The sequence below is a fragment of the Mus caroli genome, unplaced genomic scaffold (genome assembly GCF_978045245.1).
Source record: "Mus caroli unplaced genomic scaffold, Mus_caroli_1 scaffold_5, whole genome shotgun sequence".
NCBI classification, from domain to species: domain Eukaryota; kingdom Metazoa; phylum Chordata; class Mammalia; order Rodentia; family Muridae; genus Mus; species Mus caroli.
This window is the reverse complement of record NW_028227260.1, coordinates 17,155,741-17,222,224: the sequence shown is the minus strand read 5'-3', so window position 1 is coordinate 17,222,224 and position 66,484 is coordinate 17,155,741. Positions and strand designations below refer to the sequence as shown.

General features: G+C 41.9%; 3 protein-coding genes across 3 annotated transcripts; all 3 read right to left on the bottom strand.

The window, feature by feature from the left end:
• Positions 1 to 3,276: 3,276 nt before the first annotated feature.
• Positions 3,277 to 4,292, bottom strand: LOC147004479 (melanoma-associated antigen 10-like). The gene has a single exon (XM_085837542.1). The coding sequence runs from the start codon at positions 4,245 to 4,247 to the stop codon at positions 3,285 to 3,287; it is 963 nt and encodes a 320-aa protein (XP_085693668.1). The 5' UTR covers positions 4,248 to 4,292; the 3' UTR covers positions 3,277 to 3,284.
• A 20,245-nt stretch (positions 4,293 to 24,537) lies between these two features.
• LOC147004478 (melanoma-associated antigen 10-like) lies at positions 24,538 to 25,500 on the bottom strand. The gene has a single exon (XM_085837541.1). The coding sequence runs from the start codon at positions 25,498 to 25,500 to the stop codon at positions 24,538 to 24,540; it is 963 nt and encodes a 320-aa protein (XP_085693667.1).
• A 20,301-nt stretch (positions 25,501 to 45,801) lies between these two features.
• Positions 45,802 to 46,811, bottom strand: LOC147004477 (melanoma-associated antigen 10-like). The gene has a single exon (XM_085837540.1). The coding sequence runs from the start codon at positions 46,764 to 46,766 to the stop codon at positions 45,804 to 45,806; it is 963 nt and encodes a 320-aa protein (XP_085693666.1). The 5' UTR covers positions 46,767 to 46,811; the 3' UTR covers positions 45,802 to 45,803.
• Positions 46,812 to 66,484: the final 19,673 nt, after the last annotated feature.

The window sequence follows — 66,484 nt, the reverse complement described above, 5'->3', positions numbered from 1 at the left end:
TCTAGTCTATTGTATTATCCAACATCTCCCTAGGATATTTAAATTCCTGCACATGGAAGTGGCTCAGCTGTTATTCTAAGTTTACTTTGCAGAACTAGCCCTGAGATTTCCAGCTCTTTTCCAGTAAATTGAAATGCCTGATTTCTTTCTCTACCTACACTGGAGGCATTTCGGCTGAATGAGTAGCATTCTTAATACATCCAAAGCCCAAGGTTGGCTCAATGATTTCCTAAGATATTGGAACACTTGTGGAGGCCAATCTAACATAGCTATATGTCAAATCATTTCTTGGGGGCGCTTATAATAAAACATTACTGAAGGGAAGCACACAGACCTGTTCAACAACTGACACAAGGGCAAATTTGGAGCATTCCTGCTATGAGATACCAGGGTTCCAAGAGACTAAGTTTCCATAAAGCTTTTTGCCTCAGAACTATGTCCAAGCTTTGGGGCCAGTCATGCAGTTTCCACTGGTGTGTGTGTGGCAGAATAGGCCCAACTCTCAAACAAAAAATGGGAGACTACTTAAAAGAGATGAGTGTGGGAGGGAGTTTTACAAGGACAGTTTGGAGGTGGAGAATAAAATACCATGGAGTGAGAAAAAGGCAGGTGATTAGAAAAGATTGCCAGAGACAGTTTGAGGTAAAGCAGATGAATTCATCTAGAACCCAAGGGAAACTAGTCTGAATCATTAAGATTGGAGAGAAATTTATACCAGAATACCTGAGATGAACCACAAAGTCACAATAGGTAAAACAAGAAACTGATATATTTATATATTATGCTAATATAATAATAGTTCTATTCGGTTGTAACCTCAGTTAGTTTCACTTTGTCTCTGTTTAGTTTATCCTGGGAGATTAGGAACTAACAAGGGATGACCAAGAGGGAAATAATGATAGGATTTTAAAAAACAAATCAAAATAATATTTAAAATAATAATAATAATAATGATAATTATAAACAGGAATCAGTAATGTTATTCAGCAATAATCCTTAGAGATGGAGACCCATGCAGGTCCTGTGCTTTCTGCTTTAGTTTATGTGACACCGTGCAAACTCTTCCTATTTAATTTTGTTGGCCTTGTTCTCTTGATGTCCCACATCCTTTCTGATTTCTATAATTTTCCCCAGCCCACCCCCCAAAAAACTTCCCCTGGGCTTCCCCATCTCTTCTCTTAAGGACCAGATACCTCAAATTTAAACACTAACTTTACATAATGTATGCTTGTGGGTCTCTGCACCTGCTCATATCCAATGCTGGAGGAAGTCTCTCTTATCTGAAAAAAAACACTGACCTATGAGTATAACACTCTGCAATAGGCCATTCATACTTGGTTCAACCCTAGGTCTCTGGGTTCCCCTGTTTCCATGTCTAGGCAATGTATCTGTCTCATAGCATGGACCTCTGGTTAAACAAAACATTGGTTGCCTACTCCTTCAAGTTCATACCACTAGCCCTCTTTCAGTGCCCCCGAACTTTATATAGGTATGACAGATTGTATGTTGAAGGATATGTGGCAGATTTGATGTCCATCTTACACTGTTTTTAGCCTGCCCAGTACCTTCCCACACAAAAGTTCTTAGAATGTTGGAGTTGAGTCACCATGCATGTACCAGCTAGTCTTCTTTATACCCAATGAACTATGTGACATTTTCCCTGGCAATAGGGCCACAGTGTCAGTTTGCAGAGAACAAACCCTAGTCCTGGCATCAGCATGTGTTGTTTGGGAATCTCTATGGAACCCTTCTGCTAAAATCTTAAGCAACTCCAATGTATTCCCACCACTGGAACATTACTTGTGTTCCAAAGATGGCCTGTTCAGACTACATATCCTCCATTACCAGAAATCCTAATTATATTAATGGATTAGAAAGGGACCCTGGGTATGAAGAGGCAGCATGACCAAACAAATCTTATAAACAACAACATTTCATTGTGGTTGGCCTACAGGTTCAGAGGTTCAGTCTATTCACATCAAAGCCAGAAACAAGGCAATATCCTGTGAAACTCGGCACTGGAAAAGGAGCTAAAATTGTACATCTAGCCCCTAAGGCAAAGAGGAGAAGACTGGGAAACCCACGCAGCTGGAGGGGAAGGTATCAAAGACAGCCCCCACCATGTCACCCTCAAAACAAAGCCAGATACATTCAGTCACCAAAATAAACTTCATGGATTCCAAGAAGTTTCCATTACAAGACGCATCCACCTGAACATACTTAAAAGTTCCCCAATTCCAAATGTCTTTCCTTGTACTGTCTCATTCCATCATCCCATCTGTCCCATTCGCATCCACATCCAACCACTTATATGCTGCAATTTTTATTCTATTTTCCCTTCTCAGGTATATTCATTCATGCTCCCCCTACAGACCTCTTCTTTACAGAATCCCTCTCGGCCTATGGATTTTAGCTTGATTATGATTTACTTAACTCTAATGCCAATTTATAAGTGAAGAATTCTTTTCCAACATGTGTACCTCATGAATTACTGGAATGTGTGGTCTAGAATAAGATACCCTGGATCATGACATACAGATCTTTTGAGTTGTTACTTGGCCAGAAATCACAAAATGCTATGGTATACAACATTCAAATTGAGGTGCTTGGCTTAACAAGACCCTCTGCAAAACTCTGAACCAGTTCTAATCATAATTTAAAAAAAAAAAACTCTAAATTTTTGAAAGATCTGAGGCTCACGCTCTAATCCTATATAGACAATTTATTGACTCTGGCTTCAGTTCTACCCCAATTATCTATAGGAAAATATAGACCTAGCTTCAGCCAATGGTCCACTGCAAACAGAGGACTTTAGTATGCACAGGGAACCAGTGAAGATTATAGTATTATGAATTCAATTTAAAATTTTAGTTTTAATTTTAATTTGTTAACCACAACATACTAAACAGTTTGAGATGATGAAAAATCTTTTATTCTTGTTTTTTTTAACTTTCACATATTTTCCATTGCCCAGAAAATTAAAGTTACAATGTCACTAGTTTCTTGAGACATTTAACAAATTAATACAGAAGTCATTCCCACTTCTTTTCAAAATAATAACATTCTGCAAACCTGGAAAAACAACACTGCATGCACTTAAAAGTAAAACTATTGGACCTTAAACTATGATTATTAAAATTTTGGACAACTAAGAATCCTAAAGTCACCCAAACAGAGTGATAAAAAATGCTTAATGCTCTCCTCCAGCCACCTCTCAAATGAGGATACAGGAATTTTATCAATGACACTATCTGACCTGGGGTTAGAAGGGAAATGCCAGTACACTAGAATGTGTGCAGGTCAGAGAAATTGGAGCATCTGCTCAAGATCCAGGCCTTGGTCCTGTCTATCTCATCTTGCAAAGCCTCTGAATACTTTTCAGGGAAGGCTCTGGGATGAGTCTTATTAATGCTGGCAAAAAACTGTAAGACTTTCATTTTGCTGGTTTCTGCTAAAGCCCTTGGGCCCCACAGGAACCCATAGCTAGGAGGATCACTATTGGGCACCTGCCTGTATTCCAGGTACCCTTCCTGCACAAAGTCCTCAGAGATGAGCTTCCTGGGGTCTTTATGTATGTAAGGATCCCTCCCACCACACAACCCTATGTTATTCAGCATTTCCCAGATAATCTCCTCACTGACATAGTTTCCCTTCATGAAAATGACACTCAGTACAGCTATGAGGATACCTGTCTTGGGCATACCCTGGACATCAGTCATCATCCCATCATAGGTGATCCCCAGGGCAGTGACAAGGATATAGGAGTGGACAGAGGGGTCCACTTCTACCATGTCAAGGCCAAAGACCAGCTTCAAGCACTCAGAGGCCTCACTAAAGATCAGAGGGTAGTACTCCTCATACTCTCTACCAATACTTTCCAACATTTCTGCTTTGGTAGTGATTGCCTTCATTTGATAATTTAAAACCAGAAAGTCCACCAAGTCATACACCTTTGTGTTCTGTGCATTGTGCAACAAATACAGTGGGTCTTCCAGGGCCTCTGATCCTTTGATGGAAGCTTCCTCAGATGGGCTATCAGGGATGGAGGCCAGTGCCACACAGGGAGAGTAGGCTCTCTGAGGACTCTGGGGAGGACTTGGTATTCCACTACCACACACCTTATTTGAGGTGGTGGGTCCTTCCTCCTCCTCTGATGTCTCCATGGTCTCCTGGTCGTTGTTTAATTCCTGTTGGGCCTGAGCACTCTCTTGGAGGTAGCAGTATTGGGTCTTATAGGAATCAGCCATTTTGACTATCCTAGGTAACAGTAGGCAGGATAGTGTTCCAATCCCAGCAGGCAGGATCCACAGGTCTGATGGAGAAAGAAGAGGGTGAGAGGATTCTTAAGGCAGATCATGTCCCACAAAATTCAAAATGTCATGATACTTGAGAGCTCCGGAGGAGTGTTTTAGGGTCACAGGGCTCTAAGCAATCCTGGAATCTGAAAGCCTGAAACAGGAGGCCCCCCTGCCATATGGAGTGCAGGCAGGTATCACAACAGATAATCACAGTGTACCATGGGAATATTTGAGGTATTGTGGAGAGTCAGTATTCTCAGTTGTTGGGACCATTGATATATAATATCAGTTTAGGCATCCCTCTAAGTTCTGAGACTACACAGCTTTGACTTTGTAAAAGAGTGCAGGCACTAACACAGAGGATGATTTTCATGTGTTCCAGGTTACACTCATTATAAGAGATGCGGCAACCATCCCATAGCTGCAAAGAGCTAGTTGCTAACTTAGACCCTATTTGTAAAACAAAGGCAGAGATGACCTGGGTTGGGGGGGGGGGGGGCATGGGATAACACTACTTGAAGTGAATGGTGTCTTCACTGATCATTTTGGGCCCTTATGTTTTCTGTCATTGACTGGACAGTGCCCTCTTGATGGCCTGTAGCAAACTCTTACATATCCAACCCTCTACAAATTAATAAAGGGTATTAAGATAGATTCATACATGGCTATACATGTTCAAACTAAATTACATGAAATGAGAAAATTTAATGGTTTTCATGTGTCCTGAATTGTCAGACCTGCCGAACACTCTCCTTCATCAAAGACAAGTACTGTACTGCTTCACCTGATGATCTGAGGCTAGTTTCTTTTAGTCAGGAGCCTATTTCTGTTATAAAGAGGTAAGAGGTGAGGGAAGTTATCTATAGCCCTTGGTTTCTTCACAGCCTGTAGCAGGCCAGGTATGGGACATTTCCCATTTGTTTAAATGCAGGACATCTTCAGTCCTCACCTTCAGTCCTGACACTCCTGAGATCTTCTTTCCTCTGAAGACTCTAGTCAAACTCTACTTTACCGGGATTTCAGCTCCTTGATATCAGGGACCTGTATACAAGATAGGGTGGTTAGCAAGACATCCCCACCCAGCACTGTGTGGATCAGGGAAGGGACAAGTGTTTGTTGGGCCCGTAAAAGAGTTTTCCTTAACACATACATTTGAGGATACTACCTGAACTCTCATGATCCTGGAACCCTTGTTTTCAAATATGGCTACCCACTCTGGTCTCATGACATCTGAGAAAGTGCCAAATCCATGTCCATCTGGATGTGTTAATGTGGATTGTTCACATGACCTGCACTAGTCTGATATGGGATTTCCTAAGACCAACTGGGATTTATTCATCTGACTTTTTCCTTATACCTTTCTTTATGTGCAGATGACAAAAAGACCTTGTCTCTCCAAAGACTGCTGCTTTCCTGTCCAAGGTACAACTAAGCTTGCCACTTAATGCCTCTGAGTGTTAGACTCAGAATATAACCAGGCAGCACAGTCCCTTCTTTCTCAGCCTTGGACACATACAGTCCCCAGAAGTACATGTATAAGACACAGAAATCATGGGACTCTGCTCTCTGTCCTCCTAAGTGGTTCCCTCTGCTAACTTGACATCACACCTAGAATCAATGTCTTCACCTACTATATAAATCTCAGAAAAATCTTTAATCATAACAAAGAGGCAGTCACACACCCACATAACTTAGGGATCTCGAGAAAAATTTTATTTATGGATTATTTGAAGTGAGCACACCACAGTGAACCCTAGATTTTTGCCTTGACTAGGGATGTATCCTAGACTTCTTTAACATGGACATCAGAAACAAAACAAACAAACAAACAAACGAAAAACTTCTGTAGTTCTATCTACTGAGGTCACAGTAGGCCAATACTGTATCTATCCTGGACGCCTGTATTACAATCCCAATTATTGTGATCCAGCTGAATTATCTAGTGTGGCATCACTTTAGTTGACCTACAGTCTCTTACCCTGGGAGTTCATGGATCCTGGACCCTATCTACTTCAATTGCTCCAAAAATGTATGTAAAACAGAGACCCACTGAAGAATAGATCCTTACCCCTAAGGATGCACCTCACCCTGTTAGGTGCAGAGTGGACAATGGAGAAGCACTGATTTGAGATTCCTTAGACTAATCATAAACTCTCACTTTGATTCCAAGAGTCTGTGTGGACTGTTCAAAGAGCCACATGATCTTTTAAGAATATTTTCTTAAAATTTGGATCATTTCATACATTGGGTTTTACTTATATTCAACATCCCTCCAGTTAGGTTGTGGGCCTGCTTCTGATCCACAACTGGGCATGGCTGCTTATGGAGGTGAATTATGGGGAGTTTTATTGTGCTTATCCCATGCTGCCAGCAGGGCAAATACTGCGTAGTACTGAAGCATTGAGCACTGTTCTTTAGGTGAGAAAGAAAAGTCTGAGATGTGGGAAAACCAGAGTTGCCTCAGGGGTTCCAGGCCTGGGAAGAGGTCAGTGCTTAGGGTTTCTCAGTCTCTTAGACATCCAGGCAACCTGGGCAGTGCATGAGGGCAGAGAATGGAGTCAGAGTCCCACAGACTGGGGCTGCATTAGCCAAGGGCTGGGGAAATTGAGGAGTTGTGGCTTGAACAGGCAGGGATCATAGGTCTTGCCTGGATTGTACTTGGCTTGGTGGTGATTGTAGCTTGGAGAACAGAGAAACCATCTAAGGGAGATTAAGATGTGACTCTGTAGACTAAGGCCTTAATGGCTCCCCACAGCATATCATGGTGAAAAGAAACAGTCTGTGGTTCCAAACTGCTTATTGTCATGTTGGAAAATGGATGCTCAAAACAATACTCCCCATCTCAGTGTGTGCCTGTAAATAAATATTTTTTCAGGGTGGAATGTCTGTGAAGGGAAGCTTATTGTCTGAGTCTTCTAGGACTCTAAGTACCTCATTAGCATGGAGAACTCTGTTTGAAGCCTATGTGACCACAGGTCAGGTCTCTTTGATGTGAGAAGCAGGGCACAATTTCCATTTCTGGAGTAAGGCAGGGAGCTAGGAGTCACCTAAGTGTCAGGTGTGCCCACTGAGTCTCTGGATCATGAAATGCTCTACCTTACCAACATTCCTGGCATGGTTTTATGTCCCAAACTCTCCCAAATCCTCCAAGTCCCACACACTTCCATTCTTACCAATACTTGTACTCTCATGAGTTTGTCAAATTGATAATGCCTGAATACACTTGGGTGTGTGGCCATCCAGTGAAGCATGATAAACTGACCAGTCACTGCCCATGTAAGGAATGCAAGGTCGCTCCTATGGAGCTATAAATTATCTATAGCTCCTCAGCTAGGGGTGGGACTTACATACCCAATTTTATGCTGAGGATGTTGTCTAACTTGGAGCCCAGTATTCTTGATTGCTCTCGCTTAATGAACTTGGGGCTAAATAGGTAGAACTGGTTTAATTTGGGTTGACTAAATCTGGAGCAGGTCCTCGGAAGTCAAACCATAGCTGTCACCTTTGCATCCTGCATGGCTCAGCTTATCCTCTGTATTCAGATGTCCACCAGAATTCTTTTTACTTAATGCACATGGATGTTTTGACTGAATGCTTCTTTAAGCACAACATATACATTCCTGGTGTACACACAAGTCAGTAAATGAAGCCAGATGCCCTGGAACTGGAGTTGTGAAGCACCATTTGTGGCTGGTTATTGAACCTACAGGAACAGCAAGCACTGATAACCACTGAACTTTCTCTCTATCTCAATACACTATATTAAATAGAAAAAAACAAAAATGGCTAATCCCTACAACATATCTCCCCATTTGTAGCACATGGATCCCATAACTATGAAGATGAATTCATCTACAATTCACCCTTACTTCTCACACAGATTAGAAGTACTACCTATAAGGACACATGAATTCCCACTTTCCTATTTTTGTTAAAGTGACAGGACTCTTTCCACATTACTTGTGGAAAGCTTATCCAGAGAGGATGCTATTTAGGCCATCCAGAACACCATAAACTCTGACAATAACGAAACCTTCATGCTGCAGAAAGAACATGTTCTGAGTCCTGCAACTCCTTAGATATAGATGGAATAGTGGAGAAGGTGAACAGGACCACACATAAAGATTCCTGCTTGCTTCATGTTAGTCCAACTAGATTAAATGGAGGATTTCCTACGCTCTAGGGTATCTGCAGTCCACCAACAGATTACACTTGAGTCAGAATGGACCAAATCCTTCCTCAACCAGGAAGCTCTAAAAATTGCATCTATATTGTGAGAAATCCTGGGAACCAGATGGGGGAACAATGTAATAACTACAAGGGCCCACACTTTGGTGTCTCCTAGACAGCGGAGCTGAAGCTGCTATAAGTGGGGACCCTCTATTAAGAAAGGGACTTTACAGTCTACTATATAATCATCTGAACTCTGAAAGCTTGTATCATGCCCCCCAGAACTTGAAAACTTTGTTATAACACTCCCTGAGCACCTGGATATGAATGCAGTAGTATAAGGAGGGACTCTTCCCCCTATTTGAGGACTTAAGTGTTCTCTAACTGCAAGGTATGTCAGGAAATTGTTTGGAGTCCTCCAAGTTACCTCTTGCAGATATAGAAACTCACTCCTGCAAACCAACCTGGTTTAGCTGAAAGTCTCTCAAAAGGATACAATGTAATCTGGCACTTTCTCTCCTGGATGAGTCTTCTGCAATCAACTGACAGATAACTGCATGACTGACAAACATACTCCTTTCTGTAATCTTCTCAAAATGCTCCAAGACAATGATTCCCAGGGGAGGGAAGGAGAAAGCCTCATTCCTACAAATGGGCCCACTAAATTACCATCTGCATACCCTGTTGATCAGTATTTATTAACTTTCCTAATGCTGAGATCTTTTACAGAATTGCTCATGTGGTGGTGAACCCAAACTAAAAGTTGCCTTGACGGCTACTCCATAACTGTCATTTTGCAACTATATGAATCATAAAGAATATATGTGATAAGCAGGGTATCTGATATGTAACCCCAAAGGGATTATGACCCCAAAGTTGAGAACACAGGTTCTAGCTTGCCAGGGGGCTTAGTATAGGCAGGATACACAGCCTGCATGTGAAGTTACCAAGTGGGCTGATGTAACTATTAAAATTTGCTCCTCTGTGTCTTTGACAGTGTCCACAGGTTGATTCCTGCATCTGAGGACATTTTTAGTGCAAAATTATAATGATATGTGACCCTTTCTCTGCATTGGAGCTTTTATAGTCTCCTCTCAGATCTAGCTTCCACCCTGAACGTGATGTAAGCCTCCTTCTAAGAAGTTCAGAAAAATGCTGCTGTTCATGGTGCACAAAGGGGGAACCAGCAAGAACCTCATGCCAACAACCATGTTCTACTCAATGCAATGCTAACTGAAGGGTGAAATCAGCATTACTATTGGTCCTTAAATCCTGATGGAGACCTTTTTTCTGCCCTAAGATCTAACCTAGACTCAGAAAGCATGGTATGGCTTTCTTTCTACAAGGTTTCTCACAAGATGGTGCCAAGTCTTGGAACTCTCTATATAAAGATCTGGAAGCTTAGATACAGGCTTAATCCCCACAAATCTGCTCCCACTTGGTTCAAGACTCTGAAAATGATACAAGTTAACAGTTGCAGAAGAACCATCTAGAAGCAAGCTTCCCAAAACCCACTCTCATCTCCCATCTTTATATTAAAATGACTGATGAACCCTCATTTCTGAAATGGTGCCTAAGGCCAGAGTCCCCAGAGAGCAAGTGGGAAGGGGCTTATTTCAATAGATGGCCCCTGTTTGATACAGTTCACATTTGCCATCCTACAGATGGTGGGGTCATTTATTCTCAAGCAGAGTTTTCCCAGTATATTTCCTGGGAGCTCATTTCACCCAGGGCATTACTCGAACTCCTTCTCTCACAGAACATCATAAAATAGTGACTGTCGTTGGTCCTCAGATATTATGGAGCAAGGGGCTCAATCCTACAGGTGAGCTCTACTTGGAGCTATGCTAACAATGGGTGGGGGTGTCTCTATTCCAAAAAAAAAAAATCCTGGGCAGGAAGTAATATTTTCTCAGGGGAACCATATGTGTGAAAAGGTTTAGATTCAGCCTGAAGTACTTACCTCATGAAGCACAGCTAGGTAATCTCCCTTGCTGGGGTGTCACAAAATTGTGCCAAATCCACAAAGGTACAGGAGACAAAAGGCTTGCAAGGTGCTCTGTATCACAAGTCATCACAAATCTTTCATTTAACTCAGGGACTCCACAAAACAGTCCTGAAACTTACTTGTAACCAGATATAGATGGCTGTTGGTGGGTAGACTCCTTCCACCAAGTCAGTCCTAAGATATCTGTTAAACTCAAAGAACCTCAAAAAACAGTCCTCTGCCTCCCTAGTTCTCAGACATGGCAATTGAGTACCAGGCTCTTTTCAGTAAGTGTGCTCTCTTATGCTTCATGACCACAAACAAAATATATCTAGCAAATTGTCTGTGTCTGTGGATCCTAGTAACAGTTTCAACAATCAATTTCTCCATTTTTATACAGAGTGAAAATATGACATGGTCCTACATTTCTAGGAACCTGGCAAATGGAGCCTGTGGACAGAGTCTTCTGAGTGAGATTAGAAGGAACTTATTCCCACACAGCTGTGCATTTGGTGTAGGTAAGATCATTAAAGCTATAGTGTGTGGTGCTCTCCTGGCCCAACCAGAGATTCCATAGCACACCCTTAGATACTCTTAGACATAGCCAGTTATTCCATAGCTACTCCTCAAAGAATGTTTGAAAACCACATAATAATTTACCCTACAAAATCAAGGAATAAGGAACTCATTCCTACAAGGTACCCCACTGGGAGCAAGGGAGAGCAAAGGGACAAGACTGTATTATTTGAGGAGCCATCAATCCTAAAAAGGTTTCAAAGTGAGCCATAAATTCTTACCTCAAATGGCAAGGCAAGGCGACCTCCTTTCCAGGAGTCTCTCAAAATGGTGCTGAGTCCACAATGTCCCTGGATCTGAGTGGATGGTAGAGCCCTCTATATCTGGAGTAAGCACAGAGATTTTGGTAAACTTAAGGAACTTTCCAAAAAGGTCCAGAGACCTCACTGTCACTAGCTATAGATTTCTGGAGAGGGTCTCATTCCACCAAGTCAGCTCTGAAGCACCCTTTAATATCAAGGAACCTGAAAACTGCCCCCAGATTCCCAAGACCTCTGAAATGGAAACTGGGGCCCAGGATTAGATTAAGCAACCCCCTTATGCTTCAGCGAACCCAAAAGGAAAAAAATCTAACTTAATTGTCTGGGCCTGGGGATCCTGGATCCACCACAAACAACCTACTCCAAAGCCTCCATCCAGACCAAAATCTCATACATCCCACCTTTCTGGGAACCTCTGACATGGTGCTGAAAGACAGTTTCCCCAGACAGGAAATAACAGGGGCTCATTCCCACAATCCCCGAGCAGGTTCAGTGCAGGTCAAATTAATACAACTATAGTATGTGGGGCTCTCTGGCTCCAGCAGCTCTTCTACAGTACAACCTCACATACTGGTTTGACTCAAATATTGTTTGAGTCAAATATTGCATCTATTGTCTCTCCTGGAACATTTGAAAAGGCATCTTTAGAAACACTTCAGAATCTAGGAGTAAGGGCTCATTCCCACAAGGTTAGCCCACTGGCAGCTACCAAGGCCAAAGGGATGAAGCTGCATTATTTGGAGGATCATCTATCCTGAAAGGTTTCAGAGTTAGCCCGAAATTCTCACCTAAACTGGCACTGCAGGGCGCTCTCCCACCTCGGCTTCTCCCAAACTGGCACTGAGTTCAAGTCCACAAATTCTCCAAATGTGATTGGCTGGCGAGGTGATCTCTGTATCACCAGTCAGCACAGAGAGTTCCTTAAATTGAAGGTACCTCACAAAAGGTTCCTGAGTCCCCCATATCACCACACATAGATGGCTGAGTGGTCTCAGTCCATGAGCTCAGTCCTAAGGCCTCTACTAAACTCAGCGAACCTCAGAAAGGTCCTCAGCCTCGCTAGTCCTCAGATATGGAAACTGCCGATCAGGCTCTTCCCAGTAAGTGGGCTCGCTTATGCTTCAGGATGGACAGAGGTTCAAGCCTATCATAATTGTCTGGGCCCGTGGATCCCGATCCAGCTCAAACAACCCACTTTTCATTTTTCAATCAGAATAAAAATATCACGCGCTCCTGCATTTCTGAGAACCTCAGAATTGGTCCCTAAGGACAGAATCCCAGGATAAAGTGGGGGTAGGGACACATTACCACTGTTTATGAGGGTATATCATTAATACCACGTTATCGGGGTCACTCTGACTCAACAAATGCTTCCACAGTCTACCCTTAGCCACTCATTTTAAACGGCCAATTTTTCCAACCCTTTTCCTCAGGAATGCTTGAAGACCGCACCTTTAGACAATCCCTACCTTCGAGGGATAAGGAGCTACAACCCACAAGGTTAGTGACTGGGTGCTAGGCGGGCTAAAGGGTGACTTTCCAGTCCTGAAAGGTTTTATAGTGAGCCCCAAATTCTTACCTCAACTGGCACAGCGCGGAGAACTCCCTTCCAGGACGCTCCAGAACAAAATGGCGCAGAGTCCAAAGGACACCGGATGTGAGTGGCTGGCGAAGTGCTCTGTACCACAGGTCAGCACAGAGGTTCCGTGAAACTCAGGACGCTCACAAAACGTTCCGGAGACCTCCATGTCACCAGATATATGATAGGGAGGGAATCATATGCCCAAGTTCTCACTGAGGCATCCCTTAAAGTCAGGGAACCGCAAACAACAGTCCCTTCACTCCCCTGTCTGCCAATATGGACACTAGAAACCAAGAACTTTCCAGTAATGGGACTACCGTTTCATTCAGGATCCCAAAATGATACAAAACTCGCTTAATTGTCTGAGCTTCTGGATCCTGGATTCAGCTTAGAATACCCACTCCTCAACTTTCAACCAGATTAAAAATCTCACATGCTTCTGCATTTCTGAAAACGTGGGAAATGTTCCCTTAGGACTGAGTCTTAGATCAAGAGGGGTAGGAGCTGAATCCCAGGAGGGTGCTCCTCTTTGGTGCTGGTTACATCATTTTAATTATAGTATTTTGTTGTTGTTGTTGTTGTTGTTGTTCTAAGACCTAAGGAATGCTTCCCCAATCCACTTTTAGCAGTTTTTTGTCACAGCCAACTACTCCATTGCCTTGCCTCTAGCAAAGTTTGAAATGATAAGAAAATTAGACAGTCTCCAGAATTAAGAAGCAAGGAACTTATTCCCACAACGTTGACCTACAGAGAGCTTGGCAGGCCAAAGGATGGAGCTGTATTACATGGGGATCATCTGTCCTAAAACAATTTAGAGTGAGCCCCAAATTCTTACCTCAACTGGCAGGACAAGGCAACATCCCTTCTAAGAGTCACATAAAATGGTGTCCAGTACACAAAGATGCCAGATACAACAATACAGATACAAGATACAAAGACACAACAATTCAGAGCACAGGCTGCTTTAATCTCAGGAACCTCACAAAACATACCTTAGGCCACCATGTCATGAGGCATAAATGACTTGGCAGGGACTCATATGCCCAGTTTAACACTGAGGGATTTGCTAAACACAAGGAAATTCATTAACCAAACCTAAGTCTCCCTTCTCCTACCATATGGAAAATAGAGCTCAGGCTCATTACACTGAGTGGACTTGCATTTGCCTCAGGACAACAAAAGGATACATGTCTAGTTTATGAGTCTGAGTCTGTGGATCCTGTTATCCCTTCCAAAAACACACACCCCGCAATGCATGCACACTAAGAAGATCACATGAGTCTGCATTTCCCAGAACCCCGGAAGTTGTGCCTAAAGACATAGTTTCCTGAGAAGGAACAATGGTGGCTCATTGCCACAATACTTGTCCTTACCCTGTCCTGTGATGTCTATGGTCCCTCGTTGCATATGAGAACATCCAAACTCTGTTCCAAGTTCTTCCATCACCGTACAAACTGTGCAGCTTTTAACCTGTTCTGAACTGATGAAGAAAATGGGGAGGGTCTCTTGTATTTGGGCCCTAGAATTGGAGGAGTAAAGACTCACAGGCCAATTCATAGAAGCAGACAGTTTGGGTCCACTGATTCTCACAGGAGTATAGTTATAGTGTTTGGGGACCCTCTCTGGTACTTCACATGTGAACCTTTAGGTCTTACTTTCAGTGTCTCTGGAAATCCTAGAAATCGTTCCACGAGTGCAGTCTAGGGAGAGAGGTCTTAGATAAGAACAAATACAAATAACCACACCAGGTTTTGTGATTAACTGACCTCAGGAGATCCACTGTATCTTTTGGGATTCTTCCCTCTGGATCAGAGCTCCTTTGACTATGAAAATAGGCTTTGGGAATATTAGTAAAGAATTGTAGGCTTCCCTAATAACTTGTGTAAGAATGTGTAAATGATGCTCATTTATGTTATTTGACCCCAGCACATGTGGAGCAGAATTAGATTAGTTAAGACAGTTCTTTCTAGTGTGCCATTTCAGTACACCTTTAGTTTTCCACTGAAATCAAAATAGGAATTCATCTAATACACACACTCATAACACACACCCACACACACACACACACATCTTGAATTGAGCTGATTTTCTAGTTGAGAAATTACTATAAATGAGTGTGAAAAGTCAACGAATCCTGGGTGAAAGTATAGACTGGATTAAATTCTGAGTGAATGTGTTTAGTTTGAAGGGGTCAGAATCATTCCAAGGACGCTAGTTCCTCAGATACACAGACTCATGAGAAGAGAAAAAGATTTCCACTGGGTCTACTGGAAATTTGGTCAGGTATCTAAAAACACACGACCAAAGCTAATTCTTCAGAGATGACTGCAACCTGAGATTGATCCCCAAATACCTTCCAGGATAATGTGTGAAATACGTTTCTGATTCATCAGAATGAACATGTTCAATGTATCCAGGATTTGCTGTACCTGTGTCTGTGTGTCTATTTTTTTTTTTATTATTTCTTGTTTTCTTTTTTATCCCCATGATAGTCTCATTCCCAGGAATAAGCTCTGTTACCTGCATAAGATATAAAATAATAATGTAAAAATTGAATGTATAATTAATATCTTAAAATAGCATGCTCAGAAAATAAATCCAGAAAAACAAACTAAACTAAAATTTCTACCTCTCTGAAAATATATTGATTTTTTTTTCTAAGTCTATACTGCCCACTGGGTTCAGGATGTTGTTTAGTTTTGAAAAATCACAAGGATCATTCAGTTGTTTTCACAGAATTGTTCCTCTTCCCCATCATCCCATTCTTCCTCCCCTTCTTCCTCAACTGACTCGCTTAGAGATATGGCTGATAGGGCAGATTTCAGTTTGGAACTGCAAGTGTTGTACACAGACAACAGGTACCCATATCTCTGGTACCATGAGGATATGTTGGGCACATGCACAGCCATGTCTATCTCAACAGTAGCTGATGGGAAATCTACTTCCTTTTCAGATGTGTCCCCTTTAATGGGACTCTGGTCTCCTGAGAAGGACAAAAGTCTGTGTCACTTACAGGGATTTTGCACTTTTTAATGGCATTAGAAGGCCCCTAAGAAAGGCTGCCTGCATGTGTCTTTTTCTTGTTAAACTGCTGCAGTCACTATATACAACTTTCCGTGGCCTTAGGCAGCACTGGAAATGTTTATTAGGTAAAAGCTTCATCTTACTTGTACTAGTCCAGAGCTCCTCAGCCCTTCTGAGTTGAGATTGTGACTGGCATGCCTGAGCTCATTTTCTCCTTTGCTCCTATCAATATTCCAAGGAGCTCTGTCTTGTCCCTCAGGAAGCTGGAGTTCTCATAGATTTAAAACAAATGTACTAAGTTAGCCAGGTACGATGCAGCAAACCTTACTCACATTTTCCTTCTCTTTTGGGAGATGGAGAAAAATGGCTCACATTTCTGTCTAGTGGTGATATTTGTTGCAGCACGCCATCTCTAAAGAGCAATGACTTATAGATCAAGTTGTCTGAACTGGCTTCTAAGAACCTGCCTTCCTGCCTGCTTGCCTGCCTGCCTGCCTGCCTGCCTACCTGCCTGACTGCCTGACTGCCTGACTGCCTGACTGCCTGACTGCCTGACTGCTTGCATGTCTTCCTGACAGCATAAATAAGGTCAAATTCAGCCCAACAATGCCCTTCAGTGGTGTGGTTTTACTGTTTTCAAAGTTATGGGTTACACACTTCTTTCTTTAGATTCTGGGGCTCTTCCAGGCTTGAGTGATATGCTTCAGAGGTGTGCCTGCTGCTTTTATCAGGGTTCTTTCCAGGAGTATAGCTGACTTTTTGTCAACTAATTTACTCTCAATAAACTCATTGCATAAAAGTCTTGGGCAAGTGGAAACATTACTTTGCTCTGCAAGTGTTCTCTGTGTCTGGAATGAAATCCTTTCTTGAAATCTTCTTGAGAAATCACATGTGACACAAAGGACCAATTAGTGACTAGCAGAAAAATAACATGACATAAAGAAATGGCCATCAATCTTCTGCGGTATGGACTGTTGTGTCTCTAGTAATTGTAATAATTATGTGTCCTCTGTTAGGGTTATAAGATACACAATAGACTTTGAGGCATCTCCCTAAGGTTGAACTGACCCAAGGCAGAAAGACAGGAGTAAATAGACATGAGGAAACAAACCCCTTTGTTTACATGAGACATAGCTTCAAAAACACATAAAGACGGAGGATGATCCAAAACTTAAAAATGTTTCTTTTCTGAATTTTGAGGTGAGGAACATAAGGGAGAACAGGAAAGAAAAAATGATAGGTCAGAAAACTGCATTATGTGGCAAAATTTACATGAAGTACAGGAGGCTGTTGGGAATTTCCTCATGAACCAAATAGCCCGGGATAGGGGCGATGGGAAGGCCATCTGGGCAGCCTCTAGGGTGGCAGGTGGAAAAAGGAGCCCTAGAAGGGCAAATTGATCAGGAGGTGGGAATTGAGGACCATAGCCCAAACCAAACTGTGGTGGAGAGCTTAAGTCCTGTGGCGAGATTCCTCCATCTAGTTAGGACACAATATAAATGGTGAAGTTTGAGCATTGGACAGGGAAATGTTTACTCTCTCAGTGGGTCATGGGACATAGCTAAAAATGCCCTCTCCTGCTGGCACCCTGATTCATTGTGGGCCCTATCCTTGTTCCCATGTGAACAGTATTTGGTCAACCTGGCAAGTGTAATTTCCACATGGTCAATAATGTTACTGGGAGGACTGGAAAAGTTTCTGCTGGGGTTTATTGGATACCTGGAACTCCTACAGGGGCCCCTCTGCGCTCTGCCAGCTCATGTTGACAGTGTCTTCAGATGCATGAAGAACCACACAGTGTGCTGCTCCCATTCCTACCTGCACTATCCAGGGTGATGGATCCAGGAAAGTCTTTGGAAATAATGAACTCCTGATAATCACACATTCCAGACAAAATTAATTACGCCTGGAAAGAGCATGAGGGGAAGGTGGGAGCAGCTGCAAAGGCAATATCTGGACACAATTCTTAAATATATTTATGTCTGACCCATCAGCACAGTTAAATTATGTCACTGTTTCAACATCAGGGTTGAAATATGCCTTAAAATATAATTCAGTATTTGCAATTTCCCCTTCTTCTTCCTTTTTCCACATTGTATGATTATGTTTTCCCTAGCCTTTTGTTTTTCCACGTATTGCAATACTGAATTTAAAGGAAAATATATTTACACTATTGTGATTTTTGACAGAAAATTTCTGCAACATGTCTTAGATTATATTTTATATAAATCAGGGTTCATGTATAAAAGAAAGGGGCCCTAGATTCCAAGGAAATGGGTGAGGGTGAGGGTGAGGGAAGAGTGAGATGCATGCATTTGGTCCTTAATTAGGGCAGGAACCTGGAGTCCATAGATAATGCAAAGGCCATGAAGGAGTGCTGCTTACTACCTTGACCACCTGGGTTGCACAATGTGATTTCATATAGAACCCAATATGACCAGCCCATGGTGGTATCACTTACAAAGCGCTACCCCTCTCCTAACAATCATTAATTAAGAAAATGTTCAAACCCATGACTACTATCCAATCTTTTATAGCTCTTTTCTCAATTTAGGTTCCTTCCTCTCAAATGACTTTAGCTTGTATCTCACTACATAAAATTATCCAGCACAGTTTGGTTCCTCAAACTACCATTGTATCAGTTCCAGTCTCTCTTTCAAAGACATCTGCTTGATTTTAAATCTGTCCATGGGAATAAACTCCTTTTCCAGATAACAAAATCAGTTTCCATATTTCAGGGTAATAGACCCAAGCACAACAAATTATCCAAAAAGACAGAGTGAATGCCTAGCACACTGGAAAGGTAAAATGTGTAGCTTTCTAAGTACCTAAATCCCAGCCCAGTTTGAGCCTCTCCGACCAATGTGCACTACCTTCAGGGGACAAGGCTGTGCTGTTTGGTAGGGACAAGACTTCTGCAATGGACCCTGTTACAAGGACAGCAGTGAAACCTTTCTGGTTTCCAGAGGCAGAAGGAAGGTCAGAAAAGAAAAAGCAGCAGGGACAGACAGGTGGGTGGGTACAAAAGACATGTTTGTGAACAGGGGATTAATGAGGAAAACAACTGGGACTTGGACAAAAGCCTCGATTGACATCTATGTTCTCAGCTTTCCAGGACACAGCCACAGAATCCACAAATTATTTTGCACTAATGCAGTAAGCTTTTAAAAAATTATTGTTAGTTTAAATAACATATTTTGAGAAGAATGTTAAAAAATAATAAGTTTAGTTTCTATAAGATCAAGATTGCTGTCTTATCAATTACTCAGTATATAAATCATAGATTTATAAAGTTGTTTAACCTTGGAAATTCTCTTTGAGGTTTTATTCTTACTCTAAATATTATTTGCAATTTATATAGACTAATATTTTAATACAAAATAGGTTATTTTCTTAGACAAAACATCCTAACTACACTTTCTACTCCATATACCCCATACAGCTCTACTCACACCTCCCCTCTCTATGCTCCACTCCCTATATGATTCTTCTTTCAAAAAGTGGAAATCTCCAAGGACAACAGCAACCAAACACTACAAAAGGCATGTCAGTATGACAAGGCAAACTTCTCAAATGTCAAGGCTCTACAAGACAAACCAATAGGATGAGAGGAGTAACAAGCACAGGACAAAGATTCAGAGACACACTTCTGAAGAAAAACCAAACTGATTTCCAGAGGGGTTCTATCAGTTTGCAATCCCACCAGCAATGGAGGAGTGTTCCTCTTTCTCCACATCCTATCAAGCATCTGCTGTCACATGATTTTTTATCTCGTTTTGTTTTGGTTTGTTCCAATCAAACTCTTCCAGTGCTATATTAAAACAGGTAGGGAGAGAGTCAACAGCCTTGTCTATTCCTTGATTCTAGTGGGATTGCTTCAAGTTCCACTCTCTTTAGCTTGATGTAGGCTACTGCCTTACAGTATGTTGCTTTTGCTATGTCTAGGTATGGGCATGGAATTTCTAATCTTTCTAAAACTTTTATCATGAAGGAGACTTAGAATCCATTCCATATGCAGTCCCCAAACCCAGAATCTATTGTGTTTGCTGGGAAGTGCTTATTGACAGGAGCCTGATATGACTGTCTACTGAGAGGCTCTGGCAGAGCTTGACAAATATAGAGAAGGATTCTCACAGCAAACCATTGGACTAAGTGTAAGGTCCCAGATGAAATAGTAAAAAATGGGCAGATGGAGCAGTTTGCAGCCCCATGATTGGAGCCACAGTATCAAATTCCAGATCCCCAAGAGTACCTGAAGACTGGACTCCCAAGCAAATAGTATATATGAAGGGACTAATGGCATATGAGGTAAAGGATAGCCTTGATGGACATCAGTGGGAGGATAGGCCATTGGGCCTCTGGGGGGTTGATGCCCCAGTTTAGGAGAATCTCAGAGATGGAAGGTACAAGTGGGTAGATGAGAGGAGGAGCACCCTCATTGAAACAGGTGGAGGGAGGAGGGGATAGGGCTTTCCAGACGGGAGACCTGGAAAGGCGATAACATTTGTAATATAAAATAAGAAAAGATCCAATGAATGGGGAAAATGGCATCTCACATCCTCTCCCGTTGTAAGGAGTCCAACAAAACCACCAAGCCAACATCCATAACGTGTAGAGAATTTGAATCAAGCAACATGGCTGTTCTCCCAAGAGATCATACCCAAAGTACTTCGAGGGCACTGTGTTCTGGCTGGAATTACATACATTTATTCCCACTAGATATAATGCAGACCCAATTATTACACACCTTTAATCTCACACAATGAAGGTAAAGTTATTTGTAGAAGGAAGTAGCCAACTATGAAAGTAAAGTTGACTTGAGGGCAGAAAAAATAACAAATCATAAAAACATTGGAAAGACTGAGTGAGAGATAGGATAGTGCAGTGGACTGGAATGATTTGGTCCCTCAACACACTAGAGAATCAAGGTTCAGGTACTCAGCTGGGCAAGGAGTCAGCAAAAACTTCACAAACAGACACAAACACCAGAGAGAGTGTTGGGTCAGAATGTAATTTCTCAAAGCAAGCATCAGACTTATATTACAGAAGAAAACAAGGAAGTTAAGTGATACATTAAGGTTATCCAAGGTACAATGATGTTACCCGATGCAAAATGACCCTTTACACAAAACAGAGAAATGCATACATAAAAGCTGACAGGATCCAGCCATGGATTACAACTGGGATAAAAATCAGTGTTGACAACTGGGATATAAAGCAGACCCACCTAAGTTCAGCTTATTTTTAGAAGACAGGGGAAAGGGCTTTATGCCCTTGCCATAGGTACAATTCTAGTCTATTGTATAATCCACCATCTCCCTAGGATATTTAAATTCCTGCACATGGAAGTGGCTCAGCTGTTATTCTAAGTTTACTTTGCAGAACTAGCCCTGAGATTTCCAGCTCTTTTCCAGTAAATTGAAATGCCTGATTTCTTTCTCTACCTACACTGGAGGCATTTCGGCTGAATGAGTAGCATTCTTAATACATCCAAAGCCCAAGGTTGGCTCAATGATTTCCTAAGATATTGGAACACTTGTGGAGGCCAATCTAACTTAGCTATATGTCAAATCATTCCTTGGGGGTGCTTATAATTAAACATTACTGAAGGGAAGCACACAGACCTGTTCAACAACTGACACAAGGGCAAATTTGGAGCATTCCTGCTATGAGATGCCAGGGTTCCAAGAGACTAAGTTTCCATAAAGCTTTTTGCCTCAGAACTATGTCCAAGCTTTGGGGCCAGTCATGCAGTCTCCACTGGTGTGTGTGTGGCAGAATAGGCCCAACTCTCAAACAAAAAATGGGAGGCTACTTAAAAGAGATGAGTGTGGGAGGAAGTTTTACAAGGACAGTTTGGAGGTGGAGAATAAAATACCATGGAGTGAGAAAAAGGCAGGTGATTAGAAAAGATTGCCAGAGACAGTTTGAGGTAAAGCAGATGAACTCATCTAGAACCCAAGGGAAACTGGTCTGAATCATTAAGATTGGAGAGAAATTTATACCAGAATAGCTGAGATGAGCCACAAAGTCACAATAGGTAAAACAAGAAACTGATATATTTATATATTATGCTGATATAATAATAGTTCTATTTGGTTGTAACCTCAGTTAGTTTCACTCTGTCTCTGTTTAGTTTATACTGGGAGATTAGGAACTAACGAGGAATGACCAAGAGGGAAATAATGATAGGATTGTAGAAGACAAATCAAAATAATATTTAAAATAATAATAATAATAATGATAATGATAATGATAAACAGGAATCAGTAATGTTATTTAGCAGTAATCCTTAGAGATGGAGACCCATGCAGGTCCTGTGCTTTCTGCTTTAGTTTATGTGACACCGTGCAAACTCTTCCTATTTAATTTTGTTGGCCTTGTTCTCTTGATGTCCCACATCCTTTCTGATTTCTATAATTTTCCCCAGACCACCCCCCCTCAAAAAAAAATTCCCCAGGCTTCCCCATCTCTTCTCTGAAGGTCCAGAGACCTCAAATTTAAACACTAACTTTACATAATGTATGCTTGTGGGTCTCTGCACCTGCTCATATCCAATGCTGGAGGAAGTCTCTCTTATCTGAAAAAAAGCACTGACCTATGAGTATAACACTCTGCAATAGGCCATTCATACTTGGTTCAACCCTAGGTCTCTGGGTTCCCCTGTTTCCATGTCTAGGCAATGTATCTGTCTCATAGCATGGACCTCTGGTTAAACAAAACATTGGTTGCCTACTCCTTCAAGTTCATACCACTAGCCCTCTTGCAGTGCCCCCGAACTTTATATAGGTATGACAGATTGTATGTTGAAGGATTTGTGGCAGATTTGATGTCCATCTTACACTGTTTATAGACTGCCCAGTACCTTCCCACACAAAAGTTCCTAGAATGTTGGAGTTGAGTCACCATGCACGTACCAGCTAGTCTTCTTTATATCCAATGAACTATGTGACATTTTCCCTGGCAATAGGGCCACAGTGTCAGTTTGCAGAGAACAAACCCTAGTCCTGGCATCAGCATGTGTTGTTTGGGAATCTCTATGGAACCCTTCTGCTAAAATCTTAAGCAACTCCAATGTATTCCCACCACTGGAACATTACATGTGCTCCAAAGATGGCCTGTTCAGACTACATATCCTCCATTACCAGAAATCCTAATTATATTAATGGATTAGTAAGGGACCCTGGGTATGAAGAGGCAGCATAACCAAACAAATCTTATAAACAACAACATTTCATTGTGGTTGGCCTACAGGTTCAGAGGTTCAGTCTATTCACATCAAAGCCAGAAACAAGGCAATATCCTGTGAAACTCAGCACTGGAAAAGGAGCTAAAAATTGTACATCTTGCCCCTAAGGCAAAGAGGAGAAGACTGGGAAACCCACGCAGCTGGAGGGGAAGGTATCAACGACAGCCCCCACCATGTCACCCTCAAAACAAAGCCAGATACATTCAGTCACCAAAATAAACTTCATGGATTCCAAGAAGTTTCCATTACAAGAGGCATCCACCTGAACATACTTAAAAGTTCCCCAATTCCAAATGCCTTTCCTTGTACTGTCTAATTCCATCATCCCATCTGTCCCATTATCATCCACATCCAACCACTTATATGCTGCAATTTTTATTCTATTTTCCCTTCTCAGGTATATTCATTCATGCTCCCCCTACAGACCTCTTCTCTACAGAATCCCTCTTGGCCTATGGATTTTAGCTTGATTATGATTTACTTAACTCTAATGCCAATTTATAAGTGAAGAATTCTTTTCCAACATGTGTACCTCATGAATTACTGGAACGTGTGGTCTAGAATAAGATACCCTGGATCATGACATACAGATCTTTTGAGTTGTTACTTGGCCAGAAATCACAAAATGCTATGGTATACAGCATACAAATTGAGGTGCTTGCCTTAGGAAGACCCTCTGCAAAACTCTGAACCAGTTCTAATCATCATTAAAAAAAAAAAAACCTCTAAATTTTTGAAAGATCTGAGGCTCACGCTCTAATCTTATATAGACAATTTATTGACTCAGGCTTCAGTTCTACCCCAATTATCTAGAGGAAAATATAGACCTGATTTCTTTCTCTACCAACACTGGAGGCATTTCGGCTGAATGAGTAGCATTCTTAATACATCCAATGGTCCACTGCAAACAGAGGACTTTAGTATGCACAGGGAACCAGTGAAGATTATAGTGTTATGAATTCAATTTAATAATTTTACTTTTAATTTTAATTTGTTAACCACAACATACTAAACAGTTTGAGATGATGAAAAATCTTTTATTCTTGTTTTTTTTAACTTTCACATATTTTCCATTGCCCAGAAAATTAAAGTTACAATGTCACTAGTTTCTTGAGACATTTAACAAATTAATACAGAAGTCATTCCCACTTCTTTTCAAAATAATAACATTCTGCAAACCTGGAAAAACAACACTGCATGCACTTAAAACTAAAAGTATTGGACCTTAAACTATGATTATTAAAATTTTGGACTACTAAGAATCCTAAAGTCACCCAAACAGAGTGATAAAAAATGCTTAATGCTCTCCTCCAGCCACCTCTCAAATGAGGATACAGGAATTTTATCAATGACATTATCTGACGTGGGGTTAGAAGGGAAATGCCAGTACACTAGAATGTGTGCAGATCAGAGAAATTGGAGCATCTGCTCAAGATCCAGGCCTTGGTCCTGTCTATCTCATCTTGCAAAGCCTCTGAATACTTTTCAGGGAAGGCTCTGGGATGAGTCTTATTAATGCTGGCAAAAAACTGTAAGACTTTCATTTTGCTGGTTTCTGCTAAAGCCCTTGGGCCCCACAGGAACCCATAGCTAGGAGGATCACTATTGGGCACCTGCCTGTATTCCAGGTACCCTTCCTGCACAAAGTCCTCAGAGATGAGCTTCCTGGGGTCTTTATGTATGTAAGGATCCCTCCCACCACACAACCCTATGTTATTCAGCATTTCCCAGATAATCTCCTCACTGACATAGTTTCCCTTCATGAAAATGACACTCAGTACAGCTATGAGGATACCTGTCTTGGGCATACCCTGGACATCAGTCATCATCCCATCATAGGTGATCCCCAGGGCAGTGACAAGGATATAGGAGTGGACAGAGGGGTCCACTTCTACCATGTCAAGGCCAAAGACCAGCTTCAAGCACTCAGAGGCCTCACTAAAGATCAGAGGGTAGTACTCCTCATACTCTCTACCAATACTTTCCAACATTTCTGCTTTGGTAGTGATTGCCTTCATTTGATAATTTAAAACCAGAAAGTCCACCAAGTCATACACCTTTGTGTTCTGTGCATTGTGCAACAAATACAGTGGGTCTTCCAGGGCCTCTGATCCTTTGATGGAAGCTTCCTCAGATGGGCTATCAGGGATGGAGGCCAGTGCCACACAGGGAGAGTAGGCTCTCTGAGGACTCTGGGGAGGACTTGGTATTCCACTACCACACACCTTATTTGAGGTGGTGGGTCCTTCCTCCTCCTCTGATGTCTCCATGGTCTCCTGGTCGTTGTTTAATTCCTGTTGGGCCTGAGCACTCTCTTGGAGGTAGCAGTATTGGGTCTTATAGGAATCAGCCATTTTGACTATCCTAGGTGACAGTAGGCAGGATAGTGTTCCAATCCCAGCAGGCAGGATCCACAGGTCTGATGGAGAAAGAAGAGGGTGAGTGGATTCTTAAGGCAGATCATGTCCCACAAAATTCAAAATGTCATGATACTTGAGAGCTCCGGAGGAGTGTTTTAGGGTCACAGGGCTCTAAGCAATCCTGGAATCTGAAAGCCTGAAACAGGAGGCCCCCCTGCCATATGGAGTGCAGGCAGGTATCACAACAGATAATCACAGTGTACCATGGGAATATTTGAGGTATTGTGGAGAGTCAGTATTCTCAGTTGTTGGGACCATTGATATATAATATCAGTTTAGGCATCCCTCTAAGTTCTGAGACTACACAGCTTTGACTTTGTAAAAGAGTGCAGGCACTAACACAGAGGATGATTTTCATGTGTTCCAGGTTACACTCATTATAAGAGATGCGGCAACCATCCCATAGCTGCAAAGAGCTAGTTGCTAACTTAGACCCTATTTGTAAAACAAAGGCAGAGATGACCTGGGTTGGGGGGGGGGGCATGGGATAACACTACTTGAAGTGAATGGTGTCTTCACTGATCATTTTGGGCCCTTATGTTTTCTGTCATTGACTGGACAGTGCCCTCTTGATGGCCTGTAGCAAACTCTTACATATCCAACCCTCTACAAATTAATAAAGGGTATTAAGATAGATTCATACATGGCTATACATGTTCAAACTAAATTACATGAAATGAGAAAATTTAATGGTTTTCATGTGTCCTGAATTGTCAGACCTGCCGAACACTCTCCTTCATCAAAGACAAGTACTGTACTGCTTCACCTGATGATCTGAGGCTAGTTTCTTTTAGTCAGGAGCCTATTTCTGTTATAAAGAGGTAAGAGGTGAGGGAAGTTATCTATAGCCCTTGGTTTCTTCACAGCCTGTAGCAGGCCAGGTATGGGACATTTCCCATTTGTTTAAATGCAGGACATCTTCAGTCCTCACCTTCAGTCCTGACACTCCTGAGATCTTCTTTCCTCTGAAGACTCTAGTCAAACTCTACTTTACCGGGATTTCAGCTCCTTGATATCAGGGACCTGTATACAAGATAGGGTGGTTAGCAAGACATCCCCACCCAGCACTGTGTGGATCAGGGAAGGGACAAGTGTTTGTTGGGCCCGTAAAAGAGTTTTCCTTAACACATACATTTGAGGATACTACCTGAACTCTCATGATCCTGGAACCCTTGTTTTCAAATATGGCTACCCACTCTGGTCTCATGACATCTGAGAAAGTGCCAAATCCATGTCCATCTGGATGTGTTAATGTGGATTGTTCACATGACCTGCACTAGTCTGATATGGGATTTCCTAAGACCAACTGGGATTTATTCATCTGACTTTTTCCTTATACCTTTCTTTATGTGCAGATGACAAAAAGACCTCGTCTCTCCAAAGACTGCTGCTTTCCTGTCCAAGGTACAACTAAGCTTGCCACTTAATGCCTCTGAGTGTTAGACTCAGAATATAACCAGGCAGCACAGTCCCTTCTTTCTCAGCCTTGGACACATACAGTCCCCAGAAGTACATGTATAAGACACAGAAATCATGGGACTCTGCTCTCTGTCCTCCTAAGTGGTTCCCTCTGCCAACTTGACATCACACCTAGAATCAATGTCTTCACCTACTATATAAATCTCAGAAAAATCTTTAATCATAACAGAGAGGCAGTCACACACCCACATAACTTAGGGATCTCGAGAAAAATTTTATTTATGGATTATTTGAAGTGAGCACACCACAGTGAACCCTAGATTTTTGCCTTGACTAGGGATGTATCCTAGACTTCTTTAACATGGACATCAGAAACAAAACAAACAAACAAACAAACAAACAAACGAAAACCTTCTGTAGTTCTATCTACTGAGGTCACAGTAGGCCAATACTCTATCTATCCTGGACGCCTGTATTACAATCCCAATTATTGTGATCCAGCTGAATTATCTAGTGTGGCATCACTTTAGTTGACCTACAGTCTCTTACCCTGGGAGTTCATGGATCCTGGACCCTATCTACTTCAATTGCTCCAAAAATGTATGTAAAACAGAGACCCACTGAAGAATAGATCCTTACCCCTAAGGATGCACCTCACCCTGTTAGGTGCAGAGTGGACAATGGAGAAGCACTGATTTGAGATTCCTTAGACTAATCATAAACTCTCACTTTGATTCCAAGAGTCTGTGTGGACTGTTCAAAGAGCCACATGATCTTTTAAGAATATTTTCTTAAAATTTGGATCATTTCATACATTGGGTTTTACTTATATTCAACATCCCTTCAGTTAGGTTGTGGGCCTGCTTCTGATCCACAACTGGGCATGGCTGCTTATGGAGGTGAATTATGGGGAGTTTTATTGTGCTTATCCCATGCTGCCAGCAGGGCAAATACTGCGTAGTACTGAAGCATTGAGCACTGTTCTTTAGGTGAGAAAGAAAAGTCTGAGATTTGGGAAAACCAGAGTTGCCTCAGGGGTTCCCAGCCTGGGAAGAGGTCAGTGCTTAGGGTTTCTCAGTCTCTTAGACATCCAGGCAACCTGGGCAGTGCATGAGGGCAGAGAATGGAGTCAGAGTCCCACAGACTGGGGCTGCATTAGCCAAGGGCTGGGGAAATTGAGGAGTTGTGGCTTGAACAGGCAGGGATCATAGGTCTTGCCTGGATTGTACTTGGCTTGGTGGTGATTGTAGCTTGGAGAACAGAGAAACCATCTAAGGGAGATTAAGATGTGACTCTGTAGACTAAGGCCTTAATGGCTCCCCACAGCATATCATGGTGAAAAGAAACAGTCTGTGGTTCCAAACTGCTTATTGTCATGTTGGAAAATGGATACTCAAAACAATACTCCCCATCTCAGTGTGTGCCTGTAAATAAATATTTTTTCAGGGTGGAATGTCTGTGAAGGGAAGCTTATTGTCTGAGTCTTCTAGGACTCTAAGTACCTCATTAGCATGGAGAACTCTGTTTGAAGCCTATGTTACCACAGGTCAGGTCTCTTTGATGTGAGAAGCAGGGCACAATTTCCATTTCTGGAGTAAGGCAGGGAGCTAGGAGTCACCTAAGTGTCAGGTGTGCCCACTGAGTCTCTGGATCATGAAATGCTCTACCTTACCAACATTCCTGGCATGGTTTTATGTCCCAAACTCTCCCAAATCCTCCAAGTCCCACACACTTCCATTCTTACCAATACTTGTACTCTCATGAGTTTGTCAAATTGATAATGCCTGAATACACTTGGGTGTGTGGCCATCCAGTGAAGCATGATAAACTGACCAGACACTGCCCATGTAAGGAATGCAAGGTCGCTCCTATGGAGGTATAAATTATCTATAGCTCCTCAGCTAGGGGTGGGACTTACATACCCAATTTTATGCTGAGGATGTTGTCTAACTTGGAGCCCAGTATTCTTGATTGCTCTCGCTTAATGAACTTGGGGTTAAATAGGTAGAACTGGTTTAATTTGGGTTGACTAAATCTGGAGCAGGTCCTCGGAAGTCAAACCATAGCTGTCACCTTTGCATCCTGCATGGCTCAGCTTATCCTCTGTATTCAGATGTCCACCAGAATTCTTTTTACTTAATGCACATGGATGTTTTGACTGAATGCTTCTTTAAGCACAACATATACATTCCTGGTGTACACACAAGTCAGTAAATGAAGCCAGATGCCCTGGAACTGGAGTTGTGAAGCACCATTTGTGGCTGGTTATTGAACCTACAGGAACTGCAAGCACTGATAACCACTGAACTTTCTCTCTATCTCAATACACTATATTAAATAGAAAAAAACAAAAATGGCTAATCCCTACAACATATCTCCCCATTTGTAGCACATGGATCCCATAACTATGAAGATGAATTCATCTAGAATTCACCCTTACTTCTCACACAGATTAGAAGTACTACCTATAAGGACACATGAATTCCCACTTTCCTATTTTTGTTAAAGTGACAGGACTCTTTCCACATTACTTGTGGAAAGCTTATCCAGAGAGGATGCTATTTAGGCCATCCAGAACACCATAAACTCTGACAATAACGAAACCTTCATGCTGCATAAAGAACATGTTCTGAGTCCTGCAACTCCTTAGATATATATGGAATAGTGGAGAAGGTGAACAGGACCACACATAAAGATTCCTGCTTGCTTCATGTTAGTCCAACTAGATTAAATGGAGGATTTCCTACGCTCTAGGGTATCTGCAGTCCACCAACAGATTACACTTGAGTCAGAATGGACCAAATCCTTCCTCAACCAGGAAGCTCTAAAAATTGCATCTATATTGTGAGAAATCCTGGGAACCAGATGGGGGAACAATGTAATAACTACAAGGGCCCACACTTTGGTGTCTCCTAGACAGCGGAGCTGAAGCTGCTATAAGTGGGGACCCTCTATTAAGAAAGGGACTTTACAGTCTACTATATAATCATCTGAACTCTGAAAGCTTGTATCATGCCCCCCAGAACTTGAAAACTTTGTTATAACACTCCCTGAGCACCTGGATATGAATGCAGTAGTATAAGGAGGGACTCTTCCCCCTATTTGAGGACTTAAGTGTACTCTAACTGCAAGGTATGTCAGGAAATTGTTTGGAGTCCTCCAAGTTACCTCTTGCAGATATAGAAACTCACTCCTGCAAACCAACCTGGTTTAGCTGAAAGTCTCTCAAAAGGATACAATGTAATCTGGCACTTTCTCTCCTGGATGAGTCTTCTGCAATCAACTGACAGATAACTGCTTGACTGACAAACATACTCCTTTCTGTAATCTTCTCAAAATGCTCCAAGACAATGATTCCCAGGGGAGGGAAGGAGAAAGCCTCATTCCTACAAATGGGCCCACTAAATTACCATCTGCATACCCTGTTGATCAGTATTTATTAACTTTCCTAATGCTGAGATCTTTTACAGAATTGCTCATGTGGTGGTGAACCCAAACTAAAAGTTGCCTTGACGGCTACTCCATAACTGTCATTTTGCAACTATATGAATCATAAAGAATATATGTGATAAGCAGGGTATCTGATATGTAACCCCAAAGGGATTATGACCCCAAAGTTGAGAACACAGGTTCTAGCTTGCCAGGGGGCTTAGTATAGGCAGGATACACAGCCTGCATGTGAAGTTACCAAGTGGGCTGATGTAACTATTAAAATTTGCTCCTCTGTGTCTTTGACAGTGTCCACAGGTTGATTCCTGCATCTGAGGACATTTTTAGTGCAAAATTATAATGATATGTGACCCTTTCTCTGCATTGGAGCTTTTATAGTCTCCTCTCAGATCTAGCTTCCACCCTGAACTTGATGTAAGCCTCCTTCTAAGAAGTTCAGAAAAATGCTGCTGTTCATGGTGCACAAAGGGGGAACCAGCAAGAACCTCATGCCAACAAGCATGTTCTACTCAATGCAATGCTAACTGAAGGGTGAAATCAGCATTACTATTGGTCCTTAAATCCTGATGGAGACCTTTTTTCTGCCCTAAGATCTAACCTAGACTCAGAAAGCATGGTATGGCTTTCTTTCTACAAGGTTTCTCACAAGATGGTGCCAAGTCTTGGAACTCTCTATATAAAGATCTGGAAGCTTGGATACAGGCTTAATCCCCACAAATCTGCTCCCACTTGGTTCAAGACTCTGAAAATGATACAAGGTAACAGTTGCAGAAGAACCATCTAGAAGCAAGCTTCCCAAAACCCACTCTCATCTCCCATCTTTATATTAAAATGACTGATGAACCCTCATTTCTGAAATGGTGCCTAAGGCCAGAGTCCCCAGAGAGCAAGTGGGAAGGGGCTTATTTCAATAGATGGCCCCTGTTTGATACAGTTCACATTTGCCATCCTACAGATGGTGGGGTCATTTATTCTCAAGCAGAGTTTTCCCAGTATATTTCCTGGGAGCACATTTCACCCAGGGCATTACTCGAACTCCTTCTCTCACAGAACATCATAAAATAGTGACTGTCGTTGGTCCTCAGATATTATGGAGCAAGGGGCTCAATCCTACAGGTGAGCTCTACTTGGAGCTATGCTAACAATGGGTGGGGGTGTCTCTATTCCAACAAAAAAAAATCCTGGGCAGGAAGTAATATTTTCTCAGGGGAACCATATGTGTGAAAAGGTTTGGATTCAGCCTGAAGTACTTACCTCATGAAGCACAGCTAGGTAATCTCCCTTGCTGGGGTGTCACAAAATTGTGCCAAATCCACAAAGGTACAGGAGACAAAAGGCTTGCAAGGTGCTCTGTATCACAAGTCATCACAAATCTTTCATTTAACTCAGGGACTCCACAAAACAGTCCTGAAACCTACTTGTAACCAGATATAGATGGCTGTTGGTGGGTAGACTCCTTCCACCAAGTCAGTCCTAAGATATCTGTTAAACTCAAAGAACCTCAAAAAACAGTCCTCTGCCTCCCTAGTTCTCAGATATGGCAATTGGGTACCAGGCTCTTTTCAGTAAGTGTGCTCTCTTATGCTTCATGACCACAAAACAAAATATATCTAGCGAATTGTCTGTGTCTGTGGATCCTAGTAACAGTTTCAACAATCAATTTCTCCATTTTTATACAGAGTGAAAATATGACATGGTCCTACATTTCTAGGAACCTGGCAAATGGAGCCTGTGGACAGAGTCTTCTGAGTGAGATTAGAAGGAACTTATTCCCACACAGCTGTGCATTTGGTGTAGGTAAGATCATTAAAGCTATAGTGTGTGGTGCTCTCCTGGCCCAACCAGAGATTCCATAGCACACCCTTAGATACTCTTAGACATAGCCAGTTATTCCATAGCTACTCCTCACAGAATGTTTGAAAACCACATAATAATTTACCCTACAAAATCAAGGAATAAGGAACTCATTCCTACAAGGTACCCCACTGGGAGCAAGGGAGAGCAAAGGGACAAGACTGTATTATTTGAGGAGCCATCAATCCTAAAAAGGTTTCAAAGTGAGCCATAAATTCTTACCTCAAATGGCAAGGCAAGGCGACCTCCTTTCCAGGAGTCTCTCAAAATGGTGCTGAGTCCACAATGTCCCTGGATCTGAGTGGATGGTAGAGCCCTCTATATCTGGAGTAAGCACAGAGATTTTGGTAAACTTAAGGAACTTTCCAAAAAGGTCCAGAGACCTCACTGTCACTAGCTATAGATTTCTGGAGAGGGTCTCATTCCACCAAGTCAGCTCTGAAGCACCCTTTAATATCAAGGAACCTGAAAAGTGCCCCCAGATTCCCAAGACCTCTGAAATGGAAACTGGGGCCCAGGATTAGATTAAGCAACCCCCTTATGCTTCAGCGAACCCAAAAGGAAAAAAATCTAACTTAATTGTCTGGGCCTGGGGATCCTGGATCCACCACAAACAACCTACTCCAAAGCCTCCATCCAGACCAAAATCTCATACATCCCACCTTTCTGGGAACCTCTGACATGGTGCTGAAAGACAGTTTCCCCAGACAGGAAATAACAGGGGCTCATTCCCACAATCCCCGAGCAGGTTCAGTGCAGGTCAAATTAATACAACTATAGTATGTGGGGCTCTCTGGCTCCAGCAGCTCTTCTACAGTACAACCTCACATACTGGTTTGACTCAAATATTGTTTGAGTCAAATATTGCATCTATTGTCTCTCCTGGAACATTTGAAAAGGCATCTTTAGAAACACTTCAGAATCTAGGAGTAAGGGCTCATTCCCACAAGGTTAGCCCACTGGCAGCTACCAAGGCCAAAGGGATGAAGCTGCATTATTTGGAGGATCATCTATCCTGAAAGGTTTCAGAGTTAGCCCGAAATTCTCACCTAAACTGGCACTGCAGGGCGCTCTCCCACCTCGGCTTCTCCCAAACTGGCACTGAGTTCAAGTCCACAAATTCTCCAAATGTGATTGGCTGGCGAGGTGATCTCTGTATCACCAGTCAGCACAGAGAGTTCCTTAAATTGAAGGTACCTCACAAAAGGTTCCTGAGTCCCCCATATCACCACACATAGATGGCTGAGTGGTCTCAGTCCATGAGCTCAGTCCTAAGGCCTCTACTAAACTCAGCGAACCTCAGAAAGGTCCTCAGCCTCGCTAGTCCTCAGATATGGAAACTGCCGATCAGGCTCTTCCCAGTAAGTGGGCTCGCTTATGCTTCAGGATGGACAGAGGTTCAAGCCTATCATAATTGTCTGGGCCCGTGGATCCCGATCCAGCTCAAACAACCCACTTTTCATTTTTCAATCAGAATAAAAATATCACGCGCTCCTGCATTTCTGAGAACCTCAGAATTGGTCCCTAAGGACAGAATCCCAGGATAAAGTGGGGGTAGGGACACATTACCACTGTTTATGAGGGTATATCATTAATACCACGTTATCGGGGTCACTCTGACTCAACAAATGCTTCCACAGTCTACCCTTAGCCACTCATTTTAAACGGCCAATTTTTCCAACCCTTTTCCTCAGGAATGCTTGAAGACCGCACCTTTAGACAATCCCTACCTTCGAGGGATAAGGAGCTACAACCCACAAGGTTAGTGAACTGGGTGCTAGGCGGGCTAAAGGGTGACTTTCCAGTCCTGAAAGGTTTTATAGTGAGCCCGAAATTCTTACCTCAACTGGCACAGCGCGGAGAACTCCCTTCCAGGACGCTCCAGAACAAAATGGCGCAGAGTCCAAAGGACACCGGATGTGAGTGGCTGGCGAAGTGCTCTGTACCACAGGTCAGCACAGAGGTTCCGTGAAACTCAGGACGCTCACAAAACGTTCCGGAGACCTCCATGTCACCAGATATATGATAGGGAGGGAATCATATGCCCAAGTTCTCACTGAGGCATCCCTTAAAGTCAGGGAACCGCAAACAACAGTCCCTTCACTCCCCTGTCTGCCAATATGGACACTAGAAACCAAGAACTTTCCAGTAATGGGACTACCGTTTCATTCAGGATCCCAAAATGATACAAAACTCGCTTAATTGTCTGAGCCTCTGGATCCTGGATTCAGCTTAGAATACCCACTCCTCAACTTTCAACCAGAATAAAAATCTCACATGCTTCTGCATTTCTGAAAACGTGGGAAATGTTCCCTTAGGACTGAGTCTTAGATCAAGAGGGGTAGGAGCTGAATCCCAGGAGGGTGCTCCTCTTTGGTGCTGGTTACATCATTTTAATTATAGTATTTTGTTGTTGTTGTTGTTGTTGTTCTCAGACCTAAGGAATGCTTCCCCAATCCACTTTTAGCAGTTTTTTGTCACAGCCAACTACTCCATTGCCTTGCCTCAAGCAAAGTTTGAAATGATAAGAAAATTAGATAGTCTCCAGAATTAAGAAGCAAGGAACTTATTCCCACAACGTTGACCTACAGAGAGCTTGGCAGGCCAAAGGATGGGGATCATCTGTCCTAAAAAAATTTAGAGTGAGCCCCAAATTCTTACCTCAACTGGCAGGACAAGGCAACATCCCTTCTAAGAGTCACATAAAATGGTGTCCAGTACACAAAGATGCCAGATACAACAATACAGATACAAGATACAAAGACACAACAATTCAGATCACAGGCTGCTTTAATCTCAGGAACCTCACAAAACATACCTTAGGCCACCATGTCATGAGGCATAAATGACTTGGCAGGGACTCATATGCCCAGTTTAACACTGAGGGATTTGCTAAACACAAGGAAATTCATTAACCAAACCTAAGTCTCCCTTCTCCTACCATATGGAAAATAGAGCTCAGGCTCATTACACTGAGTGGACTTGCATTTGCCTCAGGACAACAAAAGGATACATGTCTAGTTTATGTGTCTGAGTCTGTGGATCCTGTTATCCCTTCCAAAAACACACACCCCGCAATGCATGCACACTAAGAAGATCACATGAGTCTGCATTTCCCAGAACCCCGGAAGTTGTGCCTAAAGACATAGTTTCCTGAGAAGGAACAATGGTGGCTCGTTGCCACAATACTTGTCCTTACCCTGTCCTGTGATGTCTATGGTCCCTCGTTGCATATGAGAACATCCAAACTCTGTTCCAAGTTCTTCCATCACCGTACAAACTGTGCAGCTTTTAACCTGTTCTGAACTGATGAAGAAAATGGGGAGGGTCTCTTGTATTTGGGCCCTAGAATTGGAGGAGTAAAGACTCACAGGCCAATTCATAGAAGCAGACAGTTTGGGTCCACTGATTCTCACAGGAGTATAGTTATAGTGTTTGGGGACCCTCTCTGGTACTTCACATGTGAACCTTTAGGTCTTACTTTCAGTGTCTCTGGAAATCCTAGAAATCGTTCCACGAGTGCAGTCTAGGGAGAGAGGTCTTAGATAAGAACAAATACAAATAACCACACCAGGTTTTGTGATTAACTGACCTCAGGAGATCCACTGTATCTTTTGGGATTCTTCCCTCTGGATCAGAGCTCCTTTGACTATGAAAATAGGCTTTGGGAATATTAGTAAAGAATTGTAGGCTTCCCTAATAACTTGTGTAAGAATGTGTAAATGATGCTCATTTATGTTATTTGACCCCAGCACATGTGGAGCAGAATTAGATTAGTTAAGACAGTTCTTTCTAGTGTGCCATTTCAGTACACCTTTAGTTTTCCACTGAAATCAAAATAGGAATTCATCTAATACACACACTCACAACACACACCCACACACACACACACACATCTTGAATTGAGCTGATTTTCTAGTTGAGAAATTACTATAAATGAGTGTGAAAAGTCAACGAATCCTGGGTGAAAGTATAGACTGGATTAAATTCTGAGTGAATGTGTTTAGTTTGAAGGGGTCAGAATCATTCCAAGGACGCTAGTTCCTCAGATACACAGACTCATGAGAAGAGAAAAAGATTTCCACTGGGTCTACTGGAAATTTGGTCAGGTATCTAAAAACACACGACCAAAGCTAATTCTTCAGAGATGACTGCAACCTGAGATTGATCCCCAAATACCTTCCAGGATAATGTGTGAAATACGTTTCTGATTCATCAGAATGAACATGTTCAATGTATCCAGGATTTGCTGTACCTGTGTCTGTGTGTCTACTTTTTTTTTTATTATTTCTTGTTTTCTTTTTTATCCCCATGATAGTCTCATTCCCAGGAATAAGCTCTGTTACCTGCATAAGATATAAAATAATAATGTAAAAATTGAATGTATAATTAATATCTTAAAATAGCATGCTCAGAAAATAAATCCAGAAAAACAAACTAAACTAAAATTTCTACCTCTCTGAAAATATATTGATTTTTTTTTCTAAGTCTATACTGCCCACTGGGTTCAGGATGTTGTTTTGTTTTGAAAAATCACAAGGATCATTCAGTTGTTTTCACAGAATTGTTCCTCTTCCCCATCATCCCATTCTTCCTCCCCTTCTTCCTCAACTGACTCGCTTAGAGATATGGCTGATAGGGCAGATTTCAGTTTGGAACTGCAAGTGCTGTACACAGACAACAGGTACCCATATCTCTGGTACCATGAGGAGATGTTGGGCACATGCACAGCCATGTCTATCTCAACAGTAGCTGATGGGAAATCTACATCATTTTCAGATGTGTCCCCTTTAATGGGACTCTGGTCTCCTGAGAAGGACAAAAGTCTGTGTCACTTACAGGGATTTTGCACTTTTTAATGGCATTAGAAGGCCCCTAAGAAAGGCTGCCTGCATGTGTCTTTTTCTTGTTAAACTGCTGCAGTCACTATATACAACTTTCCTTGGCCTTAGGCAGCACTGGAAATGTATATTAGGTAAAAGCTTCATCTTACTTGTACTAGTCCAGAGCTCCTCAGCCCTTCTGAGTTGAGATTGTGACTGGCATGCCTGAGCTCATTTTCTCCTTTGCTCCTATCAATATTCCAAGGAGCTCTGTCTTGTCCCTCAGGAAGCTGGAGTTCTCATAGATTTAAAACAAATGTACTAAGTTAGCCAGGTACGATGCAGCAAACCTTACTCACATTTTCCTTCTCTTTTGGGAGATGGAGAAAAATGGCTCACATTTCTGTCTAGTGGTGATATTTGTTGCAGCACTCCATCTCTAAAGAGCAATGACTTATAGATCAAGTTGTCTGAACTGGCTTCTAAGAACCTGCCTTCCTGCCTGCTTGCCTGCCTGCCTTCCCTGCCTGCCTACCTGCCTGACTGCCTGACTGCCTGACTGCCTGACTGCCTGACTGCCTGACTGCCTGACTGCCTGACTGCCTGACTGCTTGCATGTCTTCCGGACAGCATAAATAAGGTCAAATTCAGCCCAACAATGCCCTTCAGTGGTGTGGTTTTACTGTTTTCAAAGTTATGGGTTACACACTTCTTTCTTTAGATTCTGGGGCTCTTCCAGGCTTGAGTGATATGCTTCAGAGGTGTGCCTGCTGCTTTTATCAGGGTTCTTTCCAGGAGTATAGCTGACTTTTTGTCAACTAATTTACTCTCAATAAACTCATTGCATAAAAGTCTTGGGCAAGTGGAAACATTACTTTGCTCTGCAAGTGTTCTCTGTGTCTGGAATGAAATCCTTTCTTGAAATCTTCTTGAGAAATCACATGTGACACAAAGGACCAATTAGTGACTAGCAGAAAAATAACATGACATAAAGAAATGGCCATCAATCTTCTGCGGTATGGACTGTTGTGTCTCTAGTAATTGTAATAATTATGTGTCCTCTGTTAGGGTTATAAGATACACAATAGACTTTGAGGCATCTCCCTAAGGTTGAACTGACCCAAGGCAGAAAGACAGGAGTAAATAGACATGAGGAAACAAACCCCTTTGTTTACATGAGACATAGCTTCAAAAACACATAAAGACGGAGGATGATCCAAAACTTAAAAATGTTTCTTTTCTGAATTTTGAGGTGAGGAACATAAGGGAGAACAGGAAAGAAAAAATGATAGGTCAGAAAACTGCATTATGTGGCAAAATTTACATGAAGTACAGGAGGCTGTTGGGAATTTCCTCATGAACCAAATAGCCCGGGATAGGGGTGATGGGAAGGCCATCTGGGCAGCCTCTAGGGTGGCAGGTGGAAAAAGGAGCCCTAGAAGGGCAAATTGATCAGGAGGTGGGAATTGAGGACCATAGCCCAAACCAAACTGTGGTGGAGAGCTAAAGTCCTGTGGCGAGATTCCTCCATCTAGTTAGGACACAATATAAATGGTGAAGTTTGAGCATTGGACAGGGAAATGTTTACTCTCTCAGTGGGTCATGGGACATAGCTAAAAATGCCCTCTCCTGCTGGCACCCTGATTCATTGTGGGCCCTATCCTTGTTCCCATGTGAACAGTATTTGGTCAACCTGGCAAGTGTAATTTCCACATGGTCAATAATGTTACTGGGAGGACTGGAAAAGTTTCTGCTGGGGTTTATTGGATACCTGGAACTCCTACAGGGGCCCCTCTGCGCTCTGCCAGCTCATGTTGACAGTGTCTTCAGATGCATGAAGAACCACACAGTGTGCTGCTCCCATTCCTACCTGCACTATCCAGGGTGATGGATCCAGGAAAGTCTTTGGAAATAATGAACTCCTGATAATCACACATTCCAGACAAAATTAATTACGCCTGGACAGAGCATGAGGGGAAGGTGGGAGCAGCTGCAAAGACAATATCTGGACACAATTCTTAAATATATTTATGTCTGACCCATCAGCACAGTTAAATTATGTCACTGTTTCAACATCAGGGTTGAAATATGCCTTAAAGTTTAATTCAGTATTTGCAATTTCCCCTTCTTCTTCTTCCTTTTTCCACATTGTAGGATTATGTTTTCCCTAGCCTTTTGTTTTTCCACGTATTGCAATATTGAATTTAAAGGAAAATATATTTACACTATTGTGATTTTTGACAGAAAATTTCTGCAACATGTCTTAGATTATATTTTATATAAAGCAGGGTTCATGTATAAAAGAAAGGGGCCCTAGATTCCAAGGAAATGGGTGAGGGTGAGGGAAGAGTGAGATGCATGCATTTGGTCCTTAATTAGGCCAGGAACCTGGAGTCCATAGATAATGCAAAGGCCATGAAGGAGTGCTGCTTACTACCTTGACCACCTGGGTTGCACAATGTGATTTCATATAGAACCCAATATGACCAGCCCATGGTGGTATCACTTACAAAGCGCTACCCCTCTCCTAACAATCATTAATTAAGAAAATGTTCAAACCCATGACTACTATCCAATCTTTTATAGCTCTTTTCTCAATTTAGGTTACTTCCTCTCAAATGACTTTAGCTTGTATCTCACTACATAAAATTATCCAGCACAGTTTGGTTCCTCAAACTACCATTGTATCAGTTCCAGTCTCTCTTTCAAAGACATCTGCTTGATTTTAAATCTGTCCATGGGAATAAACTCCTTTTCCAGATAACAAAATCAGTTTCCATATTTCAGGGTAATAGACCCAAGCACAACAAATTATCCAAAAAGACAGAGTGAATGCCTAGCACACTGGAAAGGTAAAATGTGTAGCTTTCTAAGTACCTAAATCCCAGCCCAGTTTGAGCCTCTCCGACCAAGGTGCACTGCCTTCAGGGGACAAGGCTGTGCTGTTTGGTAGGGACAAGACTTCTGCAATGGACCCTGTTACAAGGACAGCAGTGAAACCTTTCTGGTTTCCAGAGGCAGAAGGAAGGTCAGAAAAGAAAAAGCAGCAGGGACAGACAGGTGGGTGGGTACAAAAGACATGTTTGTGAACAGGGGATTAATGAGGAAAACAACTGGGACTTGGACAAAAGCCTCGATTGACATCTATGTTCTCAGCTTTCCAGGACACAGCCACAGAATCCACAAATTATTTTGCACTAATGCAGTAAGCTTTTAAAAAATTATTGTTAGTTTAAATAACATATTTTGAGAAGAATGTTAAATAATAATAAGTTTAGTTTCTATAAGATCAAGATTGCTGTCTTATCAATTACTCAGTATATAAATCATAGATTTATAAAGTTGTTTAACCTTGGAAAATCTCTTTGAGGTTTTATTCTTACTCTAAATATTATTTGCAATTTATATGGACTAATATTTTAATACAAAATAGGTTATTTTCTTAGACAAAACATCCTAACTACACTTTCTACTCCATATACCCCATACAGCTCTACTCACACCTCCCCTCTCTATGCTCCACTCCCCATATGATTCTTCTTTCAAAAAGTGGAAATCTCCAAGGACAACAGCAACCAAACACTACAAAAGGCTTGTCAGTATGACAAGGCAAACTTCTCAAATGTCAAGGCTCTACAAGACAAACCAATAGGATGAGAGGAGTAACAAGCACAGGACAAAGATTCAGAGACACACTTCTGAAGAAAAACCAAACTGATTTCCAGAGGGGTTCTATCAGTTTGCAATCCCACCAGCAATGGAGGAGTGTTCCTCTTTCTCCACATCCTATCAAGCATCTGCTGTCACATGATTTTTTATCTCGTTTTGTTTTGGTTTGTTCCAATCAAACTCTTCCAGTGCTATATTAAAACAGGTAGGGAGAGAGTCAACAGCCTTGTCTATTCCTTGATTCTAGTGGGATTGCTTCAAGTTCCACTCTCTTTAGCTTGATGTAGGCTACTGCCTTACAGTATGTTGCTTTTGCTATGTCTAGGTATGGACATGGAATTTCTAATCTTTCTAAAACTTTTATCATGAAGGAGACTTAGAATCCTTTCCATATGCAGTCCCCAAACCCAGAATCTATTGTGTTTGCTGGGAAGTGCTTATTGACAGGAGCCTGATATGACTGTCTACTGAGAGGCTCTGGCAGAGCTTGACAAATATAGAGAAGGATTCTCACAGCAAACCATTGGACTAAGTGTAAGGTCCCAGATGAAATAGTAAGAAATGGGCAGATGGAGCAGTTTGCAGCCCCATGATTGGAGCCACAGTATCAAATTCCAGATCCCCAAGAGTTCCTGGAGACTGGACTCCCAAGCAAATAGTATATATGAAGGGTCTAATGGCATATGAGGTAAAGGATGGCCTTGATGGACATCAGTGGGAGGATAGGCCATTGGGCCTCTGGGGGGTTGATGCCCCAGTTTATGAGAATCTCAGAGATGGAAGGTACAAGTGGGTAGATGAGAGGAGGAGCACCCTCATTGAAACAGGTGGAGGGAGGAGGGGATAGGGCTTTCCAGACGGGAGACCTGTAAAGGGGATAACATTTGTAATATAAAATAAGAAAAGATCCAATGAATGGAAAAAATGGCATCTCACATCCTCTCCCATTGTAAGGAGTCCAACAAAACCACCAAGCCAATATCCATAACGTGTAGAGAATTTGAATCAAGCAACATGGCTGTTCTCCCAAGAGATCATACCCAAAGTACTTCGAGGGCACTGTATTCTGGCTGGAATTACATACATTTATTCCCACTAGTTATAATGCAGACCCAATTATTACACACCTTTAATCTCACATAATGAAGGTAAAGTTATTTGTAGAAGGAAGTAGCCAACTATGAAAGTAAAGTTGACTTGAGGGCAGAAAAAATAACAAATCATAAAAACATTGGAAAGACTGAGTGAGAGATAGGATAGTGCAGTGGACTGGAATGATTTGGTCCCTCAACACACTAGAGAATCAAGGTTCAGGTACTCAGCTGGGCAAGGAGTCAGCAAAAACTTCACAAACAGACACAAACACCAGAGAGAGTGTTGGGTCAGAATGTAATTTCTCAAAGCAAGCATCAGACTTATATTACAGAAGAAAACAAGGAAGTTAAGTGATACATTAAGGTTATCCAAGGTACAATGATGTTACCCGATGCAAAATGACCCTTTACACAAAACAGAGAAATGCATACATAAAAGCTGACAGGATCCAGCCATGGATTACAACTGGGATAAAAATCAGTGTTGACAACTGGGATATAAAGCAGACCCACCTAAGTTCAGCTTATTTTTAGAAGACAGGGGAAAGGGCTTTATGCCCTTGCCATAGGTACAATTCTAGTCTATTGTATAATCCACCATCTCCCTAGGATATTTAAATTCCTGCACATGGAAGTGGCTCAGCTGTTATTCTAAGTTTACTTTGCAGAACTAGCCCTGAGATTTCCAGCTCTTTTCCAGTAAATTGAAATGCCTGATTTCTTTCTCTACCTACACTGGAGGCATTTCGGCTGAATGAGTAGCATTCTTAATACATCCAAAGCCCAAGGTTGGCTCAATGATTTCCTAAGATATTGGAACACTTGTGGAGGCCAATCTAACTTAGCTATATGTCAAATCATTCCTTGGGGGCGCTTATAATTAAACATTACTGAAGGGAAGCACACAGACCTGTTCAACAACTGACACAAGGGCAAATTTGGAGCATTCCTGCTATGAGATGCCAGGGTTCCAAGAGACTAAGTTTCCATAAAGCTTTTTGCCTCAGAACTATGTCCAAGCTTTGGGGCCAGTCATGCAGTCTCCACTGGTGTGTGTGTGGCAGAATAGGCCCAACTCTCAAACAAAAAATGGGAGGCTACTTAAAAGAGATGAGTGTGGGAGGGAGTTTTACAAGGACAGTTTGGAGGTGGAGAATAAAATACCATGGAGTGAGAAAAAGGCAGGTGATTAGAAAAGATTGCCAGAGACAGTTTGAGGTAAAGCAGATGAACTCATCTAGAACCCAAGGGAAACTGGTCTGAATCATTAAGATTGGAGAGAAATTTATACCAGAATAGCTGAGATGAGCCACAAAGTCACAATAGGTAAAACAAGAAACTGATATATTTATATATTATGCTGATATAATAATAGTTCTATTTGGTTGTAACCTCAGTTAGTTTCACTCTGTCTCTGTTTAGTTTATACTGGGAGATTAGGAACTAACGAGGAATGACCAAGAGGGAAATAATGATAGGATTGTAGAAGACAAATCAAAATAATATTTAAAATAATAATAATAATAATGATAATGATAATGATAAACAGGAATCAGTAATGTTATTTAGCAGTAATCCTTAGAGATGGAGACCCATGCAGGTCCTGTGCTTTCTGCTTTAGTTTATGTGACACCGTGCAAACTCTTCCTATTTAATTTTGTTGGCCTTGTTCTCTTGATGTCCCACATCCTTTCTGATTTCTATAATTTTCCCCAGACCACCCCCCCTCAAAAAAAAATTCCCCAGGCTTCCCCATCTCTTCTCTGAAGGTCCAGAGACCTCAAATTTAAACACTAACTTTACATAATGTATGCTTGTGGGTCTCTGCACCTGCTCATATCCAATGCTGGAGGAAGTCTCTCTTATCTGAAAAAAAGCACTGACCTATGAGTATAACACTCTGCAATAGGCCATTCATACTTGGTTCAACCCTAGGTCTCTGGGTTCCCCTGTTTCCATGTCTAGGCAATGTATCTGTCTCATAGCATGGACCTCTGGTTAAACAAAACATTGGTTGCCTACTCCTTCAAGTTCATACCACTAGCCCTCTTGCAGTGCCCCCGAACTTTATATAGGTATGACAGATTGTATGTTGAAGGATTTGTGGCAGATTTGATGTCCATCTTACACTGTTTATAGACTGCCCAGTACCTTCCCACACAAAAGTTCCTAGAATGTTGGAGTTGAGTCACCATGCACGTACCAGCTAGTCTTCTTTATACCCAATGAACTATGTGACATTTTCCCTGGCAATAGGGCCACAGTGTCAGTTTGCAGAGAACAAACCCTAGTCCTGGCATCAGCATGTGTTGTTTGGGAATCTCTATGGAACCCTTCTGCTAAAATCTTAAGCAACTCCAATGTATTCCCACCACTGGAACATTACATGTGCTCCAAAGATGGCCTGTTCAGACTACATATCCTCCATTACCAGAAATCCTAATTATATTAATGGATTAGTAAGGGACCCTGGGTATGAAGAGGCAGCATAACCAAACAAATCTTATAAACAACAACATTTCATTGTGGTTGGCCTACAGGTTCAGAGGTTCAGTCTATTCACATCAAAGCCAGAAACAAGGCAATATCCTGTGAAACTCAGCACTGGAAAAGGAGCTAAAAATTGTACATCTTGCCCCTAAGGCAAAGAGGAGAAGACTGGGAAACCCACGCAGCTGGAGGGGAAGGTATCAACGACAGCCCCCACCATGTCACCCTCAAAACAAAGCCAGATACATTCAGTCACCAAAATAAACTTCATGGATTCCAAGAAGTTTCCATTACAAGAGGCATCCACCTGAACATACTTAAAAGTTCCCCAATTCCAAATGCCTTTCCTTGTACTGTCTAATTCCATCATCCCATCTGTCCCATTATCATCCACATCCAACCACTTATATGCTGCAATTTTTATTCTATTTTCCCTTCTCAGGTATATTCATTCATGCTCCCCCTACAGACCTCTTCTCTACAGAATCCCTCTTGGCCTATGGATTTTAGCTTGATTATGATTTACTTAACTCTAATGCCAATTTATAAGTGAAGAATTCTTTTCCAACATGTGTACCTCATGAATTACTGGAACGTGTGGTCTAGAATAAGATACCCTGGATCATGACATACAGATCTTTTGAGTTGTTACTTGGCCAGAAATCACAAAATGCTATGGTATACAGCATACAAATTGAGGTGCTTGCCTTAGGAAGACCCTCTGCAAAACTCTGAACCAGTTCTAATCATCATTAAAAAAAAAAAAAAACCTCTAAATTTTTGAAAGATCTGAGGCTCACGCTCTAATCTTATATAGACAATTTATTGACTCAGGCTTCAGTTCTACCCCAATTATCTAGAGGAAAATATAGAGCTGATTTCTTTCTCTACCAACACTGGAGGCATTTCGGCTGAATGAGTAGCATTCTTAATACATCCAATGGTCCACTGCAAACAGAGGACTTTAGTATGCACAGGGAACCAGTGAAGATTATAGTGTTATGAATTCAATTTAATAATTTTACTTTTAATTTTAATTTGTTAACCACAACATACTAAACAGTTTGAGATGATGAAAAATCTTTTATTCTTGTTTTTTTTAACTTTCACATATTTTCCATTGCCCAGAAAATTAAAGTTACAATGTCACTAGTTTCTTGAGACATTTAACAAATTAATACAGAAGTCATTCCCACTTCTTTTCAAAATAATAACATTCTGCAAACCTGGAAAAACAACACTGCATGCACTTAAAACTAAAAGTATTGGACCTTAAACTATGATTATTAAAATTTTGGACTACTAAGAATCCTAAAGTCACCCAAACAGAGTGATAAAAAATGCTTAATGCTCTCCTCCAGCCACCTCTCAAATGAGGATACAGGAATTTTATCAATGACACTATCTGACCTGGGGTTAGAAGGGAAATGCCAGTACACTAGAATGTGTGCAGGTCAGAGAAATTGGAGCATCTGCTCAAGATCCAGGCCTTGGTCCTGTCTATCTCATCTTGCAAAGCCTCTGAATACTTTTCAGGGAAGGCTCTGGGATGAGTCTTATTAATGCTGGCAAAAAACTGTAAGACTTTCATTTTGCTGGTTTCTGCTAAAGCCCTTGGGCCCCACAGGAACCCATAGCTAGGAGGATCACTATTGGGCACCTGCCTGTATTCCAGGTACCCTTCCTGCACAAAGTCCTCAGAGATGAGCTTCCTGGGGTCTTTATGTATGTAAGGATCCCTCCCACCACACAACCCTATGTTATTCAGCATTTCCCAGATAATCTCCTCACTGACATAGTTTCCCTTCATGAAAATGACACTCAGTACAGCTATGAGGATACCTGTCTTGGGCATACCCTGGACATCAGTCATCATCCCATCATAGGTGATCCCCAGGGCAGTGACAAGGATATAGGAGTGGACAGAGGGGTCCACTTCTACCATGTCAAGGCCAAAGACCAGCTTCAAGCACTCAGAGGCCTCACTAAAGATCAGAGGGTAGTACTCCTCATACTCTCTACCAATACTTTCCAACATTTCTGCTTTGGTAGTGATTGCCTTCATTTGATAATTTAAAACCAGAAAGTCCACCAAGTCATACACCTTTGTGTTCTGTGCATTGTGCAACAAATACAGTGGGTCTTCCAGGGCCTCTGATCCTTTGATGGAAGCTTCCTCAGATGGGCTATCAGGGATGGAGGCCAGTGCCACACAGGGAGAGTAGGCTTTCTGAGGACTCTGGAGAGGACTTGGTATTCCACTACCACACACCTTATTTGAGGTGGTGGGTCCTTCCTCCTCCTCTGATGTCTCCATGGTCTCCTGGTCGTTGTTTAATTCCTGTTGGGCCTGAGCACTCTCTTGGAGGTAGCAGTATTGGGTCTTATAGGAATCAGCCATTTTGACTATCCTAGGTAACAGTAGGCAGGATAGTGTTCCAATCCCAGCAGGCAGGATCCACAGGTCTGATGGAGAAAGAAGAGGGTGAGTGGATTCTTAAGGCAGATCATGTCCCACAAAATTCAAAATGTCATGATACTTGAGAGCTCCGGAGGAGTGTTTTAGGGTCACAGGGCTCTAAGCAATCCTGGAATCTGAAAGCCTGAAACAGGAGGCCCCCCTGCCATATGGAGTGCAGGCAGGTATCACAACAGATAATCACAGTGTACCATGGGAATATTTGAGGTATTGTGGAGAGTCAGTATTCTCAGTTGTTGGGACCATTGATATATAATATCAGTTTAGGCATCCCTCTAAGTTCTGAGACTACACAGCTTTGACTTTGTAAAAGAGTGCAGGCACTAACACAGAGGATGATTTTCATGTGTTCCAGGTTACACTCATTATAAGAGATGCGGCAACCATCCCATAGCTGCAAAGAGCTAGTTGCTAACTTAGACCCTATTTGTAAAACAAAGGCAGAGATGACCTGGGTTGGGGGGGGGGGCATGGGATAACACTACTTGAAGTGAATGGTGTCTTCACTGATCATTTTGGGCCCTTATGTTTTCTGTCATTGACTGGACAGTGCCCTCTTGATGGCCTGTAGCAAACTCTTACATATCCAACCCTCTACAAATTAATAAAGGGTATTAAGATAGATTCATACATGGCTATACATGTTCAAACTAAATTACATGAAATGAGAAAATTTAATGGTTTTCATGTGTCCTGAATTGTCAGACCTGCCGAACACTCTCCTTCATCAAAGACAAGTACTGTACTGCTTCACCTGATGATCTGAGGCTAGTTTCTTTTAGTCAGGAGCCTATTTCTGTTATAAAGAGGTAAGAGGTGAGGGAAGTTATCTATAGCCCTTGGTTTCTTCACAGCCTGTAGCAGGCCAGGTATGGGACATTTCCCATTTGTTTAAATGCAGGACATCTTCAGTCCTCACCTTCAGTCCTGACACTCCTGAGATCTTCTTTCCTCTGAAGACTCTAGTCAAACTCTACTTTACCGGGATTTCAGCTCCTTGATATCAGGGACCTGTATACAAGATAGGGTGGTTAGCAAGACATCCCCACCCAGCACTGTGTGGATCAGGGAAGGGACAAGTGTTTGTTGGGCCCGTAAAAGAGTTTTCCTTAACACATACATTTGAGGATACTACCTGAACTCTCATGATCCTGGAACCCTTGTTTTCAAATATGGCTACCCACTCTGGTCTCATGACATCTGAGAAAGTGCCAAATCCATGTCCATCTGGATGTGTTAATGTGGATTGTTCACATGACCTGCACTAGTCTGATATGGGATTTCCTAAGACCAACTGGGATTTATTCATCTGACTTTTTCCTTATACCTTTCTTTATGTGCAGATGACAAAAAGACCTTGTCTCTCCAAAGACTGCTGCTTTCCTGTCCAAGGTACAACTAAGCTTGCCACTTAATGCCTCTGAGTGTTAGACTCAGAATATAACCAGGCAGCACAGTCCCTTCTTTCTCAGCCTTGGACACATACAGTCCCCAGAAGTACATGTATAAGACACAGAAATCATGGGACTCTGCTCTCTGTCCTCCTAAGTGGTTCCCTCTGCTAACTTGACATCACACCTAGAATCAATGTCTTCACCTACTATATAAATCTCAGAAAAATCTTTAATCATAACAAAGAGGCAGTCACACACCCACATAACTTAGGGATCTCGAGAAAAATTTTATTTATGGATTATTTGAAGTGAGCACACCACAGTGAACCCTAGATTTTTGCCTTGACTAGGGATGTATCCTAGACTTCTTTAACATGGACATCAGAAACAAAACAAACAAACAAACAAACGAAAAACTTCTGTAGTTCTATCTACTGAGGTCACAGTAGGCCAATACTGTATCTATCCTGGACGCCTGTATTACAATCCCAATTATTGTGATCCAGCTGAATTATCTAGTGTGGCATCACTTTAGTTGACCTACAGTCTCTTACCCTGGGAGTTCATGGATCCTGGACCCTATCTACTTCAATTGCTCCAAAAATGTATGTAAAACAGAGACCCACTGAAGAATAGATCCTTACCCCTAAGGATGCACCTCACCCTGTTAGGTGCAGAGTGGACAATGGAGAAGCACTGATTTGAGATTCCTTAGACTAATCATAAACTCTCACCTTGATTCCAAGAGTCTGTGTGGACTGTTCAAAGAGCCACATGATCTTTTAAGAATGTTTTCTTAAAATTTGGATCATTTCATACATTGCGTTTTACTTATATTCAACATCCCTCCAGTTAGGTTGTGGGCCTGCTTCTGATCCACAACTAGGCATGGCTGCTTATGGAGGTGAATTATGGGGAGTTTTATTGTGCTTATCCCATGCTGCCAGCAGGGCAAGTACTGCGTAGTACTGAAGCATTGAGCACTGTTCTTTAGGTGAGAAAGAAAAGTCTGAGATGTGGGAAAACCAGAGTTGCCTCAGGGGTTCCCAGCCTGGGAAGAGGTCAGTGCTTAGGGTTTCTCAGTCTCTTAGACATCCAGGCAACCTGGGCAGTGCATGAGGGCAGAGAATGGAGTCAGAGTCCCACAGACTGGGGCTGCATTAGCCAAGGGCTGGGGAAATTGAGGAGTTGTGGCTTGAACAGGCAGGGATCATAGGTCTTGCCTGGATTGTACTTGGCTTGGTGGTGATTGTAGCTTGGAGAACAGAGAAACCATCTAAGGGAGATTAAGATGTGACTCTGTAGACTAAGGCCTTAATGGCTCCCCAGAGCATATCATGGTGAAAAGAAACAGTCTGTGGTTCCAAACTGCTTATTGTCATGTTGGAAAATGGATGCTCAAAACAATACTCCCCATCTCAGTGTGTGCCTGTAAATAAATATTTTTTCAGGGTGGAATGTCTGTGAAGGGAAGCTTATTATCTGAGTCTTCTAGGACTCTAAGTACCTCATTAGCATGGAGAACTCTGTTTGAAGCCTATGTGACCACAGGTCAGGTCTCTTTGATGTGAGAAGCAGGGCACAATTTCCATTTCTGGAGTAAGGCAGGGAGCTAGGAGTCACCTAAGTGTCAGGTGTGCCCACTGAGTCTCTGGATCATGAAATGCTCTACCTTACCAACATTCCTGGCATGGTTTTATGTCCCAAACTCTCCCAAATCCTCCAAGTCCCACACACTTCCATTCTTACCAATACTTGTACTCTCATGAGTTTGTCAAATTGATAATGCCTGAATACACTTGGGTGTGTGGCCATCCAGTGAAGCATGATACACTGACCAGTCACTGCCCATGTAAGGAATGCAAGGTCGCTCCTATGGAGCTATAAATTATCTATAGCTACTCAGCTAGGGGTGGGACTTACATACCCAATTTTATGCTGAGGATGTTGTCTAACTTGGAGCCCAGTATTCTTGATTGCTCTCGCTTAATGAACTTGGGGCTAAATAGGTAGAACTGGTTTAATTTGGGTTGACTAAATCTGGAGCAGGTCCTCGGAAGTCAAACCATAGCTGTCACCTTTGCATCCTGCATGGCTCAGCTTATCCTCTGTATTCAGATGTCCACCAGAATTCTTTTTACTTAATGCACATGGATGTTTTGACTGAATGCTTCTTTAAGCACAACATATACATTCCTGGTGTACACACAAGTCAGTAAATGAAGCCAGATGCCCTGGAACTGGAGTTGTGAAGCACCATTTGTGGCTGGTTATTGAACCTACAGGAACTGCAAGCACTGATAACCACTGAACTTTCTCTCTATCTCAATACACTATATTAAATAGAAAAAAACAAAAATGGCTAATCCCTACAACATATCTCCCCATTTGTAGCACATGGATCCCATAACTATGAAGATGAATTCATCTACAATTCACCCTTACTTCTCACACAGATTAGAAGTACTACCTATAAGGACACATGAATTCCCACTTTCCTATTTTTGTTAAAGTGACAGGACTCTTTCCACATTACTTGTGGAAAGCTTATCCAGAGAGGATGCTATTTAGGCCATCCAGAACACCATAAACTCTGACAATAACGAAACCTTCATGCTGCAGAAAGAACATGTTCTGAGTCCTGCAACTCCTTAGATATATATGGAATAGTGGAGAAGGTGAACAGGACCACACATAAAGATTCCTGCTTGCTTCATGTTAGTCCAACTAGATTAAATGGAGGATTTCCTACGCTCTAGGGTATCTGCAGTCCACCAACAGATTACACTTGAGTCAGAATGGACCAAATCCTTCCTCAACCAGGAAGCTCTAAAAATTGCATCTATATTGTGAGAAATCCTGGGAACCAGATGGGGGAACAATGTAATAACTACAAGGGCCCACACTTTGGTGTCTCCTAGACAGCGGAGCTGAAGCTGCTATAAGTGGGGACCCTCTATTAAGAAAGGGACTTTACAGTCTACTATATAATCATCTGAACTCTGAAAGCTTGTATCATGCCCCCCAGAACTTGAAAACTTTGTTATAACACTCCCTGAGCACCTGGATATGAATGCAGTAGTATAAGGAGGGACTCTTCCCCCTATTTGAGGACTTAAGTGTTCTCTAACTGCAACGTATGTCAGGAAATTATTTGGAGTCCTCCAAGTTACCTCTTGCAGATATAGAAACTCACTCCTGCAAACCAACCTGGTTTAGCTGAAAGTCTCTCAAAAGGATACAATATAATCTGGCACTTTCTCTCCTGGATGAGTCTTCTGCAATCAACTGACAGATAACTGCTTGACTGACAAACATACTCCTTTCTGTAATCTTCTCAAAATGCTCCAAGACAATGATTCCCAGGGGAGGGAAGGAGAAAGCCTCATTCCTACAAATGGGCCCACTAAATTACCATCTGCATACCCTGTTGATCAGTATTTATTAACTTTCCTAATGCTGAGATCTTTTACAGAATTGCTCATGTGGTGGTGAACCCAAACTAAAAGTTGCCTTGACGGCTACTCCATAACTGTCATTTTGCAACTATATGAATCATAAAGAATATATGTGATAAGCAGGGTATCTGATATGTAACCCCAAAGGGATTATGACCCCAAAGTTGAGAACACAGGTTCTAGCTTGCCAGGGGGCTTATATAGGCAGGATACACAGCCTGCATGTGAAGTTACCAAGTGGGCTGATGTAACTGTTAAAATTTGCTCCTCTGTGTCTTTGACAGTGTCCACAGGTTGATTCCTGCATCTGAGGACATTTTTAGTGCAAAATTATAATGATATGTGACCCTTTCTCTGCATTGGAGCTTTTATAGTCTCCTCTCAGATCTAGCTTCCACCCTGAACGTGATGTAAGCCTCCTTCTAAGAAGTTCAGAAAAATGCTGCTGTTCATGGTGCACACAGGGGGAACCAGCAAGAACCTCATGCCAACAAGCATGTTCTACTCAATGCAATGCTAACTGAAGGGTGAAATCAGCATTACTATTGGTCCTTAAATCCTGATGGAGACCTTTTTTCTGCCCTAAGATCTAACCTAGACTCAGAAAGCATGGTATGGCTTTCTTTCTACAAGGTTTCTCACAAGATGGTGCCAAGTCTTGGAACTCTCTATATAAAGATCTGGAAGCTTGGATACAGGCTTAATCCCCACAAATCTGCTCCCACTTGGTTCAAGACTCTGAAAATGATACAAGTTAACAGTTGCAGAAGAACCATCTAGAAGCAAGCTTCCCAAAACCCACTCTCATCTCCCATCTTTATATTAAAATGACTGATGAACCCTCATTTCTGAAATGGTGCCTAAGGCCAGAGTCCCCAGAGAGCAAGTGGGAAGGGGCTTATTTCAATAGATGGCCCCTGTTTGATACAGTTCACATTTGCCATCCTACAGATGGTGGGGTCATTTATTCTCAAGCAGAGTTTTCCCAGTATATTTCCTGGGAGCTCATTTCACCCAGGGCATTACTGGAACTCCTTCTCTCACAGAACATCATAAAATAGTGACTGTCGTTGGTCCTCAGATATTATGGAGCAAGGGGCTCAATCCTACAGGTGAGCTCTACTTGGAGCTATGCTAACAATGGGTGGGGGTGTCTATATTCCAACAAAAAAAAAAATCCTGGGCAGGAAGTAATATTTTCTCAGGGGAACCATATGTGTGAAAAGGTTTGGATTCAGCCTGAAGTACTTACCTCATGAAGCACAGCTAGGTAATCTCCCTTCCTGGGGTGTCACAAAATTGTGCCAGATCCACAAAGGTACAGGAGACAAAAGGCTTGCAAGGTGCTCTGTATCACAAGTCATCACAAATCTTTCATTTAACTCAGGGACTCCACAAAACAGTCCTGAAACCTACTTGTAACCAGATATAGATGGCTTTTGGTGGGTAGACTCCTTCCACCAAATCAGTCCTAAGATATCTGTTAAACTCAACCTCAAAAAACAGTCCTCTGCCTCCCTAGTTCTCAGATATGGCAATTGGGTACCAGGCTCTTTTCAGTAAGTGTGCTCTCTTATGCTTCATGACCACAAAACAAAATATATCTAGCAAATTGTCTGTGTGTGAGGATCCTAGTAACAGTTTCAACAATCAATTTCTCCATTTTTATACAGAGTGAAAATATGACATGGTCCTACATTTCTAGGAACCTGGCAAATGGAGCCTGTGGACAGAGTCTTCTGAGTGAGATTAGAAGGAACTTATTCCCACACAGCTGTGCATTTGGTGTAGGTAAGCTCATTAAAGCTATAGTGTGTGGTGCTCTCCTGGCCCAACCAGAGATTCCATAGCACACCTTTAGATACTCTTAGACATAGCCAGTTATTCCATAGCTACTCCTCACAGAATGTTTGAAAACCACATAATAATTTACCCTACAAAATCAAGGAATAAGGAACTCATTCCTACAAGGTACCCCACTGGGAGCAAGGGAGAGCAAAGGGACAAGACTGTATTATTTGAGGAGCCATCAATCCTAAAAAGGTTTCAAAGTGAGCCATAAATTCTTGCCTCAAATGGCAAGGCAAGGCGACCTCCTTTCCAGGAGTCTCTCAAAATGTTGCTGAGTCCACAATGTCTCTGGATCTGAGTGGATGGTAGAGCCCTCTATATCTGGAGTAAGCACACAGATTTTGGTAAATTTAAGGAACTTCCAAAAAGGTCCACAGACCTCACTGTCACTAGCTATAGATTTCTGGAGAGGGTCTCATTCCACTAAGTAAGCTCTGAAGCACCCTTTAATATCAAGGAACCACAAAAAGTGCCCCAGACTACAAATCCTCTGAAATGAAAACTGGGAACCAGGATTAGATTAAGCAACCCCCTTATGCTTCAGCGAACCCAAAAGGAAAAAAAATCTAACTTAATTGTCTGGGCCTGGGATCCTGGATCCACCACAAACAACCTACTCCCCAGCCTCCATCCAGACCAAAATCTCATACATCCCACCTTTCTGGGAACCTCTGACATGGTGCTGAAAGACAGTTTCCCCAGACAGGAAATAACAGGGGCTCATTTCCACAATCCCCGAGCAGGTTCAGTGCAGGTCAAATTAATACAACTATAGTATGTGGGGCTCTCTGGCTCCAGCAGCTCTTCTACAGTACAACCTCACATACTGGTTTGACTCAAATATTGTTTGAGTCAAATATTGCATCTATTGTCTCTCCTGGAACATTTGAAAAGGCATCTTTAGAAACACTTCAGAATCTAGGAGTAAGGGCTCATTCCCACAAGGTTAGCCCACTGGCAGCTACCAAGGCCAAAGGGATGAAGCTGCATTATTTGGAGGATCATCTATCCTGAAAGGTTTCAGAGTTAGCCCGAAATTCTCACCTAAACTGGCACTGCAGGGCGCTCTCCCACCTCGGCTTCTCCCAAACTGGCACTGAGTTCAAGTCCACAAATTCTCCAAATGTGATTGGCTGGCGAGGTGATCTCTGTATCACCAGTCAGCACAGAGAGTTCCTTAAATTGAAGGTACCTCACAAAAGGTTCCTGAGTCCCCCATATCACCACACATAGATGGCTGAGTGGTCTCAGTCCATGAGCTCAGTCCTAAGGCCTCTACTAAACTCAGCGAACCTCAGAAAGGTCCTCAGCCTCGCTAGTCCTCAGATATGGAAACTGCCGATCAGGCTCTTCCCAGTAAGTGGGCTCGCTTATGCTTCAGGATGGACAGAGGTTCAAGCCTATCATAATTGTCTGGGCCCGTGGATCCCAATCCAGCTCAAACAACCCACTTTTCATTTTTCAATCAGAATAAAAATATCACGCGCTCCTGCATTTCTGAGAACCTCAGAATTGGTCCCTAAGGACAGAATCCCAGGATAAAGTGGGGGTAGGGACACATTACCACTGTTTATGAGGGTATATCATTAATACCACGTTATCGGGGTCACTCTGACTCAACAAATGCTTCCACAGTCTACCCTTAGCCACTCATTTTAAACGGCCAATTTTTCCAACCCTTTTCCTCAGGAATGCTTGAAGACCGCACCTTTAGACAATCCCTACCTTCGAGGGATAAGGAGCTACAACCCACAAGGTTAGTGAACTGGGTGCTAGGCGGGCTAAAGGGTGACTTTCCAGTCCTGAAAGGTTTTATAGTGAGCCCGAAATTCTTACCTCAACTGGCACAGCGCGGAGAACTCCCTTCCAGGACGCTCCAGAACAAAATGGCGCAGAGTCCAAAGGACACCGGATGTGAGTGGCTGGCGAAGTGCTCTGTACCACAGGTCAGCACAGAGGTTCCGTGAAACTCAGGACGCTCACAAAACGTTCCGGAGACCTCCATGTCACCAGATATATGATAGGGAGGGAATCATATGCCCAAGTTCTCACTGAGGCATCCCTTAAAGTCAGGGAACCGCAAACAACAGTCCCTTCACTCCCCTGTCTGCCAATATGGACACTAGAAACCAAGAACTTTCCAGTAATGGGACTACCGTTTCATTCAGGATCCCAAAATGATACAAAACTCGCTTAATTGTCTGAGCCTCTGGATCCTGGATTCAGCTTAGAATACCCACTCCTCAACTTTCAACCAGAATAAAAATCTCACATGCTTCTGCATTTCTGAAAACGTGGGAAATGTTCCCTTAGGACTGAGTCTTAGATGAAGAGGGGTAGGAGCTGAATCCCAGGAGGGTGCTCCTCTTCGGTGCTGGTTACATCATTTTAATTATAGTATTTTGTTGTTGTTGTTGTTGTTGTTGTTCTCAGACCTAAGGAATGCTTCCCCAATCCACTTTTAGCAGTTTTTTGTCACAGCCAACTACTCCATTGCCTTGCCTCAAGCAAAGTTTGAAATGATAAGAAAATTAGATCGTCTCCAGAATTAAGAAGCAAGGAACTTATTCCCACAACGTTGACCTACAGAGAGCTTGGCAGGCCAAAGGATGGGGATCATCTGTCCTAAAAAAATTTAGAGTGAGCCCCAAATTCTTACCTCAACTGGCAGGACAAGGAAACATCCCTTCTAAGAGTCACATAAAATGGTGTCCAGTACACAAAGATGCCAGATACAACAATACAGATACAAGATACAAAGACACAACAATTCAGAGCACAGGCTGCTTTAATCTCAGGAACCTCACAAAACATACCTTAGGCCACCATGTCATGAGGCATAAATGACTTGGCAGGGACTCATATGCCCAGTTTAACACTGAGGGATTTGCTAAACACAAGGAAATTCATTAACCAAACCTAAGTCTCCCTTCTCCTACCATATGGAAAATAGAGCTCAGGCTCATTACACTGAGTGGACTTGCATTTGCCTCAGGACAACAAAAGGATACATGTCTAGTTTATGAGTCTGAGTCTGTGGATCCTGTTATCCCTTCCAAAAACACACACCCCGCAATGCATGCACACTAAGAAGATCACATGAGTCTGCATTTCCCAGAACCCCGGAAGTTGTGCCTAAAGACATAGTTTCCTGAGAAGGAACAATGGTGGCTCATTGCCACAATACTTGTCCTTACCCTGTCCTGTGATGTCTATGGTCCCTCGTTGCATATGAGAACATCCAAACTCTGTTCCAAGTTCTTCCATCACCGTACAAACTGTGCAGCTTTTAACCTGTTCTGAACTGATGAAGAAAATGGGGAGGGTCTCTTGTATTTGGGCCCTAGAATTGGAGGAGTAAAGACTCACAGGCCAATTCATAGAAGCAGACAGTTTGGGTCCACTGATTCTCACAGGAGTATAGTTATAGTGTTTGGGGACCCTCTCTGGTACTTCACATGTGAACCTTTAGGTCTTACTTTCAGTGTCTCTGGAAATCCTAGAAATCGTTCCACGAGTGCAGTCTAGGGAGAGAGGTCTTAGATAAGAACAAATACAAATAACCACACCAGGTTTTGTGATTAACTGACCTCAGGAGATCCACTGTATCTTTTGGGATTCTTCCCTCTGGATCAGAGCTCCTTTGACTATGAAAATAGGCTTTGGGAATATTAGTAAAGAATTGTAGGCTTCCCTAATAACTTGTGTAAGAATGTGTAAATGATGCTCATTTATGTTATTTGACCCCAGCACATGTGGAGCAGAATTAGATTAGTTAAGACAGTTCTTTCTAGTGTGCCATTTCAGTACACCTTTAGTTTTCCACTGAAATCAAAATAGGAATTCATCTAATACACACACTCATAACACACACCCACACACACACACACACACACATCTTGAATTGAGCTGATTTTCTAGTTGAGAAATTACTATAAATGAGTGTGAAAAGTCAACGAATCCTGGGTGAAAGTATAGACTGGATTAAATTCTGAGTGAATGTGTTTAGTTTGAAGGGGTCAGAATCATTCCAAGGACGCTAGTTCCTCAGATACACAGACTCATGAGAAGAGAAAAAGATTTCCACTGGGTCTACTGGAAATTTGGTCAGGTATCTAAAAACACACGACCAAAGCTAATTCTTCAGAGATGACTGCAACCTGAGATTGATCCCCAAATACCTTCCAGGATAATGTGTGAAATACGTTTCTGATTCATCAGAATGAACATGTTCAATGTATCCAGGATTTGCTGTACCTGTGTCTGTGTGTCTATTTTTTTTTATTATTATTTCTTGTTTTCTTTTTGATCCCCAGGATAGTCTCATTCCCAGGAATAAGCTCTGTTACCTGCATAAGATATAAAATAATAATGTAAAAATTGAATGTATAATTAATATCTTAAAATAGCATGCTCAGAAAATAAATCCAGAAAAACAAACTAAACTAAAATTTCTACCTCTCTGAAAATATATTGATTTTTTTTTCTAAGTCTATACTGCCCACTGGGTTCAGGATGTTGTTTTGTTTTGAAAAATCACAAGGATCATTCAGTTGTTTTCACAGAATTGTTCCTCTTCCCCATCATCCCATTCTTCCTCCCCTTCTTCCTCAACTGACTCGCTTAGAGATATGGCTGATAGGGCAGATTTCAGTTTGGAACTGCAAGTGCTGTACACAGACAACAGGTACCCATATCTCTGGTACCATGAGGAGATGTTGGGCACATGCACAGCCATGTCTATCTCAACAGTAGCTGATGGGAAATCTACATCATTTTCAGATGTGTCCCCTTTAATGGGACTCTGGTCTCCTGAGAAGGACAAAAGTCTGTGTCACTTACAGGGATTTTGCACTTTTTAATGGCATTAGAAGGCCCCTAAGAAAGGCTGCCTGCATGTGTCTTTTTCTTGTTAAACTGCTGCAGTCACTATATACAACTTTCCTTGGCCTTAGGCAGCACTGGAAATGTATATTAGGTAAAAGCTTCATCTTACTTGTACTAGTCCAGAGCTCCTCAGCCCTTCTGAGTTGAGATTGTGACTGGCATGCCTGAGCTCATTTTCTCCTTTGCTCCTATCAATATTCCAAGGAGCTCTGTCTTGTCCCTCAGGAAGCTGGAGTTCTCATAGATTTAAAACAAATGTACTAAGTTAGCCAGGTACGATGCAGCAAACCTTACTCACATTTTCCTTCTCTTTTGGGAGATGGAGAAAAATGGCTCACATTTCTGTCTAGTGGTGACATTTGTTGCAGCACGCCATCTCTAAAGAGCAATGACTTATAGATCAAGTTGTCTGAACTGGCTTCTAAGAACCTGCCTTCCTGCCTGCTTGCCTGCCTGCCTGCCTGCCTGCCTACCTGCCTAACTGCCTGACTGCCTGACTGCCTGACTGCCTGACTGCTTCCATGCCTTCCTGACAGCATAAATAAGGTCAAATTCAGCCCAACAATGCCCTTCAGTGGTGTGGTTTTACTGTTTTCAAAGTTATGGGTTACACACTTCTTTCTTTAGATTCTGGGGCTCTTCCAGGCTTGAGTGATATGCTTCAGAGGTATGCCTGCTGCTTTTATCAGGGTTCTTTCCAGGAGTATAGCTGACTTTTTGTCAACTAATTTACTCTCAATAAACTCATTGCATAAAAGTCTTGGGCAAGTGGAAACATTACTTTGCTCTGCAAGTGTTCTCTGTGTCTGGAATGAAATCCTTTCTTGAAATCTTCTTGAGAAATCACATGTGACACAAAGGACCAATTAGTGACTAGCAGAAAAATAACATGACATAAAGAAATGGCCATCAATCTTCTGCGGTATGGACTGTTGTGTCTCTAGTAATTGTAATAATTATGTGTCCTCTGTTAGGGTTATAAGATACACAATAGACTTTGAGGCATCTCCCTAAGGTTGAACTTACCCAAGGCAGAAAGACAAGAGTAAATAGACATGAGGAAACAAACCCCTTTGTTTACATGAGACATAGCTTCAAAAACACATAAAGACGGAGGATGATCCAAAACTTAAAAATGTTTCTTTTCTGAATTTTGAGGTGAGGAACATAAGGGAGAACAGGAAAGAAAAAATGATAGGTCAGAAAACTGCATTATGTGGCAAAATTTACATGAAGTACAGGAGGCTGTTGGGAATTTCCTCATGAACCAAATAGCCCGGGATAGGGGTGATGGGAAGGCCATCTGGGCAGCCTCTAGGGTGGCAGGTGGAAAAAGGAGCCCTAGAAGGGCAAATTGATCAGGAAGTGGGAAGTGAGGACCATAGCCCAAACCACACTGTGGTGGAGAGCTTAAGTCCTGTGGGGAGATTCCTCCATCTAGTTAGGACACAATATAAATGGTGAAGTTTGAGCATTGGACAGGGAAATGTTTACTCTCTCAGGGGGTCATGGACATAGCTAAAAATGCCCTCTCCTGCTGGCACCCTGATTCATTGTGGGCCCTATCCTTGTTCCCATGTGAACAGTATTTGGTCAACCTGGCAAGTGTAATTTCCACATGGTCAATAATGTTACTGGGAGGACTGGAAAAGTTTCTGCTAGGGTTTATTGGATACCTGGAACCTGCTGCCCTCCTACAGGGGCCCCTCTGCTCTCTACCAGCTCATGTTGACAGTGTCTTCAGATGCATGAAGAACCACACAGTGTGCTGCTCCCATTCCTACCTGCACTATCCAGGGTGATGGATCCAGGAAAGTCTTTGGAAATAATGAACTCCTGATAATCACACATTCCAGACAAAATTAATTACGCCTGGACAGAGCATGAGGGGAAGGTGGGAGCAGCTGCAAAGACAATATCTGGACACAATTCTTAAATATATTTATGTCTGACCCATCAGCACAGTTAAATTATGTCACTGTTTCAACATCAGGGTTGAAATATGCCTTAAAGTTTAATTCGGTATTTGAAATTTCCCCTTCTTCTTCCTTTTTCCACATTGTATGATTATGTTTTCCCTAGCCTTTTGTTTTTCCATGTATTGCAATATTGAATTTAAAGGAAAATATATTTACACTATTGTGATTTTTGACAGAAAATTTCTGCAACATGTCTTAGATTATATTTTATATAAAGCAGGGTTCATGTATAAAAGAAAGGGGCCCTAGATTCCAAGGAAATGGGTGAGGGTGAGGGAAGAGTGAGATGCATGCATTTGGTCCTTAATTAGGCCAGGAACCTGGAGTCCATAGATAATGCAAAGGCCATGAAGGAGTGCTGCTTACTACCTTGACCACCTGGGTTGCACAATGTGATTTCATATAGAACCCAATATGACCAGCCCATGGTGGTATCACTTACAAAGCCCTACCCCTCTCCTAACAATCATTAATTAAGAAAATGTTCAAACCCATGACTACTATCCAATCTTTTATAGCTCTTTTCTCAATTTAGGTCCTTTCCTCTCAAATGACTTTAGCTTGTATCTCACTACATAAAATTATCCAGCACAGTTTGGTTCCTCAAACTACCATTGTATCAGTTCCAGTCTCTCTTTCAAAGACATCTGCTTGATTTTAAATCTGTCCATGGGAATAAACTCCTTTTCCAGATAACAAAATCAGTTTCCATATTTCAGGGTAATAGACCCAAGCACAACAAATTATCCAAAAAGACAGAGTGAATGCCTAGCACACTGGAAAGGTAAAATGTGTAGCTTTCTAAGTACCTAAATCCCAGCCCAGTTTGAGCCTCTCCGAACAAGGTGCACTGCCTTCAGGGGACAAGGCTGTGCTGTTTGGTAGGGACAAGACTTCTGCAATGGACCCTGTTACAAGGACAGCAGTGAAACCTTTCTGGTTTCCAGAGGCAGAAGGAAGGTCAGAAAAGAAAAAGCAGCAGGGACAGACAGGTGGGTGGGTACAAAAGACATGTTTGTGAACAGGGGCCTTTATGAGGAAAACGACTGGGACTTGGACAAAAGCCTCGATTGACATCTATGTTCTCAGCTTTCCAGGACACAGCCACAGAATCCCTAAATTATTTTGGACTAATGCAGTCAGCTTTTAAAAAATTATTTTTAGTTTAAATAACATATTTTAGAAGAATGTTAAATAATAATAAGTTTAGTTTCTATAAGATCAAGATTGCTGTCTTATCAATTACTCAGTATATAAATCATAGATTTATAAAGTTGTTTAACCTTGGAAAATCTCTTTGAGGTTTTATTCTTACTCTAAATATTATTTGCAATTTATATGGACTAATATTTTAATACAAAATAGGTTATTTTCTTAGACAAAACATCCTGACTACACTTTCTACTCCATATACCCCATACAGCTCTACTCACACCTCCCCTCTCTATGCTCCACTCCCCATATGATTCTTCTTTCAAAAAGTGGAAATCTCCAAGAACAACAGCAACCAAACCCTACAAAAGGCATGTCAGTATGACAAGGCAAACTTCTCAAATGTCAAGGCTTTACAAGTCAAACCAATAGGATGAGAGGAGTATAAGCACAGGACAAAGATTCAGAGACACACACATTTCTGAAGAACAACCAAACTGATTTCCAGAGGGGTTCTATCAGTTTGCAATCCCACCAGCAATGGAGGAGTGTTCCTCTTTCTCCACATCCTATCAAGCATCTGCTGTCACATGATTTTTTATCTTGTTTTGTTTTGGTTTGTTCCAATCAAACTCTTCCAGTGCTATATTAAAACAGGTAGGGAGAGAGTCAACAGCCTTGTCTATTCCTTGATTCTAGTGGGATTGCTTCAAGTTCCACTCTCTTTAGCTTGATGTAGGCTACTGCCTTACAGTATGTTGCTTTTGCTATGTCTAGGTATGGGCATGGAATTTCTAATCTTTCTAAAACTTTTATCATGAAGGAGACTTAGAATCCATTCCATATACAGTCCCCAAACCCAGAATCTATTGTGGATGCTGGGAAGTGCTTACTGACAGGAACCTGATATGACTGTCTACTGAGAGGCTCTGGCAGAGCTTGACAAATATAGAGAAGGATTCTCACAGCAAACCATTGGACTAAGTGTAAGGTCCCAGATGAAATAGTAAGAAATGGGCAGATGGAGCAGTTTGCATCCCCATGATTGGAGCCACAGTATCAAATTCCAGATCCCCAAGAGTTCCTGGAGACTGGACTCCCAAGCAAATAGTATATATGAAGGGACTAATGGCATATGAGGTAAAGGATGGCCTTGATGGACATCAGTGGGAGGATAGGCCATTGGGCCTGTGGGGGGTTGATGCCCCAGTTTATGAGAATCTCAGAGATGGTAGGTACAAGTGGGTAGATGAGAGGAGGAGCACCCTCATTGAGGCAGTTAGACCGAAGAGGGGATAGGGCTTTCCAGACGGGAGACCTGGAAAGGGGATAACATTTGTAATATAAAATAAGAAAAGATCCAATGAATGGGGGAAATGGCATCTCACATCCTCTCCCGTTGTAAGGAGTCCAACAAAACCACCAAGCCAACATCCATAACGTGTAGAGAATTTGAATCAAGCAACATGGCTGTTCTCCCAAGAGATCATACCCAAAGTACTTCGAGGGCACTGTGTTCTGGCTGGAATTACATACATTTATTCCCACTAGATATAATGCAGACCCAATTATTACACACCTTTAATCTCACACAATGAAGGTAAAGTTATTTGTAGAAGGAAGTAGCCAACTATGAAAGTAAAGTTGACTTGAGGGCAGAAAAAATAACAAATCATAAAAACATTGGAAAGACTGAGTGAGAGATAGGATAGTGCAGTGGACTGGAATGATTTGGTCCCTCAACACACTAGAGAATCAAGGTTCAGGTACTCAGGTGGGCAAGGAGTCAGCAAAAACTTCACAAACAGACACAAACACCAGAGAGAGTGTTGGGTCAGAATGTAATTTCTCAAAGCAAGCATCAGACTTATATTACAGAAGAAAACAAGGAAGTTAAGTGATACATTAAGGTTATCCAAGGTACATTGATGTTACCCGATGCAAAATGACCCTTTACACAAAACAGAGAAATGCATACATAAAAGCTGACAGGATCCAGCCATGGATTTCAACTGGGATAAAAATCAGTGTTGACAACTGGGATATAAAGCAGACCCACCTAAGGACAGCTTATTTTTAGAAGACAGGGAAAAGGGCTTTATGCCCTTGCCATAGGAACAATTCTAGTCTATTGTATTATCCAACATCTCCCTAGGATATTTAAATTCCTGCACATGGAAGTGGCTCAGCTGTTATTCTAAGTTTACTTTGCAGAACTAGCCCTGAGATTTCCAGCTCTTTTCCAGTAAATTGAAATGCCTGATTTCTTTCTCTACCTACACTGGAGGCATTTCGGCTGAATGAGTAGCATTCTTAATACATCCAAAGCCCAAGGATGGCTCAATGATTTCCTAAGATATTGGAACACTTGTGGAGGCCAATCTAACATAGCTATATGTCAAATCATTTCTTGGGGGCGCTTATAATTAAACATTACTGAAGGGAAGCACACAGACCTGTTCAACAACTGACACAAGGGCAAATTTGGAGCATTCCTGCTATGAGATGCCAGGGTTCCAAGAGACTATGTTTCCATAAAGCTTTTTGCCTCAGAATTATGTCCAAGATTTGGGGCCAGTCATGCAGTTTCCACTGGTGTGTGTGTGGCAGAATAGGCCCAACTCAAACAAAAAATGGGAGACTACTTAAAAGAGATGAGTGTGGGAGGGAGTTTTACAAGGACAGTTTGGAGGTGGAGAATAAAATACCATGGAGTGAGAAAAAGGCAGGTGATTAGAAAAGATTGCCAGAGACAGTTTGAGGTAAAGCAGATGAATTCATCTAGAACCCAAGGGAAACTAGTCTGAATCATTAAAATTGGAGAGAAATTTATACCAGAATACCTGAGATGAACCACAAAGTCACAATAGGTAAAACAAGAAACTGATATATTTATATATTATGCTAATATAATAATAGTTCTATTCGGTTGTAACCTCAGTTAGTTTCACTTTGTCTCTGTTTAGTTTATCCTGGGAGATTAGGAACTAACAAGGGATGACCAAGAGGGAAATAATGATAGGATTTTAAAAATCAAATCAAAATAATATTTAAAATAATAATAATAATAATGATAATTATAAACAGGAATCAGTAATGTTATTCAGCAGTAAGCCTTAGAGATGGAGACCCATGCAGGTCCTGTGCTTTCTGCTTTAGTTTATGTGACACCGTGCAAACTCTTCCTATTTAATTTTGTTGGCCTTGTTCTCTTGATGTCCCACATCCTTTCTGATTTCTATAATTTTCCCCAGCCCACCCCCCAAAAAACTTCCCCTGGGCTTCCCCATCTCTTCTCTGAAGGACCAGATACCTCAAATTTAAACACTAACTTTACATAATGTATGCTTGTGGGTCTCTGCACCTGCTCATATCCAATGCTGGAGGAAGTCTCTCTTATCTGAAAAAAAGCACTGACCTATGAGTATAACACTCTGCAATAGGCCATTCATACTTGGTTCAACCCTAGGTCTCTGGGTTCCCCTGATTCCATGTCTAGGCAATGTATCTGTCTCATAGCATGGACCTCTGATTAAACAAAACATTGGTTGCCTACTCCTTCAAGTTCATACCACTAGCCCTCTTGCAGTGCCCCCGAACTTTATATAGGTATGACAGATTTTATTTTGAAGGATATGTGGCAGATTTGATGTCCATCTTACACTGTTTTTAGCCTGCCCAGTACCTTCCCACACAAAAGTTCCTAGAATGTTGGAGTTGAGTCACCATGCATGTACCAGCTAGTCTTCTTTATACCCAATGAACTATGTGACATTTTCCCTGGCAATAGGGCCACAGTGTCAGTTTGCAGAGAACAAACCCTAGTCCTGGCATCAGCATGTGTTGTTTGGGAATCTCTATGGAACCCTTCTGCTAAAATCTTAAGCAACTCCAATGTATTCCCACCACTGGAACATTACTTGTGTTCCAAAGATGGCCTGTTCAGACTACATATCCTCCATTACCAGAAATCCTAATTATATTAATGGATTAGAAAGGGACCCTGGGTATGAAGAGGCAGCATGACCAAACAAATCTTATAAACAACAACATTTCATTGTGGTTGGCCTACAGGTTCAGAGGTTTAGTCTATTCACATCAAAGCCAGAAACAAGGCAATATCCTGTGAAACTCGGCACTGGAAAAGGAGCTAAAATTGTACATCTAGCCCCTAAGGCAAAGAGGAGAAGACTGGGAAACCCACGCAGCTGGAGGGGAAGGTATCAAAGACAGCCCCCACCATGTCACCCTCAAAACAAAGCCAGATACATTCAGTCACCAAAATAAACTTCATGGATTCCAAGAAGTTTCCATTACAAGACGCATCCACTTGAACATACTTAAAAGTTCCCCAATTCCAAATGTCTTTCCTTGTACTGTCTCATTCCATCATCCCATCTGTCCTATTCGCATCCACATCCAACCACTTATATGCTGCAATTTTTATTCTATTTTCCCTTCTCAGGTATATTCATTCATGCTCCCCCTACAGACCTCTTCTTTACAGAATCCCTCTCGGCCTATGGATTTTAGCTTGATTATGATTTACTTAACTCTAATGCCAATTTATAAGTGAAGAATTCTTTTCCAACATGTGTACCTCATGAATTACTGGAACGTGTGGTCTAGAATAAGATACCCTGGATCATGACATACAGATCTTTTGAGTTGTTACTTGGCCAGAAATCACAAAATGCTATGGTATACAACATTCAAATTGAGGTGCTTGGCTTAACAAGACCCTCTGCAAAACTCTGAACCAGTTCTAATCATAATTTAAAAAAAAAAAAACTCTAAATTTTTGAATGATCTGAGGCTCACGCTCTAATCCTATATAGACAATTTATTGACTCTGGCTTCAGTTCTACCCCAATTATCTATAGGAAAATATAGACCTAGCTTCAGCCAATGGTCCACTG

Bases quoted from the DNA above. Each gene is read 5' to 3' on its own strand.
- LOC147004477 (XM_085837540.1), bottom strand. From the start codon at position 46,766: ATGGCTGATTCCTATAAGACCCAATACTGCTACCTCCAAGAGAGTGCT.
- LOC147004479 (XM_085837542.1), bottom strand. From the start codon at position 4,247: ATGGCTGATTCCTATAAGACCCAATACTGCTACCTCCAAGAGAGTGCT.
- LOC147004478 (XM_085837541.1), bottom strand. From the start codon at position 25,500: ATGGCTGATTCCTATAAGACCCAATACTGCTACCTCCAAGAGAGTGCT.